Raw genomic sequence first — 72,089 nt, forward strand, 5'->3', positions numbered from 1 at the left:
CTGGCTGGATGCAGAGCCAGGACCCGTGGCGCCTTCACTGCTGCAGCCAGTGCCTACCCACTGCCCCACAGGCGCCAGGGGATGGCCATGGCTGCCCCGCCCCGGCCCTGCCACTCCGCCTCCTCTGCCAGGCAGGGCAGTGGGGTGGGGGGAGCGCGAGGGGCCACAGGTCCTGTCGGCCTCTCCCCAGCCCCTCCTGGTGCACTGAATTTCAACCGACCCTGCCAGAGAAATGCAAGACCCTGGTGGCCCCGGAGATCAGCATCTCGCTGTCCGACGACTTCCTGGACACACCGACAACCTGGACATGAACGTGGACAACATTGAGACCCCCGACGAGATGGACTCGCTCGAGTTCCTGGGCAACGACAATGAGCTGGAGTGGGAAGGTAAGGGCCACGGGGCTGTCCCAGTCTTGGCCACGGGCGCGGGGTGCGGGGTCCGCGGGGGCCACGGAATGGCGCGGGGTTCACGCGCACCTGCACCTGTCGCCACCGCGCGGGTCTTCCCCAAGATCCTCGAAGGGGACCATGGCCCGCGGCCTGCCCGGCTTTTCGAGCGCTTGCTCTGGGCGCTGGGGACGCGGGGGGACACAGCGGGGACGTGGCGGGAGGTGACACGGCTCCGCCCACAGGCATGGGCAGCCATGACACCGAGGGCAGGGCGGAGTGTGGGTGTGGCTGGCACGGAGCAGGGGGCAGGGACGCTGCTCCAATCCTAGGGAGCCCAGGACGACCCGGCCCCTTGTCCACACTGCCCAGGGGGTGGAAGCTCTGGCCAGAGTAACCGAGTGGGGTCCTTGGAAAGGATGCCCGGCACAGGCCTGGGGGGTGGTGAGGGGTGGAGTGGCCGGGCAGGAGCTAGGGGAGAAGGAGGCAGGCGCAGGTCTCACAACCCCAGTGGCCACAGTGAGGGCTCTGGCGGGAGATGCGGAGCAGGATCGGCCAGGTCTGATGTCCACGCGTGTGGGACAATCTCACGGTCACGGCCAGCGAGGAGCGGGCAGGTGGGGGCGGGGCCCAGGGAGGAGCTGGCAGGTGAGGGCGGGTGGGGGCCCAGGGAGGAGCGGGCAGGTGAGGGCGGGGCCCAGGGAGGAAGCAGGAGTGACTTCACTCCAGGATTTCGGAGAGCAGTAAACAGATTCGCTCTGGCAATCGCACTCTTCCTAGGTTTACATTTGCTTTTCTGATTTATTTGAAACGCAAAGTCAGAGAGAGAGAGCGAGCAAGCACGCTCCCATCCGCTGGGTCACTCCCCACATGGCCACAACAGTCGGCGCTGGGCCAGGCTGGAGCCAGGAGCAGGAGCAGGAGCTCCATCTGGGTCTCCCACACGGGTGCAGGGCCCCCGGCACTTGAGCCCTCACCGCTGCCCCCAGGGAGCGCATGGGCAGGGAGCTGGATCCGAATCCAGTCTGACCCAGGATGCCCCTGTCTCAATCCCCTCACCAAACACGGGTCCCGAGGTCCCCACTGGACGCGGCCCCCAGCAGAGCGAGGAGGGCGCCCAGCGCTCAGCAGCCAAAGAGCCCGAGAGCCTGAGAGCCCGAGGCGGGAGCGCTGTGTGCGGGACTCCAGGGCAGGGCAGGCCAGGAGGGCTCCCGCTTCCCCCATCAGATCCTGGGTCCCTCCCCAGCTCTACTCTGGACTCAGCCTGCATGGGTGGCCCGGGTGCTCCTGGCCAGCACCGGAAGACCCTGATGGCGCTTGCGCGCTCCAGCACGGCAGATCCAGGGGACCCGGATGGCGCTCCCACCCCAACACAGTAGGCACAGGGAACCTGGATGGCGCTCGTGCCCCAGCACGGCGGGCCTGGGGGCCCGGATGGCGCTCCCGCCCTAGCATAGCTGGTCTGGGGAGTGACCGGAAGGGAGCTGGGTCTGACTCCCATGGCACAGCTGTGGACCCCAGTTCCCCCACTGCTGTCAGCAAGGTGGCTCTGCCGAGGGGTGGGGGATTCGGAGTAGCACACCGTGAACCCCCAGACCCTCTGGCTGCTCGCGTCAGTTAAGGGGCAAGAGACCCAGGAAGTGTTAGGAGTCAAATGTCCGGGAGGCGCAATCTCGGAAGGCTTTCTGGAGGAGTTGGCACTTGAGCCAGGTCCTGTCAGGGCACAGGCGGCCAGTTCGGGAGAAGTAAGGCAGCCGCGAGAGGCCAGCGCATCCAGCCCAGGGGTGCTGCTTCCAGATGACACCCCGGTGGCCCCCGGCAAGAACATGCCTGGGGACAGCGCGGACCTGTTTGGGGATGGCTTGGCAGAGGACAGCGGTGCGGCCAACGGGCGCCTGTGGCTCACGGTCATCATCGGGGAGCAGGAGCACCGCATCGACCTGCACATGATCCAGCTGCACATGAAGGTGGTCACGCACGGAGGTGAGGCCCCCGGGTACCCGTGCTCACCCACGGAGGTTGACCCCTGTACCCGTAGTCACCTCGGAGGTCGGACCCCCCCATACCTGTGTTCACCCCGGAGGTCGACTCCCCCCGTACCCGTGGTCACCCCAGAGGTTGGACCCCTGTACCCGTGGTCAACCCGGAGGTCGGACCCCTGTACCTGTGGTCACCCCCGAGGTTGGAGGTTGGCCCCCCTGCCGGGCCCGGCAGCCCCTCCGTGCCCCACCACGGCGGCGGGTGGAGCCTGCATGGCCCTCGGCTGCCTCTCCCCAGGCAACCACGGCGAGGGCCTCAACGCCATCATCGTCTTCACCTCCTGCTTCCTCCCCAACAGCAGCTGCGCTGACTACCACTGTGTCATGGAGAACCTGTCCTGTGAGCAGGCAGTGGGGCGGGGTGGGCGGGGCAGGGCAGGCACGGGGCGTGGCTGCTCACCCAGGCTCTCTGCCCTGCTGGCCCCACTCACCAAGCCTGGGCCTTCCCCTGGACCCCTGTCTCGGCAGCCGCTGCCTCCACCACACATGTCCATCACCAACACTACCATCACCTTCATCACCACCACCAACACTACCGTGAGCACCAACACTACCACCCTGATCCCCATCACACATCTGTCACCACCACCACCACCACCACCACATGCCGGTCACACCCGTCACCGCCTCCCACGCCGCAGCCACAGGCCGGGCGCCCACCACATCCACACCCGCAGCCGCCCAGACAGGCTCAGTCCCCGGCCCCAGGTCACAGTTTCATGGGGAGGATGAGTGACAGTTGTCCATCACTGCCACTCTCACTCCTGGACCCCCAGAGTTCCTCCCAGCACAGGCGGCCAGTGGGGCGGGGACCCCCAGGTACCCGGTGTGCTGAGCTGGGTTGTCATGTCCACCCCCAAGGCCCGCCCAGAGGGGGCCCGAGGGCCTGGAACACGATCCCTGCCCCAGATCCCTGGACCCTTCCCAGAGCCCCCTGACCCTCCCCAGAGCCTGAGGCCCCCTCCACAGAGTCCGTGGGCCCCCTCCACCAAAGCCCCCCGACCCTTCCCAAAGACCCCCGCCCCTCCCCAGAGCCCGCGGCCCTCTCCTTCAAGCCCCACGCCTTGCCTGAGGGGGGACCCCGATCCCTGAGGCCCACGGGGGAGGCCCGGGCTGGGCGCGGCCACCCTGAACCCAACCAATTGCCTCATGCTGCTAAGTCAACAGCAGCCTGGAGCTCCTGGTGGCCGAGGACTACATGATACTTTTCTGAATGGCGCCACACCTGGTGCAGGATGCTGGGCCTCCGCTGGTGAGGACGTGGGTGTGGGCGCACTGCCTGGGGTGCTCCCCGCTCTGATCCACCCAGGCCCTCAGCTGCCCTTGGCTTGTAGGAAGTTTTTGTTTTCAAGACATACTACAGTGCAGTTATAATCAAAAGTCTGGTACTGACAAAAATGAAAAAGAAAAAAAGAGGTAAAACATTAGACCAATGGAACAGAATAGAAACACCTAAAATAAATCCATGGGCCTCCAACCAACTTAAATTTGACAAAGGAGCTAAAATCAATCCCTGCAGCAAGGTCAGTCTCTACAGCAAATGTTTTGGGACTACTGGGTCTCTACATGCAGAAGTAAGAAATAAGACCCCTACCCTACATCTACACAAAATCCTTCAAAATGGATCAATGTCCTAAACCTAGAGGACTATCAAATTACTAAGGAACATTGGAGAAACTCTGCAAGACATTGGCATAGGGAAACACTTCTTGGAAAGGGCCCTAGAAGCACACACAATCAAAGCCCAAACTGACAAATGGGATTACATCAAGTTGAGAAGCTGTGCACTGCAAAGGAAATACTAAGCAAAGTAAAGAGGCCATTGACAGAATGGGGGAAATTATTTGCAAACTAGGAAAATTATAAAGGATTAACATCCAGAATCTATAAAGAGCTCAATAAACTTGACTACAACAAAACAATCCAGTTAAGAAATGTGCAAATGACTTAAACAGGCATTTTTAAAAGAGGAAATTAAAATGGCCAATAGACACATGAAAAAATTCTCAGGATCACAAGCCATCAGGGAAATGCAAATCAAAACCACAATAAATTTTCAGCACAACCCAGTTAGAATGATTCTCATACAGAAATCAACAAAAAAACAAATGCTGGCAAGCATGTGGGGAAAAGGTACCCTAATCCACTGTTAGTGGGAATGTAATCTGGTACAGCCACTTTGGAATACAGTATGGAGATACTTCAGAAATCTGAACAAAGACCTACCACATGACCCAGTCATCTCGTTCCTAGGAATTTACCCAAAGAAAATGAAATCAGCATATGAAAATGTTTTCTGTAACTGCATGTTCATTACAGCTCAGTTCACAATTGATAAGATCTCCCTGATCTGTGGTAACTAATAGAGCACCTAACAGGTAATCTACAGAAGTGAAATGACACTGTGATAGGCTATGATTTTGAACAGCCCTTATCTCAACTGTTGAACACGTTTTTTTAATATTGTTTATTGAGCTGTTTTGTTTCTTTTGCTCTTGCTGAGTTTCTTGAACTCCTGTAGAATTAATCTTATGTGTATAAAGTTAACTGAACAGATCTTTGTAAAAAATAAGAATGGGAATAGGAGAGGGAGGAGGAAGAAGGGTGGGAGTGCAGTTGGGAGAGTAGGGTGGGAAAGACCACGATGTTCCTAAATTTGTACTTATGAAATGTGTGAAATTTTATGCATTAAAAAGGTTTCTAGGTAGAATATGTTACATTCTTTTTAATTTAAAAATATTTGTTTAACCGGGAGACAAAGAAAGAAACAGAGAACTCCCATCTCCTGATTCACCTCCTACATGGCTTCAGTAGCCAAGTGAGAGGTTAAAACCAGGAGCTAGAAACTGAATCCAGGTCTGTTCTGTAGGTGGTAAGAACCCAGTTACTTGAGTGATGATGGATTAATCCCATGGTCTACATTAGCAAGAAATTGCAGTCAGGAGTTAGAGAAGACTCAAACTGAAGCATTCTGATATGGGGTATAACCTCTTAACCAGTGTCTTAACTACTAAGCCAAATGTCTGCTCCAATAGAAGGTTTATAACAGAGAAATCACCTATATCCTGGCTGCACTTTAACATTTATTTATATATTTTCATATATATATACAGTTATTCATATATATGTGTATATATATATCCATATCCATTTCCAGATAAGCTGCTTTATTTTGTGGTAATCACTGGAGATCTCAACAATAAATTCCAATGGTTCCTTTTGATACTGTTTTCAAAAAGGTGTACAGAATAAGAAGTGTAAGCATTTTGTTTCATCCAACATATTATTATAACAACTTAATTCAACTTTATTTTTTTTATCTTTTATTTAATGAATATAAATTTCCAAAGTACGACTCATGGGTTACAATGGCTTTCCCCCCCATACCGTCCCTCCCACCCACAACCCTCCCCTTTCCCACTCCCTCTCCCCTTCCATTCACATCAAGATTCATTTTCGATTATCTTAATATACAGAAGATCAGCTTAGTATACCTTAAGTAAGGATTTCAACAGTTTGTTCCCACACAGAAACATAAAGTGAAAAATAATAGATGATTTTTTTTTAAATGATGATGAAATCAGATCAGACCTATTGTCATGTTTAATCCCAGTGAGAGTCAAGTTGGGAATTGATAATTTCTTTTTTTTTTTTTTTACAGAAGATCAGTTTAGTGTACATTAAGTAAAGATTTCAATCGTTTGCACCCCCATAGAAACACAAAGTGAAATATACTGTTTGTCAACTTTATTTTTAAAGTGCTTTATTAAGATTATAAGTAGTTCACAGATATAATTCTTAGATCCTTTCTGCTCTCAACTTTATAACTTCTTCAATGACATTTTTAATTTACTTTATAATCATAGGCTTAATGTTCCACTGAATAAAGGGATGAACAAATTAAAAGTAGAAAGAACAATGTTCAAAAGGCATACAGAAAATTCTTGTAAATAATAAAATGCCAAGACATAAATTTCCAACATATATATTTTAGCTTTGTACTATATATATTAGCTACCACAAATCAGAAAAAAAATGTGCTATTTATCTTTTTGAGTTTGGCTTACTTCACTGAGCATTATGGTGTCAAATGACATCCACTTTGTGGCAAAAGATAGGATTTCAGTCTTTTTATGGATGAGTAGCCATCCTTCTTGTATACAAACATTTTCTTTATCCAGTCATCTGTTGATGGACACTGGGGTAGGTTCCATATCTTATGTATTGTAAATTGAGCTGCTATAAACATGATAGGTACACATACCTCTTCTATATGCTTCATTTCCTTTGAGTATATTCCCTGGAGTAAGATGGCTTGGTCATATGATAGATTTATTTTTAGATTTCTGAGGAATCTCCATAAAGTCTTCCTTATAGGTTGTACCAGTTTACACTGCCACCAGTGTTTGTTAGTGTATCTTTTTCTCCACATCCTCAGCAGCATTTATTATTTTTGGGTGATAGCCATTGTGACTGGGGTGAAGTGACAACTCATTGTTTCTCTTTGCATTTCCTTGATGGCTAGTGATCCTGAGAACTTTTTATCTCTGTTGGCCATTTGTTTTTAAGCCTTTAAAAATGCCTATTCATGCCTTTGGCCATTTAACTTATTGCTCGTTTTGTTGTTTTCTTGAGCTCCTTATGTATTTTGTATATTTACCTTTATTAGATGCATAGTTTGCGATATTTTCTTCGATTCTCTCTGTTATTTATTCACTATGTTGATTGCTTCCTTGGCTGTGCAGAAGCTTCTAAGCTTGATGTAATCCCATTGGTCCCTTCTTTTGTGTTTATTGCCTATGTTTCTTGGGTCTTATCCTGAAGTCTTTGTCAATACCAATGTCTTGCAGTGTTTATATATATATATATATATATATATATATATATATATATATATATATTAAATGATTTAATTATTTATTTGAAAGTCAGAGTTACAGAGAGGGAGGAAGGGTTAGAGGAGGAAAGAGGAGAGAGAATGAGAGAGTGAGAGAGAGATAGTATCTTCCATCTACTGATTCACTCTTCGGTGGTAGCAAAGGTCAGAGCTGAACCAATTACAAGCTAGGATCCAGGATCTACATCTGAGTCTCCCACATGGGTGGGAGGAGCCCAAACACTTTTGCCACCTTCTACTAGTTTTTGTAGGCCATTAGCAGCAAGCTGGATCAGAAGTGGAGCAGCCAAGACATGAACCAATGCATATATAGGATACTGGGATTGCAGGCAGTGTTTTTATCTGTTACACCATGATACCAGTCCTTATGTTATATTTTTAGCATTGCTCTTACAGGAGGAGAGCAGAAATATTTTCAAAGAAGGCTCATTTGACAACACAGACTGTAAGAAATTGAGAAATGGCACTTTTTAAAAATTTAATAAATATAATTTTTGAAAGTACAACTTTTGGATTATAGTGGGTTTTTCCCCCATAAACACCCTCCCACTTGCAAACCATCCCATCTCCTATTCCCTCTCCCATCCAATTCCTCATCAAGATTCATTTTCAATTATCTAGGCCGGCGCCATGGCTCAATAGGCTAATCCTCCACCATGCGGCGCCGGCACACCGGGTTCTAGTCCCGGTTGGGGCGCCGGATTCTGTCCCGGTTGCCCCTCTTCCAGGCCAGCTCTCTGCTATGGCCAGGGAGTGCAGTGGAGGATGGCCCAGGTGCTTGGGCCCTGCACCCCATGGGAGACCAGGAAAAGCACCTGGCTCCTGGCTCCTGCCATCGGATCAGCGCGGTGCGCCGGCTGCAGCGGTGGCCATTGGAGGGTGAACCAACGGCAAAAGGAAGACCTTCTCTCTCTGTCTCTCTCTCACACTGTCCACTCTGCCTGTCAAAAAAAAAAAAAAAAAAGATTCATTTTCAATTATCTTTATATACAGAAGATCAACTTGTATACTTGCTTCGCATGTAGGACCTCTGTCCTTAATGTGTTGTACTATGCGAATTAACAGTAAAATTACTACTCAAACAGTACTTTATATTTGTGTGTCTGTGTGGCTGCAGTCTGTTGAAATCTTTACTTAGTATATACCAAGTTGATCTTCTGTATATAAAGATAATTGAAAATGAATCTTTTGGTTTTTTTTTTTTTTTTTTTTTTTTTTTTTTTTACAGGCAGAGTGGACAGTGAGAGAGATAGAAAGGTCTTCCTTTTCCATTGTTTCACCCTCCACTGGCTGCTGCAGCCAGCACTCTGCGGCCGGCGCACCATGCCAATCTGAAGCCAGGAGCCACGTGCTTCTCCTGGTCTCCCATGCGGGTGCAGGGCCCAAGCACTTGGGCCATCCTCCACTGCACTCCTGGACCATAGCAGAGAGCTGGACAGGAAGAGGAGTGACTGGGACAGATTCCGGCTCCCCGACCAGGACTAGAACCCGGGGTGCCAGCATTGCAGGTGGAGGATAGCCTATTGAGCCATGGTGCCGGCTGAAAATGAATCTTAATGAAGAATTGGATGGGAGAGGGAGCAGGAGATGGGATGGTTTGTGAGTGGGAGGGAGGTTATGGGGGGCAAAGCTGCTATAATCCAAAAGTTGTACTTTCAAAATTTATATTTATTAAATAAAAGTTTAAAAAAAGTCTCTCATTATCAGGAGTGAGACTGTTCAGGTATCAATTTATTCTCAAGTTGAATTAACTATAAACCACTACTGATTAGATAAAGAAAAGCAAATGCCAGTGACATGTAGCCTTTTTGACATGTCTAGATATTTTTAGAAATATCTTAAAGACATTTTAGGCTTAAAGATTTCTGGTATGACCTACAGGCCTAAGGACAGATTATTTAATTATTTAAAATAGTCATAGAGAGAAAGGGAGAGACAGATCTTCCATCTGCTGATTCAATCCCCAGATGATTGCTTCATCTGGGTCTCTCACAAGGGTTGTAGGGGCCCAAACACTTGGGCCATCTTCTGCTTTTCCCAGGCCATTGGTAAGGAATGGATCAGAAGTGATGCATCCAGGATATAAACCAGTACCTACATGGGATGCCCACATCACAGGCAACGACTTTATCCTTTGTGCCACAATGTCAGCTCTCCAGCAACTTCTCTTGATACCATGTTGAGTACAACAGAAAATATATTCAACCTATTGTTCCTTACAGGTAGGTCATTTCACATCCAAAAATTCTTTAATGATTTATTTGTTTATGTGAAAGTCAGAGTTACACAGAGAGAAGGAGAGACAGAAAGAGATTTTTGATACATTGGTTCGCTCTCTAGATGGCCACAATAGCCAGAGCTGAGCTAAGCTGAAGCCAGACATCTGGAGTTTCTTCTGGGTATCCCATAAGTGTGACACAGGCCCATACACTTGGGTCATCTTTTGCTGCTTTTCCCAAGCTATTATCACAGAGTTGGATCAAAAGTGGGGCATCTTGAACTTGAACTGACACCCATACATGATGCTGGTATCACAGGCAGCGACTTAACCCACTATCCCATGATGGCAGCCCCAGAAACAGCAATTCTAAGGATGTTATTATGTTTAGTGGTTCTATAAAGGTACTCCCATCATCTTATTTTTATGTAAATTGCCTTTACTGACATATCTCTTTTTTTAAAAAAGATTTATTTATTGGAAAAGCAGAGTTACAGAGAGGCAGAGGCAGAGTGGGAGAGAATATCTCCCATCTGCTGGTTCACTTCCCAAATGGCCGAAATGGCTGGAGCTGGGCTGATCCATAGCCCAGAGCCAAGAGCTTCTTCCAGGCTTCCCATATGGATGCAGGGGCTCAAGGTACTGAGCCATCTTTCACTGTTTTCCTAGGCACATCATCAGAGAGTTGGGTCAGAAGTGGAGCAGCCAGGACTCAAACCAGTGCTCATACTGGATGCTGGCACTGTAGGAAGTGGTTTTACCAACTGTGTGACAGTGGCAGCCCCTGAACCATCACTTTTAAAATATATCTGTTGGAAGATGAATGTAAGCCTTTGCTTTTCTCTTCTACTCTAATATGCAACATTATTTCTTAGCTCCCATGCATGGTAAGGTTAAAATGTGGCAAACCTCTTTACATAGATTTGTCAAGCAAGTGTGGAAGGTAATTTGGGTAATAAGTAGAAATTATTACAACCAATTTTTATCAATAACTTTTTCTTTTTTACTGGCATCAAATTCAAAAGCTACTGTCTGGTTTCTGATCTGTGAACTTCTCTAAGGTAGTTTCATCCCAGTGTAAGGGAAATTATGATCAGCCCACACATCAAAAATGGTAGTATACCCGTTAGCCTCTTCAGCACTAGCATATACAGCTTCATGGTAGCATGTAGTGAAATGTTCAGCAGTACCAACTGCCAAACCAGTGTCAGTGGATAGCACAGTCAGTCTTAAAAAGAGACAGCACCCCCATTAAAAGAAAGTTGCAACAATTTTGCTCAGTTCTTGCCAAGTGAAACCCCTCTATCAAATTATAATTGAATTGTATTTAAACTTGTATCAGACAAATGAATGCCTAATATAAAAAAATAATATTTGATGTTTGCCTCAACTTGGAGACTTAATTTTGGTGCTGAGTTATCATGCTAAAACTGAACATTTTAGGCTACTTAACAATTTTTACATACCCAATTAAGATGTAAGGTATATGCTGATATTCAATATAAACCAATGGAACAATATGGTAATCATTTGACTTTTTAGTCCAAAACCAAGTAATTCCCAACTCCATCAACTTTTTTTTTATTTTTTGACAGGCAGAGTGGACAGTGAGAGAGAGAGACAGAGAGAAGGTCTTCCTTTGCCATTGGTTCACCCTCCAATGGCCGCTGCGGCCGGCGCACCACACTGATCTGATGGCAGGAGCCAGGTACTTATCCTGGTCTCCCATGGGGTGCAGGGCCCAAGCACTTGGGCCATCCTCCACTGCACTCCTTGGCCACAGCAGAGAGCTGGCCTGGAAGAGGGGCAACCGGGACAGAATCTGGCACCCTAACTGGGACTAGAACCTCGTGTGCTGGCGCCGCAAGGCAGAGGATTAGCCTAGTGAGCCGTGGCACCGGCCCTCCATCAAATTTTGTCATCCCCTTGGGGCCATTCCTCAAAGGTTTTCCAAGTAGATTCAACTTCTTAGTGCAATGAAAGAAGGGACGTCTAAAGTCAACCACTCTGTCACTCACCTGGAAAAAGTATCCAAATTATAAAACCCTGAAATAATTTATTACCAAATTTAGAATTTAAATGAAAACAAAAGTTTGCTTGTAAAAGCCTGAAAGAAAAAGAGCATGCATTCAAAAGCTAAGATGAAGACACACATTTTTATCTACACAGGCACTGGCAGCACAACTTAATTAACTTTACTCGTAAGACATACCCCATTCTACACTTTCTCATTCACTAATCAATGAGGTACCAATATTCAAGACTGGGAAATCTAATATTGAAAAATAATAATAAAACCTAAAATTGAAGCTGTTCTCTCACCCCCTTCAGAAAATTATGGTAGGTATTGTGTGAAATGTTAATATATTTAGAGACTTTACCATCTTTGGTGGTTATTTATTTATTTATTTATTTGACAGGCAGAGTGGACCGTGAGAGAGAGAGACAGAAAGGTCTTCCTTTTCCATTGGTTCACCCCCCAATGGCCGCTGTGGCTGGCGCACTGCACTGATCCAAAGCCAGGAGCCAGGTGCTTCTCCTGGTTTCCCATGCGGGTGCAGGGCCCAAGCACTTGGGCCATCCTCCACTGCACTTCCAGGTCACAGCAGAGAGATGGACTGGAAGAGGAGCAACTGGGACAGAATCCAGTGCCCCAACTGGGACTAGAACCCGGGGTGCCAGCACCACAGGCAGAGGTTTAGCCTATTGAACTATGGCGCCGGCCTATGGTGACTTTTTTAAGAACAAAAACCGTGTTCCACTTACTGGTTCTGTGATAAAATTATCACTATGTAAATAGCATTGTCAGCAGACTTTGCAAATTAACAAACAAATCTTGGCTATCAACTGAACACATCTTCTTCATACCAAAAGACACCTGAAGTTTAAAACAATCTCTTTTATTTCAGAACAAATGCTCCATTTAAATAATATCTGAATAGCCTCTTATCTGGAACAAAACCAAGATTTTCATAAAGTTTCAAAGCAGACTTATTTGATATTTCTGTTTCCAAAGCAACCTCCTCACAGTCTCCTTCAACTATGGCATAAACAGCTTTCTTAAGCAAGTTAGTACCCATGCCATTACTCCTGGGTTTGGAATCCACAGCTAACATGGCTATATAACCTCTGCAGAACATCTTTTTGTGCATATCCAACTTGAAAATGATGACACCTGCACACTCCTCCCCTATGATGGCCAAGAAGCGCAGCTGTGGCCAGCTGTGGATAAAATCTCTATAAGTATAAATGGAGTAGGGTTCGGACAGATCTTTGGTGCTCAGTCTCATCACATCAGGCATCTTCAGCTCAGATTCCTATTGGAACTACCCTATCCTATCATCAGAACCTCCCCTGGCTCAACCTCCCTGCCTGAGGGGCTTCTTAAACTGCAGCCTGAGGTCAGGGACAAAGATAGCAGCCACACCTCCTCCTGCTCCTCCTTGCCCTTGGCCAGTCCAGTCCGTTGTGGGCCACCATGGGATCGCTCGATGCCATTTCTGCTGGGCTGGGGGGTGCAGTTCTTGCATCCCTGGAGCGGGAGCGAGGGGGTCTCTTGCCTGAGGGTACTGAGCTCCTTTTGTCACAGTCACTTTGGAGCTCCTGCCGGGGTGGCCGTGCACACCCTGGACCTTGCTGTTGAGGGTGGTGGCCGCCCTGAGGGGTTGCAGTTCGGGGCTGATCAATCCATGGAGCTGCGGCTGCTGTGGCAGTGGCTGAGGGCAGCGGAGGCACAGATGCCCCTTGGCAGCCCACTGGGTTCCTGCAACCACTTTCAGGCTCCTCTTTGGCTTCCTCATCCTCACTGCAGCAGGTGAGTGTAGTCGGGAAGGGGCAGCAAGGCTGGGCTGCAGCCAGGGCTGGAGGTGCTGGAGGTGGGACGAGGCCACTAGGCCCAGGCAGGACCTCTGCCCTCCCCGCACTGGTCCCCACTGCCGCCACCTCCCTCACCACCAAAGCTCTCACTCAACCCATTTTCAATTGAAAATGCTGTTAGTTGGGGCAGCGCCTTGGCTCACTTGGTTAATCCTCTGCCTGCAGTGCTGGCATCCCATGTGGGTGCAGGTTCTTGTCCTGGTTGCCCTTCTTCCAGTCTAGCTCTCTGCTATGGCCTGGGAAAGCAGTAGAAGATGGCCCAGGTTCTTGGGCCCCTACACTTGCATGGGAGACCAGGAAGAAGCTCCTGGCTCCTGGCTTCAGATTGGTGATGAGAGCTGATCTGATACACTGCCATCTATCAGGGAAGGTGTGTATGTGTGTTACACTGCCATGTATCAGTGAAGGAAGGGTGTGTGTGTGTTACACTGCCATCTATCAGTGAAGGAAGGGTGTGTGTGTATGTTACACTGTTATGTATCAGTGAAGGATGTGTGTGTGTGTTACACTGTCATCTATCAGTGAAGGAAGAGTGTGTGTGTGTGTGTTACACTGCCATCTATCAGTGTAGGAAGGGTGTGTGTATATGTTACACTGTTATGTATCAGTGAAGGAAGGTTTGTGTGTGTGTGTGTGTGTGTGTGTGTGTGGTTGGGTGAGTGAGAGAGAGATACCAGTGAAGGAACAGAGAGGCTAGGTGGTTCCTGACTCAGCCTATAACCTCCTGGACATGAATATGCATGGGAAACCAACCTCAGCGCCCAGCTGGAATCAGAAGGCAGAGGAAGATGTGCCACTACAAGACAATACTTATGTGTCAGACACCATTAGCAGTTCTGAGAGTTTGGAAGAAGAGGAAACAGAAGCCCAAATCAACAAAGCCATTCCAGGATCAGGATCTAACTCTGGGAGTGGATTTGCCATCAAGCAGTAAAGAACAGGCTGACAAAGACCAAGAACACTGGCAAGGCTGTGAATGCTGTGCCATGCCATGTCTCTGAGAAGTGAACAGCTCCACTCCTCTCTGGGATATAAGCCAAGAAGTCAGAAGTTATCAACTTCCTATTCTACTAGTAATTCCTAACCACTTTATCTAACTTCACTCCTCTTTATGTTTTACCTTATTCAGGCAAATCAAAACCACCTTCCAGCCCAATATAAAAACCTAGGAGTCATATTTAAGTATGACTACTCTGTAACATAAAATCACTCACTAATCTTATGATTGAGGTTTTTTTTAATATATTGTGAATACAGTGAGGATCTCAGTTTCTCCACTGTTCCTTCCTGGTTCAAGATACCATCAGCTCTCCCTGGAAAAACTTCTACTATCTCTTAACTGGTATTACCATTTACACTTACCCTCTGCTGTCTAGTCTCAACAATCTATGTGATCTTTTAAAAATCTGACATAAAAATCTCCATGCTTAAAACCTACCAATAGCCCTAATTATATTTCTTAATTTTTTTATTTAATTGAAAAAAATAAAGTTTAATTAAAATATAATCTGCATTTACACACTTTTATGTGCATCATGTATACATACACTTCTATTAAATTTTGTGGAGAATGAAATTCAAAGGTATATTTATTTTTAGAGTTACTATTTGAGAACAAATGATACATGGATTGGCAGAAAGTATGATCTTATTAACCTTGTGTTTCAAGTGTGAACCTTACATAATGATTAAAGAGATGTGTAAATTAATAAATTTTATTCCCCACATCACTACTCTTTACTTCCTTTGCTCCCAAAAAGCAAATGAAAAGTCCTTCATTAATCAAAAGCAAGAAGACAGGGCTTAATAACAATTTAGCTAGAAAAGAAATGCCGGTGGGTAAGTGTCACAGTGGAGCTGAGAGTTTGTATGAAAGCACTTTTGAGAGCATCTACAACAGCTTCAAAAGTGTGATTTTATTGTTTTACTAACATTATCTAAAACAATGTCTACCAGTGATGGGGAAAGGGAAAAGTTACCCTTGGTTTGACTTACAGAGACCTTTCTTTGAAGACTTCCAAGGAGAAGTCACAAATATTTTATCCTCATGCTCCCCTCAGACAACATGGTGATTGGCCCGGCAAGGAGCCAGCAAGTGCTGGAAGAGGGACTACAGAACAGCCTACGAGGACAGAAAAAGCAAGAGGAGAAAGTGGAGAAGCCGGAGAGGAACCTGGCCCAGCCACAACCATTTCCATAGAGATAAAAAATGTCAGCGCTGACAGGGGCGGGAAAAGGTGGCAACTGGTAGGCGGGATGTGGCCATTACCTCCAGCAGAGCTCCTCAGGGTGCACCCTCCTGCTTGGCCCAGCCGTGGGCATGGAGGTGAGTGGCCTGGCCCTCTAAAGGAGGATGGCCGGGTTCCGGCTCTGCACTGGATCCTCGGGGCGGTCAGGGTCCCTCCTCCTGCTTGGCCAGGCCGTGGGCAGAGAGGAGAGTGGCCTCTATGCACTGAGAGCGCTGCCACTGCCTCTTAGCAAAAGAAGGCGCCGGGTTCAGCCTTTGCAGCCGCTTCCCTGTCTGTGCTCCAGGCCCACTACACCCTCTTACACATTACCTCCGAATTTGGCGCCAATGCGGCCTTCAAATAGGGTCCATGTCTGCCATGGGCAGCATGCAGGAGTCTGGGCTCTTGCAGTGAGCGGGAGAAGGGATGGCCTGTGTTGGATGTGGAGTACACCTGGGGTCACGGGGAAGGAAGCTGGTTTTGTCCGCGAAAGGTCGATTCATGGCCCCAGTGCCAGGTGCAGTCAGGGCCTCCACACTGGGAGAAGCCTCCATGTTGCTCTTCCCAGACCCTGGGGCTGGGCGGCTGAGCATGCGATTGGCTGAAGCGCATGCGTTGGTTCATGTGGGAGTTTAGGGTGAACTACAAACGCTCAAACTAGACAGGGTCAACAAATGCAACAGTCAAATTTTCCTCTGGTAGCACTGTTTTCCATATTTTATATGTGAGGTGCCTAAGGTAACACAATATCTGTATGACAAATCCTTAAACTCTCCTTTGTGGTTGTGTACTCTGAAAAAATTACTTTTAATATTAAATATTTCTTCCAAGTGTAGTGTTAAAATTATATATTAATGGGGATTTTTTTGAGACATTACACTTGTGCTAGCTTTTATAATAATAATGCCTTTGTGAGGCTTAGTTTTCTGATTTTTTTATGTAATAGTAGCTACAGCAATGCAGCACTATTACTTTCATTTTACTGAGGTTCTGCAACTGGCCCAGATGTGAAACCTGTCACATGTTATAGGTGCAATAAATGAAAACATGGCTATGAGCTAACCTTGGACAATCATCCATTCAGAGAACCAGCTGTGTCAGTTTACCACATTTGTAACCGTATTCAGTGGACTTTACTTTACAGGTTAGTTTAATATTGAAAATATTGTTAGGGATTCATAACCTTGATTGGCTTGCCCACTTTTGTTCCCCTGAAAAGGATGCACACATACAAATTATGTTCAGTATCAGCACCTAAAGGCCTCTGCCAGCTGAGGTCAGCAATGCTGTGGACCATTTGCTGTTGCTCTCCTGTTTTGACTGGAAGTTTTTTAATGAGAACTTTAAATGGGTCTGTGACACATGATGAGTTTTATGGTAAGAAATACAAATTGAATGGACATATGTGTACTCCTATTAATAAGCATGTGCATTTCTGTTAGCAGCCTTTAAAATGAAAGAGCTCTTGACTAGGAAGATGCCTAAGAACTGCCAGGCTCCTAGAGGATTCTGAAGCACTAAACTTTGAGTGAGGCCTGGCTTGGGCACTTCCAAGCATTACAGGTAATTCTGATGCACAATGATCCCATTCTGAACATACATGACAAAACATAAGACTTGGTTTAGACACTTTTTAATCTTTGAACTTGCCAGGAAATTAAAGGGCTAGGGATAGTGAACTCACTGGAAGTGATGATTTGTCCAGCGATCCTCAGCCTTTTCACCCCCTAACCACATTGGAGTCCTGTGGGATGTGCTTTGTCTCTCTGAGCCCTTAACAGTGCCTTGTGCAGAGTGAGTGTGAATGGACATGAATTCTTCTCCCAAGAACAGTAAATGATGAACTATATATCATTGTCCCTGTGTATACAGATGAACTCAGTTGAAAAATGTTTGGTGACTTCTTTGAATTGGTTTATAACCAGGGATTCCTCATACAATATTCTGTGGTGAGATCTCTTTGTTTTCTCTTCTGTCTCAGTAGTTCCCTGGGAAGATAGTTTTGACAACACTTACCAGGCTGATGTGTGGTCAGTCTGACTGATTTGTCTGTAAACTTGTGAGACAGAAGTGTATTGTAAGATTTTATTTTGTACCTAGCATAGAATAAACATTTACCTTCAGAAAGTTATTTTAAATGTGCATTTAAATAACAAGGTTGAGTCAATGATAATCAAATTTTGATTGAACAGTAGTTCTCAAATTACTGTTTTCAATCCTAGATTTTTACATGTAAAGGTTCTGTTTTGTGAGCATAAATTTTTTTCTTTTTATAATGTAAGTTAATTACTGATAACTTTTGTAATATTACAGATGGGAGAATTATTACCTTCATATGTATCTGTCTACAACTTTATATCAATTGTTCTGTAACAGTTTATGTTTGATTACTATATATAATAATCTCATCAGACTTATGCAATTTGTGAAATTGCATCTGGCTGTAAAATAACTTTAAACCTCAAATATAGGTGATGGTAATTCCATGGTATGCTTTCTTAACTTAGGTAGATTTCATCCTGCTTGAAGTTGTAAGGTCAAGACTATTGAATATATGCACATAATGTGGCTTGCATTAGAATATGTTATTTTCAAATAAAAATTCTTATGATGTTAAAAACTTAAAAATATTTTTGTGAGGCTGATGTTGTGGCATAGTGGGTAAAGCTGCTGCTGCCTGTGACACCAACATCCCATATGAGAATGATTCATGCCCCATCTACTACACTTCCCATCCAGCTTTCAGCCTCTGTCCTGAGAAAAGCAGTAGAAAATGTCCCAAGTGTTTGGGTCCAAGACACCTATATGGGAGACCTGGATGAAGCTCCTGGGTCCTGGTTTCATCCTGGTCTAGTGCTGGCCATGGTGGCCATTTAGGGAGTTAACCAGGGAATGGAAAATCTCCCTGTTTGTCTCCCCCTCACTCTCTGTAACTATGACTTTCAAAATAAATCATACACAATCCTCGCCCTCAGAAACTTCTTAATATAATCCCAATTGTCTATTTTTATTTTGATTGCCTTTGCTTCTGGAGTGGTTCCTAAGAAGTCTTTGCTTATGCCAATGTCTTGTAGCATTTCCCCAGATATTGTCCTCCATTAATTTGATGGTATCCAACTTTTGCCCATTCAATATGATGCTGACTGTGGGCTTGTCATCTGATGGTGTTGAGGAATGTTCCTTCTATACCCAATTTGCTTAAGGTACAAAATTAATGGGGGGCTTTGACACCCCACTTTCATCAATGGATAGATCAACTAGACAAAAAAATCAACAAACAAAGCTTACTACACTATGGACCAAATGTATCTGATATCTATACAGAACATTACATCCTAGAGTTGAATAATATACATTCTTTTCATCAGCACATGTAACTTTCTCTAGATAGACCATATGCTAGGCCATAAAGCAAGTTTCATCAAATTAAAAAAAAAAATTGAAATCATACCATGTATGTTATCTAACCACAATGGAGCAAGACAGGAAATTAACAACTTAAGAATCTCTTAAAAATATTCAAATATATGGAGACTGAACAACATGCTCCTGAATGAAGAGTGGGTCATAATATAAATCAAAAGGAGGAATCAAGGGCCAGCGCCGCTGCTCACTAGGCTAATCCTCCACCTTGCGGCACTGGCACACCGGGTTCTAGTCCCGGTAGGGGTGCTGGATTCTGTGCCGGTTGCCCCTCTTCCAGGCCAGCTCTCTGCTGTGGCCCGGGAGTGCAGTGGAGGATGGCCCAAGTGCTTGGGCCCTGCACCCCATGGGAGACCAGGATGAGTACCTGGCTCCTGCCATCAGATCAGCGTGGTGCGCTGGCCACAGCACGCCGCGGCAGCCATTGGAGGGTGAACCAACGGCAAAGGAAGACCTTTCTCTCTGTCTCTCTCACTGTCCACTCTGCCTGTCAAAAAAAAAAGGAGGAATCAAAATATTCATAGAAAAATGAATATGCAATATAAAACTTAAAGAGATACATCAAAAGCAGTGTTACCAGGGAACTTAGGTACTTTATGAAGTGGGGTCCTGTGGATGGATACACTTGGAAGGTTGTTTCCATGTGACCTTTTCAGTCTTCATGAGAAGCTTGTTGTAAAAGTCTGATCTGTTCCAATTCTTTTTCCTCCTCACCCTGTGATCTTTCTTCCATATAGGCTTAGCTATTAGCATCAGACTCTTACCAGAGGGGTCTGTGTTATGTCATTTGGACATTGGGTATCCAAAATTGAGTTAAACCTTTTCTTTTCATAAGGTAGCTGCTTTATGTATTTCATTGTAATGAAAGTGCTGTGGGCCGGCACCGCAGCTCAATAGGCTAATCCTCCACTTGTGGCACCAGCACACTGGGTTTTAGTCCCGGTTGGGAACCAGATTCTGTCCCGGTTGCCCCTCTTCCAGGCCAGCTCTCTGCTCTGGCCAGGGAGTGTAGTGGAGGATGGCCCAAGTGCTTGGGCCCTGAAACCGCATGGGAGACCAGGAGAAGCACCTGGCTCCTGCTTTTGGATCAGCGCAGTGCACCAGCAGCACCGCAGTGGCCATTGGAGGGTGAACCAATGGCAAAGGAAGACCTCTCTGTCTCTCTCTCTCACTGTCCACTCTGCCTGTCAAAAAAATTTTTTTAAAAAAGAAAGTGCAGTGCATTTATACTTTTGAAAAATTGAGACATTCATTTATTTCTTTAGTATTTCCTTTTCATTTTTTTTAGATTTTTATTTTATTGGACAGAATCATAAACAGTGAGAGAGAGACAGAGAGAAAGGTCTTCCTTCCATTGGTTCACTCCCCAAATGGCTGTAATGGACAGAGCTGCACTGATCCAAAGCCAGGAACCAGATGCTTCCTCCTGGTTTCCCATGCAGGTACAGGGGCCCAAGCACCTGGGCCATCCTCCACTGCTTTCCCAGGCCACAGAAGAGAGATGAACTGGAAGAGGAGCAACTAGGACTAGAACTAGCACCCATATGGGATGCTAGTGCCACAGACAGAGGAATAGATAGTCTAGTGCACCACTCCAATGTTTTATTCTCAAAAAAAGTGTGATATAGCAAGTAGCTCTGAGATTCCAGCTTCCCAATTTTTCACCAAGACTGTCAGTGCAAATTTGCTATTTCATGGATGTATTAATTGATCCTTACAAATTAAACATAATATTTTCTTTCAAATAATTTCCTGCTTAATCCACAAAACGTATGTATACACATTTCTAACATTTTTCTTGCCTAATTTTCTTTTTTTAAACTTTTATTTAATGAATGTAAATTTCCAAAGTACAGCTTATGGATTACAATGGCTTCCCCCACCTTACCTTCCCTCCCACCCACAACCCTCCCCTTTCCCACTCCCTCTCCCCTTCCATTCACATCAAGATTCATTTTTGATTCTCTTTATATACAGAAGATCAGTTTAGTATATATTAAGAAAATATTTCAACAGTTTGCACCCACATAGAAACACAAAGTGAAAAATACTATTTGACTACTAGTTATAACATTAAATCACAATGTACAGCACATTATGGACAGAGATCCTACATGAGGAGTAAGTACACAGTGACTCCTGTTGTTGACTTAACAAATTGACACTCTTGTTTATGGCGTCAGTAATCTCCCTAGGCTCTAGTCATGAGTTGCCAAGGCTATGGAGGCCTTTTGAGTTCACCAACTGTGATCATATTTAGACAAGGTCATAGTCAAAGTGGCAGTTCTCTCCTCCCTTCAGAGAAAGGTACTGCCTTCTTTGATGACCCGTTCTTTCCACTGGGATCTCACTTGCAGAGATCTTTCATTTAGGTCATTTTTTTGCCAGAGTGTCTTGGCTTTCCATGCCTAAAATACTCTCATGGGCTCTTCAGCCAGATCCAAATGCCTTAAGGGCTGATTCTGAGGCCAGAGTGCTATTTAGGACATCCGCCATTCTATGAGTATGCTGTGTATCCTGCTTCCCATGTTGGATTGTTCTCTCCCTTTTTTATTCTATCGGTTAGTATTTTCAGACACTAGTCTTTTTTATGTGATCCCTTTGACTCTTAGTCCTATCATTACAATCAATTGTGAACAGAAATTGATCACTGGGACTAGTGAGATGGCATTGGTACATGCCACCTTGATGGGATTGAATTGGAGTCCCCTAGTATGTTTCTAAGTCTACCATTTGGGGCAAGTCAGCTTGAGCATGTCTCAAATTGTACATCTCTTCCCTCTCTTATTCCCACTCTTATATTTAACATGGATCACTTTTCAGTTAAATTTCAACACTTAAGAATAACTGTGTATTAATTACAGAATTCAACCAATATTATTAAGTAGAACAAACAAAAAATTCTTAATGTGAATATACAGGATGACAATCATTCAAAGTTATCTTTGTCACTGATTTTGTAGATGAGATATCAAACACATATATCCTTTGGTGGCTTAAAGTGTTTCTGAAGTGAAGGTCCACACAATGTAACAGGAAAGGAATTTGAAAAGGTGTGAGTAAAGAGAAACTAAGGGGTATCCTTATTCATTATCAAGTCAAAAATAAAATCTACTTTTTAAAGTTGTTCAAAACATTTCTATGTCATACAGAGTTAGAAATTAGGCCTTGACCATATCATTTGCATATTTCATGTCAATGGTACCACTTCTCTGGGCCTTAGTTTCATCATGTAAAAATAAATTATACCTAAAGTTTCTATCTTTATAATTTAATTGTTTATTACTTGCTTGTTGTCCTCTGCTAAGCAAGATGTTGCCACTCTACCTTGGATAAAAAAAAGTTATCTTTAAAACTAATATTTGTTACTATGCACAATATTGTGAAAGGTTATTAAATAATATTTAAGGATGAATAGAGCCAAGTAAAGAGTACTCTGAGAAGTAGAAAACTAAATTGGAAATAGAAAAGTGGAAAGAAGATGTTGAAATCATCTCCTGGTAGAGAAATTTTTGAAAATGTATTAATTATGTGGCAAATATTTTTGTTCACAATAGTGAGTCTGCATATTTGATACATGTGGAACAACTCAACACAGAAAACCTTCAAATTCTGCCCTCAAGTATTCCATATAATTTACCACCTTGGTGTATCTTAAGGAAACAGTGAAAGATAATTCTACCAGGTCCATTGAATGTTATGGAATAAATCAAAAGCATCCATCCTGTGTGTTCATGGAGAATTCATGGATAATTTACCCCATATGACTTTGATCAGGTAACCATACCAAAATTTACCCTTATATAAAATGAAGTAATAGTAGTCCCTGATACTCTGAAAATTCCAGGAGACAACACACAATAAAAGAGAGCCAATACTAGTGTTCTATATTTTGTATATAATTTACAATATGTGCATTGCAAGCATTGATGAATCCACTAACCAAATTACAAATTTAAATGTTACTATACTTTGGAAACCTTTTCCTACCTCTCTGTTACAATTCTTCCCCAGTGGAAGTCACTCTCTTTGATTTTATGATAATCATTCTTTAAGTGGGTTGTTCTCTCCTGCACAGGGAGGCAGCCTGTCAGGTTTCCTCCACCCAACTATAAACATTCTTTAAGTGATATTGTTTAATATTTTTTGATTTTGCATTTTGTTTATGAAAAAATCACATGGTGCCAAATCCAACTTCCTTCCATAATATACTTTTTAGGATTCATCAGAGTAGACATATGTCTTGTTGATCCACTTTCACTGTGCAGTCTTTACTACGTGAATATGTGCTGATTAGTTTGTTCACTCTAACAATGGTGACATTTTGGGCTGTTTCCATGGTTTTTTGATATCATAAAAACACTGTTATGCATATCCTTATCCATGACTTCTCTGTACCTAACCCAGATTATTGCTAGATTTCTAACTAGAAGTGGAATTGCTCTGATTCATGTAAAGCATCTGTTCACTAACTGATCTCCACCTCTTTGATTTTGACCTCACTCATCCCATTGACTTTAATATCAACTCTGGATATCCCAGAGAACCATCACTAGACTGATCAGTCCTTATTACCATTTCTCATCCCAAACACACACACACACACACACACACACACACACACACACACACATTGAAATAAAAGGCACAATGATATTAGAGAACATATTTTAAAGCTGATTGTGTGAGGGTGAGAAAATCTCACTGCAATGCCTAGTGCTTCAAAGTAACACACCTCTGTGAAAAATGGTGTCTTCTAACTCTACTTTTGTAGGACCCTAGTGTCCTCTTTACCTGACACATTTCATTTTAAGTTACTGAAGCAAAAATGTTCTCTACACTTTAGGAATTCTTTTTGTCATCTATATCTAGATTGTGGGCCTAAAGTAAAAGACAATAATTTTTCAAATGGCAAAATTTTGGATAAGCTCTTTTCTTTGAGCCTAACAGCATCCATATGCATAGTTCTTGATGATACACACCCTTTTTAGCTCATAAAACCCAACAAACTCTCAGTACCTAAGCCAGCATCAACATTTCCTTTACTAATTTATTGTAAATATTACATGGGTTGTGCCTGAATTCCTGGTTTTTTTGAAAAATTATATTGATAAATGCTCTTGGACTTTTAAATAATTACAGAAATGCACTGGGAAAATTACAGCAATTTTACTCTATACAAAGGTAAACAAATCATGTCAAACACTGCTTTCAGCTTTAATTTCTGCACAAAAATATAAAATAGAAGTGTTTCTATGGCTACATTGGATATTCTATTATAAAGGTATTTATTTTTGGAAGGATAGGATGTTAGAAATGGAGAAACAGAAAGATACAGAGGGAGAGGTAGAGAGAGAAAGAGAGGGAAGAACAGAGAGAGGAGAGAGGAGAGAGGGGAGAGGGGAGAGAGAGAGAGAGAGAGAGAGAGAGAGAGAGAGAGAAGCTTTTCAGTTTCATTCTCCAAATGCCCTGAAGAGCTGCAGCTGGAGCTGGGCCAGGCCAAAGCCAAGAAGAAGCAACTTCATCCAGGTCTCCTATGTAGATGGCAGCAACCCATGTACTTGGGCCAGTATCTGCTTCTCACAATAAATTATCAGGAACCTGGATTGATGTGTGCATTCTAAGTGTCAGCTTAACCTACTGTGCTATAACACTTACCTTAAGATAACAACTATTTTGCAGATAACAATACATAATAAGGAACAAAATGAGCCAGGTAATACTAGCTGGAATAGTGCATCCACAATTAACAGCCAAGTGTTATTATGCCCTCTCACAGTTATTTATTTAAATTATATTATCTTTCCTTATTTTCTCTAGTTTTCGGACTACTATCTCTTAAGCTAAAGGAAATTTGTTTTAGGAAACATCTTGAAAACTACTTTCTCTAGACATGTGTTTATTGCAAAAAAGAAAATTACAAAAGTGAATTCATGAGCAAATAAACATAACTGCTATTTTTATTTAGATTAATTTTAATTAAGTGTCTTTTAATTCAACTGATAGAAGGAACAGCAAACATCATTTTAGAAACTTTAAAATAGTATTATAGTCTACAAGCTATCTATATTACTTGATAAATCTTTCTCATAGTTATATTCCTGAAGTAATACTAGGATTGTGTTGAAGCTAAAGGGGTACACACACTGGGAAGTCTTTTCCTTAATATCAGAGAGACTTCATGCCTCATTTGTGGGAGACTAAAGTACCATAAGGAACAACCTGGGTAGGAGATGAGGGGCTTGACTGATGACAATTTTGCTTACTAAACAAAATAAAAAGGATATATTGTTTCTCTTCAGTTAAGAATAAACCTACATATATGGAAAATTGATCCAATGGGCTTATCGAAATCATTGGTATTTTTCCTATGTAATAAAGCTCCCTAAATTACTTGATCTGTGGCTAATATGGTAATCTGAGAGTGTAAAAGTGACATGATCTTGATAATGTGACTTACATTCCCTATATTCTTAGCTCATGGCTACACATTAGCTGCTGTATGACCAACACACTGTGTTTCAGGAAGGAATAAGGAAAATGATTTTGCAGCATAAGCTTCCTCCATTATAATGAACATTCCAAGGAAATTATCTCAATGACTTCCATTTTCACCTTAGTTTTTCAAGAGAATACATCACAACAGAGATTTTTGTTCAAATACTTTGAACTACAGTAATAGTTAAACAGGATGTGCTAACAGATACCTTGCAAGTCATGTTGACACACAGAAACAAATATAACAAAATTATCATAATTAAATCCGTGTGCTGTATTTAAAAATAAAAAATACAAAAATGAGTTAAAAATAAAAATCAAATATTAACATACTTGAAGGTATTACAATGGAAATTAACATAAAGTCATAGGGCTAATATCTGATTATAAATGGAAAATAAATGTGTTTGAAAACATACAAACTGAAACAAAGCAAAAAATCAAAATAGATAATGAAAATAAAAATCATTATACTATAGTGTGCATAGTTTTAAGCAAAAATAATTTTCCCATATACAGAGGTGGTGAATTTGGGAGGTTGACAAAGGAATGTGGTGTGATGGGGTTAAGATGCATTAACTTTAATATTCTAATGATTGAAACATTTTTATTTATTTTTAAGCTCTTAATATAGTGAAAAATATCTTCCTTGCTGTTCAATCATGTAAGTATTAACCCTTAAAGGCAGTGCATGATATCACTTCAGTCTCCACTTTCAGAGATATTCCACCCATTTAACCTATACTTTATTGCCTTTTTTCAGAACCAACAATAGAAGAATAAAGTTACTGGTCTGAATTTTGTTATGGTGTCCAACTGATAAATCTTGAATATAATACTGTAAAAGTGCTTTTGTAACTTTGTAAAATCACATGCTGTTACATTTTATATACCATTCTTATTGTTTGAAACATACATTTCCTCTTTTGCTGATTTTATCTTTCTATTTTTACTTACTACAAGGTAGAGGTCCCTGCCTGGCCCCTTCCCAGATTGGCAGGAAGAAAAATGGCATCGGCCGGCGCCGTGGCTCAATAGGCTAATCCTCCACCTTACGGCGCCGGCACACCGGGTTCTAGTCCCGGTCGGGGCGCCGGATTCTGTCCCGGTTGCCCCTCTTCCAGGCCAGCTCTCTGCTATGGCCAGGGAGTGCAGTGGAGGATGGCCCAGGTGCTTGGGCCCTGCACCCCATGGGAGACCAGGAAAAGCACCTGGATCCTGGCTCCTGCCATCGGATCAGCGCGGTGCGCCGGCTGCAGCGGCGGCCATTGGAGGGTGAACCAACGGCAAAGGAAGACCTTTCTCTCTCTGTCTCTCTCTCACTGTCCACTCTGCCTGTCAAAAAAAAAAAAAAAAAAAAAAAAAAAAAAAAAAGAAAAATGGCATCATGGCAGTAGGGAGTGTAGTAACTGTGGGTATGGAAGGAAACACAGGTCTAACATTAGCTGTGAGGAAACAGCATGGAACACATTCCATGACAAGTGTGCATGTTTCTGTGTCTACCCCATGTGGTCCACGGTGTCCTTCCCTGCTGGCCACGTGTTCCAGATCTTGTTGTGGGATGGAAGAGGGAGATGCAGGGATTCTGAGACAGAGGGGCAGCAAGAGGCAGGGGCTGATGGAGGCCTTCAGACAGCTGGGGTGGGCCATACACTCAAATGTGAGGAAACTAGGAGAGTTCCCTTAGGGCTTTGCCCCAATGTTCCCTGAATATTCAACAAGACTGCTCCTCACCACTGAGCCTCTGAGTCTGAGGAGAGAGAGGGTTGCTGGCTGGGTCTCTCAGAGAGTCTGGCATTTGACAGTGTTTCATGTCAAAAATAAATAATTTACTAAAAAGCAGCTTGCCACACCCATGGTGAGCAAAGCCTCATGGTGGAAAGGGGATGTCCAGCCAGCTGGGATGGTTAATACCTGTTCTCTCTCCTCCCAGCCCACCAGGTGCAGCTGTCAGACCCAACAGGCCTGTGATAACAGCTGTCAGATGAGCTTCAGGTAGCAGAGAGCAGGGTGGAATGTTGATGATGAGGGAATCTCCTGATGTGATTTTATGTAAAGGATGACAGTGGCATGTGCTGAGTTCCAGAACATGGGCAGCAACAGCAATATGGTATAAATAGTTCCAAGTCCCCAAAGCAGAGACATGGCTGGATGTCTGGGTTCCTCCAGTTAAACATGGACAGCTGCTGTGCAGCAGGCAGGTCAGGGCCTTCATCTGGTTTACAGCGCTGTCAGTCTGTTGAAGGCAGAGGCACTTAGCTCCATAGTGCATTGTGTCAGGATGGACAAGAGTGGGCTCTGTAGATGGCAGGGCTGCTCATAGTAAATTGGATAGTGATTGCCTAGTGGGTACTGGATCCACCACCACCACTGTTTGAGGAGACTAGGACAATCACTGTGCTCCTTATTCAGCCTGTTTAAGAGGCAGTGTCACTGACAATCCCTGCATTGGCAAAAAGAATCAGGTCCTTGTGGCCTATGAATGGAGCTGCCACCAGTGGCACCAGTCAGGTAGTGGGTAGAGCACATGCCAGCCATGGCCATCTCATTACTGAGGTTTCAGGAGCTGTCCAAGTTCCATATGGTCTCACATGTGATTCATAATGGGAACCAGGTAGTGTTAAGGCCTCTATGCCTGTGTATCAAAAAACTGGGTTTTTCAAATCCAGGAAGTTCAGTGATTTAGAGCCCATCTTGTCCTGACCATAATATTGATGTCTGTATTTGGGGTCCTGTTGGCAATAAACAGATATGTTGCTGAAAGCAAATCTCCAGCCTTGGCAAATTGTGATCACTGTTTCAGGTACCAGAAATGGTAGCAGTGTGTTAAGGGACCTGTCACAGCCATGCAGAGCCACATGGTCGTAATGGAGCCAATAAAAGCAACATCAAACAAGAAGGTCAGATCTCTGAATGAAGCATGTGGAGTTGTATGAGTTCTCCCTGTGAGAATCTCTCTTTGGCTTCTTTTTTTTTTAAGATTACTTTACTTATTTGAAAGGCAGAGTTGAGGGAGAGAGAGGGAGAGAAAGAGAGAGAGAGAGAGAGAGAGAGAGAGAGAGAGAGAGAGAATCTTCAACCCATTGCTTCACTCCCCAAATGAACTCAATGCCTGTAGCTGGGCCTATCTGAAGCCGGGAGCCAGGAGCTTTTTCCATGTCTCTCATGTAGGTGCAGGAGTCCAAGAATCTAGACCAATGTCTTCTGCTTTCCTAGGCCATTTGCAGGGAGCTGGATCAGAAGTGGAGCAACCAGGACTCCAGCCAGCACCCATATGGGATGCAGGCACTGCAGGTGGTGGCTTTACCCACTATGCAAAGGCACTGGCCCATCTCTTTGGATTTTGAGAGATGCCTCTGCCAGCATCTAACTTCCTGCCACTGCCCCTGAAACACACACCAGCCACTGACTGACATCCCAGTGCACATGCCACCACCCCAACTGCCATCTTAAATCCCAGCATAGGCCTCGTGGCCACATGAGTAATGCAGCAGCTTGGATGTTCTGTATTTATTGAATGGTGCCCTAATAAAATTAGGACATTGCATGTAATCACTTTGATATGGATCTCAGAAACTGCAGTACACTTGGGTTAGACAGATACAAACTACATTTCTTGGGGAGACAGTTGTGTCAGAGAGGGCCTTCATGGTGGACCTCAATAATTTATATTCTCCTCCACAATATCTAAGAGTTTCTGATTCCTGTATCATTTCTAATCTGTCATGCTGTGGTATTTGGAATCCCAGTTTACTTTTTTCTCCTTTTTCATCCTTCTATTGTTTCCATCATCCAAATATTCTATAGTAAGAAGGTACTGCTTTTATTTTCATGAAACATATATCAATATGTTTATAATGTGAATATAAATTCTGTTTGTTTTATTAATATAATGGGAGCAGATCTTACACATTCCATAGGTACAGTTCCATGAAGACAACCACACTTCCCCTTACTCCTCTGCTCCCCCAACCCTCTCTCATCCTCCCCCAAACTCCTCCCACCCTGCTCCCTTCTTCAATTCTTGCAGACATAATTTTAATCCAGTGTATATTCAAAGACATAATTTGCCACTAATTAATTATAACATTCAACAAGTAAATTATTAATTATAATATCCAACAAGAAATATAAACACTAGCTAAAATGACAATCTCAGTTTTCTTTCATGTGTGTTTATTTTCTTGTGGGTAAAATTAGACCTGCTCCCATTAAGATATATTTATATTTATTTACTTTGATTTGTTGTCTATATTCTTCCTTGACTTTTCTATCTGATCATTCAGTACTAACTTTCTTTTTAAATGTCCGTGTCTTCAAATTATTGTCTAAATCTAGAAAGAACTGTCACCTCTCATTGTGTTTTATTTTTAGAAATTCTTCATGCTTATTTTCCCCATGAACTTTAAAATCACCTTATAGAAAATACACACCACATATGACAATCACCCTCTTCTCATTAGTGATTGAGCATGCAAAAAGCAGAAAAGATTAATTCACTAAATGTCCCTCAGTGTCCTAATCATCTCCATTTTTCTTTAAAATCATCAGAAGCAATTCCAGCATTACTAGCCAACTCCTTCAGACCAGCTCTGTACCCTTTGCTTTCAATGATTTCCCACCTGGCAGAAACTGTGGAAGATTTTCACCTTGCAGCCTTACACAGTCACACAAACCAGTTCCTTACTGTCAGCATCCTTCTATGCACCACACACACACATACACACACACACACACACACAGTGGTTCTGTTCCTCTGTTCCTCTCTCCCTTCAAACTTTTCCATTTCCCTTTTTTTTATTTTGCCTGGCATTAATATTTACCTTTGCTCCCATAGATTTTCTGCTGCTGCTTTGTTTTATTCTAAGCATTTATATCTTTCTTTCCATCATAGTTTCTCATTATTGTTTCTACTTATGAAGAGTAGTGTTTGAAAAATATTTATATTCAACCAGCAAAATTATCTTTTTGTGCTATTTGTTTATATACAGTTCTTTTAGAATTTCAAGTTTATCAGCATACTATCTAAAATTAATGTAGTTTTGTCTCATTTTCACTGTTACATAACTTTCTACTTGTCATATTACCTACTACCTTCATCACAATATAACCATGTGCTCTCTTGATATTAAATGGATACTTTCCAGGGGCCACTTCCTACAGTGCCAGCATCCCACATGGGTGCCAGTTAGTGAGTCAGCTGTTCTATCTCTGATCCACCTCCCTGCTAGTGGCCTGGGAAAATCAGCAGGATATGGCCTAAGTGACTTGGTCCCTGCTACCCACATGAGAATGGAAAGAAGCTCCTGACTCCTGGTTTTGGCCTTGCACAGCACTGGCTGCTGTGGCAACCTGGGTAGTGACCAGCACATGGAAGATACTTCTCTCTGTGTCTTCCTCTCTCTCCTTCTCTCTCTATAACTGACTTTTAAATAAATAAATCTTTTTTAAAAGGGCAGTTTCCATAGAGATTTTATTCACATATTCATTTTTCATTTGAGAAGCGGAATCTTGCATTCACTGGCTCACTGCCAATGATGGGCCAGGACAGAGCCAAGAGTCAGGGAATTGATCTGGGTCTCTGAGTTGTCAGGGACACAAGTGCCAGAGTCATCTGCTGCTTCCCATGTTGTGCACTAGCAGAAAGCTGGAGTGAGATGCAGAATCGTGACTCAAAGCCACGCACTCTGATGTGGGATGCAGAGTTCCCAAAGCAGTTCCCCACTGCACTCTGAAAGGAATAGTTTCCAATTTTTCATATAACATAAAGTAACAATTTTCATCATGTTTTGCATCATTTTTCTATATTTCCCAAATCATCATTGTCCCGGAAAATTTCATTGATCTATAAGGGGTTTCAAAATATGTCTCAAGAGTGGTTATTTTGAAGTAGCTGTTTAAGCCTCCACATCAGAGACCAAAATCCCATATCAGAGGGCCTGGTGTAAGTCCCAGTGATTGTGGCCTTCTGACCCAGCTTCCCTCTAATGTCCCTAGGAAGCAGAAGGTATAGCATGTATGTTTAGGTTCCTACCACCTCCCTGGGAAACTGGGATGGAGTTCTTGGCTCCTGGCTTTGTTCTGGCTTAATCCTAACTGTTGTGGGAATTTGGAGTGAGAAATTCATTCTCTCTCTCTCAAATAATTAAAACATTTGGAAATACAATGGATGTAAAATACTTACAGAAATTTGACATAGAAACAAAAGCCGTAGGATTTTGACATAGAAAAAATACAAAATAATACATTTATCTGATTTTGTCCTTATACCATATTCTCTCCTTCAGGTGAGTAACTATGTCAATTAAAAAAAAAGGCCTTAAAAGTTGTTGTAAAATGTAAGTGCATTGGAGGAAGAGGATGGGTAGAAAGTAGAGACCTGCAGGAACATGGGGCCTTGTATAGCAGGGCCTTGTATAGACAGAGAGCAGTGCATACCTGGTCACATGAAATACCTGTCCAAGATCTTTTCACCTGTGCCTTAGGGAGGCCTCAAGACCCCCACCTCTTGAGATTTTTACTATTCAGTGGGTTGAGGAGGCTGGCCCTGGCCCTCCTGTATATAAAGTGCACCATTGTGACAGAGCTGGTTCTATAATGTCACTGTTGTCCAACACCCCTCCACATTCCACTGCAATTAGAGGCCACTGATTTTTAGATAACTCACTATTGACTTGGAGTTGAGACCTTCTTTCTTCATTTCCTTCTGAGTTGGGGACATTCACTTTGAGGTGGGTGGCCTTGATTTCTCCTTGCTGCTGCAGAAAGTGATGTTGGCTGTGCCCTTAGTGGTGCCCAATAGATGCTGAGTATGTATATAGTTGTTTCTCTCCCTGTAGGGTGGGATCAAATTTCCCCTTGATATGGGTCTGTGGAGGGATATAATGACTATGGTGCAATTATTCAGGTTTCCAAAGCCTGCTGTGTTTCCTTGGTGTAGTGTGAAGGAATCATTACAATATAAGATGGAGGTGTCTTCTAACTTGATGCAAGCTTCCAAAACATCTTTATGTTGGTTTAAAAGGTGGATGTGCAGGTGTCTGACTGTGTTATGTTCCTGTTTGTCTTGAAATCTTAAGGAAGTTCTTGGTAATTTTAAAACCTGCTGCAAGGTGTTTTGTGGGAAGTCAGAAGATGAACTACAATTATTTAGGTGACTGGGAGAGCATTGGAACTTCCTATCTCAGACAAGCTGTGGTTACCCTGAAAATGATCTAGGAAAGTTTGAGGGACGACCATATACCCATGGGAGAAACTGAGCACTAATGTAGCAGTGTCAGGATTTTGTGTCCCAAGTCAGTGTTGTAAAGGGGAAAAGACAGGAATCAGAAGGTCTCCTGGGAAACTTATATACATCAACAGTGGTTAAATACCAGTAATTATGTTGGATGATATTGACAAGTAGTGGTTCAAAGATAGTTAAAAAAGAAGAAAAGCAATAGCTTAACAGCTATTAAGCCATATACACATAATTCATGTGTACATAGCCAAAAATGTTAAGTTTCCCACTAGCCCAACTCAACCTCACACTTGTCACATGAGGCAATGAGCTGGTAGACCAAAGGGGCATCAGGATAAACAGGTAATTCCTTCCCTAATCATCACTATTCAAAACAAGAAGGCATTTGTTCTGCCTAGCTACTTCTTTAGAGGAACATTTCATTTTATGAGCTTGTGCTCTGCATGCTGCCCTTGTGAGATAGTAAGTATGTTGCACTCAGAAAAGATCCAATAAAGAGGGAGGATTGTTCTAAGTGTCTTGCAGACTGAACCATTTGTTAAAGTGAGACCCCTATTAACAGAAAAAAAAAAAGCCTCATATACCACAATAAGATTCTATGGCAGGATCTGGAAATGCAATGTGAAGGTTGTCCTAATCCGACTTGACTTCCATTAATGGAATTATTAAGTAAAATTTTGTTAAAAATGATAAATTCAGAAAATTTTAAGTAGTGCAGGACACCAGATTGGTGTAAAATGGGACTGAACAAAGGCAGCTGAGACATGTGGTCTCACTGACACAGTTGATAGTGAAACCTACAGGGAACCCACATATTTGAACTGATGAGAAGGAAAGAAGGACAACAAGCTAAATGATCTTTTATTTAATTGAGAACTTGAACTCAAAACCACATATTCATAATTATTAAATCCATTTATCCAATAAACTGGAAAATCTAGAAGAAATGGATGTATTTCAAGACACATACAGTCTACCATATTGTAGTCATGAAGACAAAAACCTAAACAGACCAATAATCAAGATAGCAATGGAATCAGTAATAAAGATCCTCACAGCAAAGAAAAGCCCAGGACTGGATGGCTTCACTGCTGAACTCCACAAGTAATTTTTTTTAATTTATTTATTTATTTTTTTGACAGGCAGAGTTAGACAGTGAGAGAGAGAGACAGAGAGAAAGGTCTTCCTTTTTCCATTGGTTCACCCCCCAAGTGGCCCCTATGGCTGGCACATTGTGGCTGGCGCACTGTGCTGATCCAAAGCCAGGAGCCAGGTGCTTCCTCCTGGTCTCTCACATGGGTTCAGGGCCCAAGGACATGGGCCATCCTCCACTGCACTCCGGGCCAAAGCAGAGAGCTGGACTGGAAGAGGAGCAACTGGGACAGGACCAGTGCTTCAAGCAGGACTAGAGCCCGGGGTGCTGGTGCCACAGGTAGAGGATTAGCCTAGTGAGCTGTGGCACTGGCCCACCAGTCCTTTAAAAAAGGAAAAATTCTAATTATTCTCCAATTATTTAAAATAATTGAAAGGGGTGAATTCCTCCCAAACTCCTTCTATGAGGCCAGCATCACTTTAATTCAATAACCTGAAAAAAATATAGAAAGAGAACTACAGACCAATGTCCCTTATGAACATAGACACAAAAACTCTCAACAAAATACTAGCTAATTGAATCCTACAACACATCAGAAAGATGATTCACCAGGACCATATAGGAGTTATCCCTGGTATGTAAGGATGGTGCAACATAGGCAAATCAGTAAATGTGACACATCATATCAACAAATTGAAGCATAAAAGCCATATTATTATCTCAAAAGATGCAGAGAAAGCATTTGATACATACAACATCCTTTCATGATATAAATATTAAGCAAATTGGGTATGTAAGGAGCATTACTCAGCACAATCAAGGCAATAGATAACAAACACACAACCAGTATCATATTCAATGGATGAAAGTTGGAAGCATTTGCACTGAAATCTGCAACTAGATAAAGATGCCTGCCCACTTTCACCATTGCTATTCAATATAGTCATGGAAGTTTTTGGCAGAACCATTAGGCAAGAAAAAACCCACAGCTTCAATATATTAAAGGAAGAGAAACCCAGTGCTCCAGAATGCCTGGGGGAAGGGGAGAGGGATATCATGAGGTTGAAGGAGCTGGCCGGTGCCCCAGGAGAAGCCCTGGGAAACAGCTCTAATTAAGAAGGCACACTGAGGTGTAATCTCATCCAGAGCTTAAACATGGCCCTGACTGATCTTAAGTGTGTGGGGACCTGCAAGGAAGGGCCAGATGGACTACCTATCCCAGATCAATCTTCAGGGGCTGGACTTGTGAGGAAAATGAGTGGAGGAGGAGAGCAGGTTCCCAGTTTGCAGGCTATGGCCAAAGTCCCCAGTAACACTGAATCAGTGGCAGGAATGTGGAGGGGGCCCCTCTTGAAATATTGGTGGCTACAGTCTCTTATGATCTCTGACACTGGGGGGCTCAGTCTTTTCCTTGGAAGCCTTCTTCCTCCTTCTCTTCCTCCTGAGGCATCTCAAGCTGGAGCCTGGAGCCTGAGGCATACCGGGGGGCCTGTGTTGGAGCAGGTGTTGTTCTCTACCTCTGTGGGGACAGGCCACTCCCCTGTATGGTGGCTGTGGCCTTTTCCACTTTGAGGTCTTCTACCTCTTTGGAACTTTAGGGAGTCCTCCAGCAGGTCCCCTGCTCTCCTCTTCAGTGTCCCTTTCTCTTTTTCTAGGCATGGTGGGTGTGTGTTTGCATAACTGCTTGTGTGTGAAATGCAATCCCTCCCTACTCTGTAGGAGCCTCTTCCTCCACCCAGGCCAGCTCCCACTCCTCCTCCCCTGGAAATGATTGATATGAATAGTCTGCCTAATTTTGTTCTCTGGAACAAAAACCACTTTTTAATTTTTGAGACCATTTTTACTATGGGCAAAGCATAATCCTGTAATTTACTGTGGTAATCTCACACAGAGATGAGATAAGGAGAAAATTCTAAGGTTTCTGTCTAGTTATCACTTTTACTGATTAGTCAAGACATCAGGACAATGCTTTTAGATTCTCAGGCTTGCTCAGTTACACTCAGCATTTTTACCTCATTTTAACATCTCTTGTTCCTTACCTTTTCTTTATTATAAGGGATAGAAACTATAGAATACAAAAAATATGGAATACACACAATGATAATAGAAAAGTTTCAAGTCAAGATTCATTAATTTCTTCACCATTGTTCTTCTGAGACTATTTTTCTCCAGTCAGAATGTTTGCTTCAATATTTGCTTGAGTAAAAATGTGCCAGCTATGACACATTTCAATTTTTATTTGAAATTGCATATATATAAATACACTTTCACATATGATGTCTATAGGTGTTAATGAATACTGATTATACACATATACTGACGGCAGTACAAAATTCAGATTCCTCAACTAATACAGTGAAGCCAGACACAGATAAGTCAGCTATTCTCTCACTTTAGATCCTTTGGAGATTATATATTTTGTTGTCTTTAGTTTCAAAAAGTGAAACTACGGCTAAGTATGGTTTACCTTGAAAATGGTTTGCAGCTTTTAATGGATCTATGAGTTGATGATTGTTGACTTTTGAAAGTTTTGGAAAATTTTCAATGATTTTCTGCTTCAACATTGTTTCTGTTTCTTGTTTCTCCTTTTTAATCCTTTCCACTTGGGCCTACAATTTAAAAATGTCAGCAGTTTCTCTGTGACTTATTTAATTCATACATCATTGTCATTTTTCATCTTTTATTTTCTCCCCATTTTAAGACTGAATATTTTATTCTCTCTTGGATTTGGCTTTCTATAAACAGATTATGCGTCCATGTGTTCAGCAAAAAACATCGACAGAAAATACATTTTTAAATTTACATGTAGAGCTTCCTCCTCTGCCTCCTCCTCCTGTGGCTGCAGCCTCCGCTGGGCTGAGGAGACGGGCATCCACAATGGCGGCGGCAGTGGCCACAGCACAACCAGCCCCCACCCCCAGTCCTGTCCTGCTGGGGAGCGCCGGGAATGGCCATCCCGCCCCAAGGCCAGAGCTGGGCAAGTGGATGTCACTGGAAGATGGCGCCCTCGGGCCCACGCAGCATCAGGCGGTGGTACCGGCGTGTGTTGTGGTGGGTGCTGTCCTGGATCCCAGCGGTGTTCATCAGCCTCCTCCAGGGCTGGTCCTACTATGCCTCCACCATCCAGCTTTGCCTAGTTTCCATGGAAAACACTGGTGAACAAGTTGTGTGCTTGTTGGCTTATCATCTACTTTTTGCGATGTTTGTCAGGTCTTACTGCAAAACTATATATTACCAATGGATCCTTCCAAAGAATTCCATCTCTCTTATGCAGAGAAAGAATTGTTGGAGAGAGAGCCAAGAGGACAACCCCATCAGGAAGTTCTTAGGTGAGCAGCCAAGGATCTTCCCATTTATACCAGGACCATGACTGGAGCCATCCGCTACTGTGACAGATGCCAACTTATAAAACCAGATCACTGCCATCACTGTTCCATCTGCGATCAATGTATTTTGAAGATGGATCATCATTGCCCATGGGTGAACAATTGTGTGGGAATTTCAGATTATAAATTCTTCCTCCTTTTCCTGGCTTATTATCTGCTGTACTGCCTTTTTATCACTGCTACAGACTTACAGTATGTTGTCAAATTTTGGACAAGGGGTCTACCAGATACTCAAGCCAAGTTCCATATGCTGTTTCTATTCTTTGCTGCAGCTAGTTTTCTGTCAGCTTATCTTCTCTATTTGGCTATCATTGTTGGCTAGTCAGCAAAAATAAATCTACATTAGAGGCATTCAGGAGTCCAGTATCTCGACATGGAACCAATAAGAATGGATTCAGCTTAGGTCTCAGTAAAAATAATGAGACAAGTTTTTGGTGATGAGAAGAAGTACTGGTTGTTACCCATTTTTTCACATCTGTCTGATGGCTGTTCCTTCCCAACTTGCCTTGTTAACCAGGATCCTGAACAACCATCTACTCCTGCAGGACTGAATTCAACAGCTAAAAATCCTGAAAACCATCACTTCCTGCAAATCCATAGAGAGAATTCCAGAGCCACCTTCTCACTGACTCGCAGTCTTGGACAGAAAGCAACATAAGCCCTGGAAGAGGCAAAGCTCCTATGAGCAATCCTGTATTAACCATGGAGAATGAGACTTAATCCTCAAGCAAAGTAAATTCATGCTTTATTAAAGTATCAATGCTGTACGTGGATGAAAGGCTCCCATGTGAAGGCACCGTTTGGATATCCAGAATATGAGTTAATTGTCTGCAAGTTGTTACTTAAAACATAACACACTTTGGATCCAATATACAGAAACAGAGATTCTTATTAAATATTAAAATGTTTTATTGTATATGAATCAAAGAAGAAATATCTTCTATTGAAAACTCAGCCTAAATTTATGAGCCAGTTTTCACCTAAATAATGTGGGTAACACAGTTTATTACTTAAAAACTTCATTGATTATCTGATTTTTATTTCAAAAATTGAGACTGTTAAGATATTGTTTCAGATTTAAAGGATTTCATGTCACATTATAAGGTACTTGATTTGTAAAATCTATTAGTTACTGTTAAGAAGGTAGGGGAAATAAACCAGACTTCTTTTACTTTTCCTTCTGATAGGAAATGAACCTCAGACGTAGTGACCTGTCATAACTATGACTTCATTACAAAGTCCAAATGGCCTGTACTTGAAGATCACCATCCATTTTTATCAGACTTTAATTACTTCTAGACTTTGCTCCCCATTAGAAAATAAGTATGAACATTGAAGCTGGAGCTTTCTGAGCAAGCAAATGGCTAGAACACATTTCTGAGAATGAATCCAATGTTCTTAGAAAATAATTCTAAATCAGAAACACCTTTCATCTTTCCTGATTTTTGTAATTGGAGGAAAATCTGCAATATTATTAAGATTGAATTCTGATACACTTTTGTGGGCTTAGGTTTTTACAAACATCTTTTTTGGTCATTTCTCCTATTGAACTTAGTAAAAGTATTGAACTTCTGTTAAGAATTCCTTTTGGTTCAATGGATTTGCCCTTCTGTAACATCTCTATTATTTGTCCTGTTAATCCTCCAGTGGTATCTATATTATTTTTTATTATGTCTTCTCATCAAAACTATGACAGTAAAACTATATGTTTCCTGAAGTACCTATCAAGATTAAATTATGCAAATCACTAAACAAAAAACATATTGTTTTGGAAATTTAGTTCAGTATGAACTAAGTGGCATGCTGTTTGAAAATTTAGTTTAAGATAAAAAGATGTTTTTGTTGATGTCAAAATGTTTGGCTTCACTAAATGTACTAAGAAGCTCTTGTGCTTTGTATGCATTATTTACAAAAAAAGTATTATTTTTTATTTGAATGAACTATACGTTTTGTAAATGTTAACAATTAGGATAAGCTCTATACTTTTTTTAGTATTGACTTTGAGAATTTAAAGATTACCTTTTAAAACCACGTAGTTGGGGCCAGCGCCATGGCTCACTTGGTTAATCCTCAACCTGCTGTGCTGGTATCCCATATGGGCACTGGTTCTAGTCCCAGTTGCTCTTCTTCCAGTCCAGCTCTTTCAGTCACAGCACCAGCTTTAGCGGCCATTTGGGGAGTGAACCAACAGAAGGAAGACCTTTCTCTCTTTCTCTTTCTCTCACTGTCTATAACTTTTCCTGTCAAATAAATTTAAAAAAGAAAACAGGAGACAGTGGTGTATCATTAAATTATATTATTTAATTGCTAGATCTCCAGTTAGGACTCTAAATATCTCCAGGATCTACTTTCAAAAACAAAAGCAGAAAGGCTAACTCTAAGCTATTGTATTTGTGATGTTGAAAAGAAAAGTTGAGGGGCCTGCACTGTGGTGCAGTAGGTTAAAGCCCTGGCTTGAAGCACTGACATCCCATATGGGCACCGGTTCTAGTCCCAGCTCTCCTCTTCTGATTCAGCTCTCTGCTATGGCTTGGGATAGCAGAAGAAGATGGTCCAAGTCCTTGGGCCCCTGCACCCATGTGGGAGACCTGAAAGAAGCTCCTGGTTCCTAGCTTCAGATCGGCACAGCTCTGCCCATTGCGGGGGGTGAACCAGATCTCTCTCTCTCTCTGTGTGTCTCTACTTCTCTCTGTAACTCTGTCTTTAAAACAAGACAAAACAAAACAAAAAACACATAGTTAAGTAACTGGTAGGTAATCAAAGAGAAAATGATAATAAACTGTTCAAAATGTTTGTTAGAAAAATATTCAATAAACTAAAATACCAGAGGACAATGGAATAAAAACTCCATTACTTATCTTTAAAATTACTTATCCTTGCTAAAAATATGAAGAGTTTTATATTAAATGTGTTTATGGAATGAGCTACATAGGCCAAGTCCATTTTATAGGAAAGCAATTCTTTGAACAATATAGCAGCAGTCTTTTTCAGACTTTTTTTTTAAGAATTTGACAATCTGTTTCAAAAAATCTGGGAAGACATGATATAGTCTTGCTTTTACCTTAAAGTTTTTTATCCCTTGGTCATTATTCATTATCCTGAAGTGCCACACTAGAAATGATAACTACTGTTAGAAGTCTTAAGGGAAAGAGCAGCATTTGATGTATCAGACTCATATGTCACCAGATATTTTTTCAAAGCACAGAACTAGTATAGCGATATACTGAACTAAATTTTGTTAGGTGTTCCCTCTTGCAAAGCTGGAAGCTAGGGGAAAAAGAGGGATTTGTATACTTCACCTTGTTAGAGTACTGGTAAGATCCCCTCTGGGTCTTTTATGTATTCATTTAAGCACCTAAGTGATTATACCTAAAAATTGCATTTGGAAAAGTAAAACAATTAAAATAAAAATTTTTCAAAAAAATGAAATCTACATGTTAGATTCAATTGTACATTCAAAGATTTCTTGTTGGCCAGTGCGGCAGCTCACTAGGCTAATCCTCCACCTGCAGTGCCAGCACCCCGGGTTTTAGTCCCAGCTGCTCCTCTTCCAGTCCAGCTCTCTGCTGTGGCCTGGGAAGGCAGTCGAGGATGGCCCAAGTGCTTGGGCCCTGCACCCGCATGGGAGACCAGAAGAAGCACCAGGTTCCTGGCTTCAGATCGGTGCGGTGCGCTGGCCACAATGCGCTAGCCATAGCAGCCATTTTGGGGGGGGAACCAATGGAAAAGAAAGACCTTTTATCTCTGTCTCTCTCTCACTGTCCACTCTGCCTGTCAAAAAATATTTCTTGACATTATTCTTTCAATAATACAATAATTATTTTCATAGCATTTACATTTTATTAGGTATTTAAGTAAATCTAGATGATTTAAGGTGTACCAGAAGATGTGAATATGTTATGTATAAATACTATGCCATTTTATATAAGAGATTTAGAAATCCATGAATTTGGAAATCTGTGAGTGGCATTGGAGCCAATCCTCCATGAATTCTGAAGGCCAGCAAGTATTCCACTTCTCTTTCACGTTAGCTTTTTCTAAAGTGTTATTAATCTCATTCACTGACTTATTTTAGTCTTTCTGTTTTTGTGTTAAAATATTTCTATGTGATTTTTTATACTAAATTTTTATTTCTCTGTGAAAACTGCTTTATCATGACTCTTGAATATTTGTCAGTTATCTATATTCTAGTCTTGGTAACTCCAATATATAGATCTCCAGTCATTCTGTTTCATATATCTTTCTTCCCAGCATGTCTATTAAATCTAAGTTGTATTTTAGATACTTTGCATGAAAAAAAAATGCAGACATAATTTGAGGTTCTGAATGATCCTATCTTTATTAAGAAAAATTTTTCTTTTACTTTTTGCAAGCAACCAATCAGTGTAGTGACAGTTTAATTTAAAACAATCCCATCGAGGTGGCATGTACCAATGCCATCTCACTGTTCCAGGTGATCAGTTTCAGTTCACAGTTGGTTATGGTGAAGGGACTGGGAGTCAAAGGGAGCACATAGACAAGTCTAGTACCTGCTAAAGCTAACTGATGGAGTAAATAAAGGGGAGAGTGATCCTACATGGGAAGTGAGATACTCAGCAGACTCATAGAATGGCAGATGTCCTAAATAGCACTCTGGCCTCAGAATCAGCCCTAAAGGCATTCGGAGCTGGCTGAAAAGCTCATGAGAGTATTTCAGGCATGGAAAGCCAAGACACTCTGGCAAAAGATCTCTGCGAGTGAGATCCCAGTGGAAAGAACAGGTCATCAAAGAAGGAGGTACCTTTCTCTGAAGGGAGGAGAGAACCTCCACTTTGACTATGACCTTGTCTAAACAAGATAAGAGTCGGAGAACTCAGAGGGCTTCCATAGCCTTGGAAACTCATGACCGGTGCATAGGGAGATTACTGATGCCATAGACAGGAGTGTCAATTGGTAAAGTCAACAACAGGAGTCACTGTGCACTTACTCCTCATGTAGGATCTCTATCCTTAATGTGCTGTACATTGAGATTTAATGCTATAACGAGTACTCAAACAATATATTTCACTTTGTGTTTCTATGGGGGTGCAAACTGTTGAAATCCTTACTTAATGCATACTAAACTGATCCTCTGTAAAAAAAAAAAAAAAAAAAAAAAAAGAAATTATCAATTCCCAACTTGACTCTCACTGGGATTAAACAGGACAATAGGTCTGATCTGATTTCATCATCATTTAAAAAAAATCATCTATTATTTTTCACTTTATGTTTCTGTGTGGGAGCAAACTGTTGAAATCCTTACTTAATGTATACTAAGCTGATCTTCTGTATATTAAGATAATCAAAAATGAATCTTGATGTGAATGGAAGGGGAGAGGGAGTGGGAAAGGGGAGGGTTGTGGGTGGGAGGGACGGTATGGGGGGGAAGCCATTGTAACACATAAGTCGTACTTTGGAAAATTATATGCATTAAATAAAAGTTAAAAAAAAAACAATCAATTGTTTACCTGATATTGAAAATATAGTGAAGATGATTTTAAAGATATCAAAAGGGGCAGCATTGTGGCTTAGCAGGTAAAACTGCTGCTTTATAGTGGCACTAGCTTTGACTGCTTCTCTTTTGATTCAGCTCCCTGATAATGCACCTAGGATAGTAGCAGAAGATGGCCAAAGTCCTTGGGCCCTTGCATCCACATGGAAGCCTCAGATGAATCTCCTGGCTTCAGAGTGACCCAGGCCCAGTCATTGCAATCATTTGAGTAGTGAACCAGTGGGCGAAAGATCTCTCTTTCTCTCCTTTTCTCTGTAACTCTACCTTTCAAATAAATAAAATAAATCTTTTAAAAAGGAAATGTAATATCATTCTCAGTGACAGTATCTCATTTGAAACAACAATGTCTTTTTTACTCTCCTCCAATTTTTGGCATAGGGTAATACAAATTGTATAATTTAATAAAATTAATAAATGAATTAATGAATCAATGAATGTTGAAAAAGAGGTGCATTTTAATATTTTATCTCTATTTGCATGAATTTATATATTTCCATTTTGTCTGCACAAAGCTGGTAACAATATTTTCTTGTTCACCATTTGTTTTTAATCTCAATATTTGGCTTTGCTTGCCTTCTTTAATTCCTTCCACCCTGCCCTCCTCCATCACTTTCCTTTCCCCTCCTCCTGATTCTACCTTCTCCCTTCTCCCCTCTTCCCATGTGCTTCTCCCTCCCTCTCCTTCCTTCGTCCTCTGTAATAATTTGAAAAAAAATTTTGTTAATGAGCACAAAAATTTATACATATTTATGGAATATCATGTTATGACTTGATATTTGTATATATTTATAATTTAATGTATAATCAGGGCTAACATATCTACCTCCTCAAACATCATTTCTTTATGGAGAAAATATTGAAAAGCCCTTCACCCAGTTTGTTTTAGAATAATGTATAATACATTGTCATTATATATAGTCAATCAACCTTCACCCAGTTTATTTTAGAATAATGTATAATACATTGTCATTATCTATAGTCAATCGACTATACAATAGAACACCAGAAATTCTTTCTCCTATCTAGCTATGGCTTAGTATCAGTTTATCATTTTTTCTCCATCCTTCACTTCCCCCCTACACTCCCCAGACTCTGGTAACCACCATTATATACCTAATTTACATTAGATCAACCATTTAGATTCCACATGAGTGAAATCGTGCAATGCTTGTCTTTCTATGCTTGGCTTATTTCACTTAAAATAATTACCTGTACCTCCAATCTTCTTACATATGAAAAGATTTAAATCATTTAATGGCATAATAGTATTCCACTGGTTATATGTATCATATTTTCCTTATTCATTCATCAGTGAATGGACACTTAGGTTGTCTCCATTTCTTAATTGCTGAAAATTGTTCTGTAATAAACATGGGAAAGCAAATATATCTTCAAAAGACTTATTTTGTCCTCTGTTGATGGGAATGTAAACTGGTGTAACCACTCTGGAAGACAGTATGGAGATATCTCAGAAATCTGAATATAGACCTACCATATGATGTGGCTTCCCACTTTTGCAACTAGATGGGCATAACTGGAAACTATTTTTAAGTGAAATAATTCAGAAACAAAATGACAGATATCATATATTTTCCCTGATCAGTGTTAATAGTGTATCTAAAATATAATGTATTATATGAAATGGACATTTTGAGATTTGATGATTATTTACAACCTTGTCTCTTCTGTTGAGGGACAGCATCATTTTCTTCATACAATTTGCTGAACTCTTTCACTTAATGTAGGGTTAACTTTATGATCATTCAGTAAATGGAAAATAGATCTTTATAAAAATTAAGAGTGGGAATGGGAGAATGAAGAGAAAAAATTGTTTGAGCATGGGCAGGAAGGAGGTTAGGGTGGGTGTATTACTATGTTCCTAAATTTTTATGTATCAAATACATGAAACTTGTATAACTTATATAACATTTTAAGAAATGAAGCAACAATTTCTAAAAATAAAAAGATAAATTTAAAAAAATGGGAGAAAATATTTATAATCTATATATCTGAAAAGGTGCTAATGATTAATACATATGAGAAACTCAGTTTGATAGCAAAAAAAAATACAATTTATAAATGAACAACACATTTAAACACAAATCTCTCAAAGGAAGATGTAGAAATGAAAAACAGGGTAATGAATAAAGGCTCACTATAACTAATCGAAAGCTACAATAAGCTATTATTTTATTCTAAGTATATTGCCTTTTACCCAAAAGACAAAGACAATGAGTGATAGAGAGGATGAGGAGAAAGGGGCATCTTTGTGTACTTTGGTGGCAATGTAATTAAGTACATCCCAAAAAAAAGGGATTAATATTCCTAAAAAATCTGAAAGAACTACTACATGTTCCAGCAATGCCACTATTGGAGATATATAGATATATAGAGATATATATATGGGATATATATATATATATATATATATATATATATCCATTATTGCCATTGGGCATGTATATATATATATATATATATATATATCCCCTATATATATACACACATATATACACACTTGTATATATATACACACATATACATATACACGTATATACACTTATTTCCATTGGGCATATATATATATATATATATATATATATATATATATATGGATATATACACACATGCCCAATGGAAATAAGTCTCTATTTTTTAAATGTTGTTTGTTATACAAATATCATGTATTTCCTATATACAGATTTAGAAACATAGTGATACTCATCCCTACCCTATTTCCTGCCCAAACTCCAAACCTTCTTCCTCTTTCTTCTTACATTCCCACTCCTAATTTTTACCAAGATCTATGTTCAATTTACTTAAAGATCATATAGTTAACCTTACACAAAACAAAAGAATTCAACAAATAGTATGAAGAGGAAAAACAAAAAAACACTGTTCCTTAATGGGAGAGACAGGAGCTATAAAATAATCAAATCTCAAAATGTCTATTTCACTACATTGCATTTCAGGTATTCTATTAGTTATCTCAGATCAAGGAAAACATATGATATCAGTCCTTTTTGGACTGGCTTATTTCACTTAGTAAAACGGTTTTGATAGTGCCCATCTTGTTGCAAAATACAGGATACTGCATAATGTATATATTGCATAGTTTCTTTTTCTAGTCAAAACCTGATGGAGGCTGGTGCCGTGGCTCACTAGGTTAATCCTCTGCCTTGCGGCACTGGCACACCGGGTTCTAGTCCTTGTCAGGGCACCAGATTCTGTCCTGGTTGCCCCTCTTCCAGGCCAGCTCTCTGCTATGGCCCGGGAGTGCAGTGGAGGATGGCCCAAGTCCTCGGGCCCTGCACCCCATGGGAGATCAGGATAAGTACCTGGCTCCTGCCATTGGATCAGCGCAGTGCACTGGCCGCAGCACACTGGCTGCAGTGGCCATTGGAGGGTGAACCAACTGTAAAGGAAGACCTTTCTCTCTGTCTCTCTCTCTCTCACTGTCCACTCTGCCTGTCAAAAAAAAAAAAAAACTGATGGACATCTGAGTTGATTGCCAGTCTTAGCTATTGTGAATTATGCTGCAATGAACATAGGGGTACAGATAACTCCTTCATATGCTGATTTCTGGAAGTTTGGGTAAATTCCCCTGAATAGGATGGCTGGATCATATGGTAGGTCTATATTTGGATTTCTGAGGTATCTCCATACTGTCTTTCACAGTGGCTAGAGCAGTTCACATCCCATAAGAGTGGATTAGGGTAGCTTTTCCCCATATCCTCACTAGTATTTGTTGTTTGTTGATATCCACGTGAGAGCCATTTTAACTGGAGTGAGAGGAAACCTCATTGTTACTTTGCTTTGAAAAATATTTTAAATTTGGGTAATATAAATATATCCTGTTGTATTCTTTTTATTCAACATATTTTTTGGCTATTTGGGGCTCTTTCATGTGTTTAAATTAATTTTAATATTTTTTCTAGTTCTATGAAAATGCCATTGGCATTTTGATAAGAATTGCATAAATCGTTATGCAGCCTTGGTTAATATGATCATTTACTGATATCTATTCTTCCAATCTATGGCCATAGATGTCTTCTTTTCTTTTGTGCCTTTTCAATTTCTTTCATCAGTGTTTTCTAGGTCTCATTGTCAAGATTTTTTACTTTATTGGTTGAACTGAGTCCTAGGTTGGTATATTTATAGTAATTGGAAATAAGAATAGTTTTAAAATTTTTCAGATAACTTGCTATTAGTATAAATCACTGCTACTGATTTTTATATTTTGACATTTTATCTTGCAAATTTGTTTTATTAATTCTAAAAGATCTTTGTTAGAGTATGTGATGTTTTCTATGTATGTGCTCATGTCATCTCCCACCAGTGACAATTTGACTTCCTTTGTTCCAATTTGAATGACTATTTCTTTCTCTTACCTAATTGCTACATGATTTTTCATACTATGTTAAATAGAAATGCTTGGCGGGCGCCGTGGCTCACTAGGCTAATCCTCCACCTTGCAGTGCCGGCACACCGGGTTCTAGTCCCGGTTGGGGCACCAGATTCTGTCCCGGTTGCCCCTCTTCCAGGCCAGCTCTCTACTGTGGCCAGGGAGTGCAGTGGAGGATGGCCCAAGTGCTTGGGCCCTGCACGCCATGGGAGACCAGGATAAGTACCTGGCTCCTGCCATCGGATCAGCATGGTATGCCGGCCACAGCACGCTGGCCGCGGTGGCCACTGGAGGGTGAACCAACGGCAAAAGGAAGACCTTCCTGTCTCTCTCTCTCTCACTGTCCACTCTGCCTGTCAAAAGAATTAGAAATGCTTAAAGTGATCATTTTGTGTTATTCCAGATCTTGGAGAAGAATTCTTCAGCCTCTCCACATTTAATATGGTGTCAGCTGTTGGCTTGTTGTATATGTCCTTTGTTACATTATTGTGTACCTGATTTGTTCAGAGTTCCTATTATGAAAGACTCTTAATTTTTATCAAGTGCCTTTTCTACATCTATTGAGAATGACATACGATTTTTGCACTTTGGTTGTTATAGCATGTCATGTGTAGTGATTTGTGTATGTAAAAACACACTAGTATCCTTGGGGTAAATCTCTTCTGACTGTAGTATGTAATCCTTTTAATGTACTAGTATTTTTGTAAATTTTCCCATCTGTACTTACCAAGGATATTAGTTTATAATTTGAGTTTTTGTTGTATCTTTGGTTTTGGTTTAAAGGTAATGCTGACCTTATAGAATGCATTTTGAAGAATTATTTCTCTCCTATTTTTGAATAGTTTAAGAAATATTGATGTTAATTGTTTTTACATGTTTCATAGAATTTATAAAAGGGCAGGCACTATGGCCTAGAGGGTAAAGCCACTGTCTTCAGTGCTGGCATCTTATATTGGCCATCACTTCAAGTTCTGGCTGATCCACTTCCAATACTGCTCCCAGATCATATGTCTGGGCCACTGTACCCATGTGGGAGTTCCAGATGAAGTTTCTGATTCCTGTCTTCATCCTGGCACAGTTACAGATATTGTAGTCATTTTAAAAGCAGGAAAATTGCAAGTTTACAACATAGTACTGCATGTAAAAAACTAGAAAAGCAAGCTGCCTATATCATCAGATAGTAAAATGAAATAAAACAGAAGTCAGAATATTGGTAAATGACTCCAAACAGGCATAACCACAGTAGAGAGGCAAGAGAGCTACAGAACAAACAAGGACAAAAATAAAAAGAACTATGGCCAGCACTGTGGAACAACAGGTTAAGCTGCTGTGAACAATGCTGACATTTTATATTTAAGTGTTAGCTGGGAGTCCTGGCTACTTTGTTTCTGTCACTACATTGCTAATACTCCTATGAAGTTAGTACTTAATGATCAATATGTTTGGGGCCCTTCCACCCATGTGGGAGGCTAAAATGGAATTTAGGCCTCCTGGCTTTGGTCTCACCTAGACATGGCTGTTTCAGCCATCTGTGGTAGTGAAGTAGTGAATATAAGAACTTGGTGTACATGTTTTGCTCTGTCATTGTCTTTTAATGGAAAAAAAATTAAACATTGGCCCAGAAACAATCCCAGGAAGATAGTTTGGACATTTGGCCACCACAGCAATACTTATGAATCCTCTTCAATCTATAAATAGATTGGTAATATGGACAAATGAGACAGTCTACACACAAATCTGCGATTCACATGACTGAAAAAGCCACAAGACAAATCCTACCTAGGACAAAAAAAAACCAACATCCAACTCTAATAGTACAGCATTATGGCTGGCATGTGAGGTAACACAACTGTGGTCACATTACTGATCTGTACTAGAATAAATGGAGGAAGACTCATGTGCAGGCAGTGAAAGAGTTGTACCAAATACTTTGCAAATGTTAGGGTTGTATTTCAAACTGAGTAGTATAGAATGAGTATTTACTTACAAAAAATTACATGTGGATATCGCTCCCCTACTCATAATAAGTGCAGGCAAAACAGCAGATTATATGGCACAGAGACTAATGTAGATTTCAAAGACTGCATAGCCAGCCTCTGCAGTACAGTGTTACACCCTCATGTGAATTCCCTAATACCTGCAGAGATGTGATGTTAAACAGGTATTTTTCCACCTTCATTACTGTTTTGCAGAATAATATTGAGTAATTTTGCTAGCACTTATTTTATGTACTAATAATTTTGTGGATAATTTTGCTGATGCTTGTTGAAATCTGCCTCAGAGTAAAAGCTTTGCCCACTTCCAATGCCTTTGTAGAGTTCTTCCTCTAAGATCCCTGATAGTGAGATCTGGCTATGGTAGAAAGTTTTCCTATATTCACATGCTTTCTCACCTGTGAGTTCTTTAATGTGTGCCTAACACTGACTTCTGGCATCAGGAATTTTCATAATCACTTCATTAAAAGGTGTTTCTTCCTTTTTGTGAGTTTTGCCTTCTGTTGAGATGTAGCTTCTGGCAAAAAGTCTTTTCTTATCCATAGCACTGACAAGTTATCTCTTACATGTGAGTTCTTTGATGCCTTCTGAAGTTTGAATTCTGGGAAAATGTTTTTCCACATTCATCACATTGATAAGGTTTCTCCCCTGTGTGAACTCTCTGATGTGTAATGAGTTGTGAGTTATTACAAAAGACTTTTCCACATTCATAAATTTTCTCTGATCTATGCATTCTCTGATGGGTAAAGAGTTGTTATTTCCAACAAACGGGTTTTCCACACATTTTGCATTTATAAATCTTCTCCGTCTTATGTAGAGTGAGTTGTGACTTCTGGAAAAACGATTTTCCACAGGTACTACATTCATAAGTTTTCTTCCTTTTTGTGGATCATCTGGTGTGCAATGAGTTGTGATTTTTGGCAAAAGGCTTTTCCACATGTATTGCATTCAAAAGGTTTATCCCCTGTGTGAATTTTCTCTGATGTGTAGTAAGGTTTGACTTCTAGCGAAAGGTTTTTTCACACATTTCACATCCATAAGGTTTCTCATTTATGTGAATCTTCTGATGTGAAGTTAGATTTGACTTTTGGATAAAGGCTTTTCCACCTTTATTACATTCATAAGGTTTCTGCCCTATGTGAATTCTCTGATGTACAGTGAGATTTGACTTCCAGGAAAAGGCTTTTCTGCATATAACACATTTGTAAGATTTCTCCTTTGTGTGAATTCTTTGATGTGAAATAAGGATTGTTTTCCAATGAAAGCCTTTTCCGCATGTATTACATTGATAAGGTTTCTCCCCTGTGTGAAATCTCTGATGTAGAATGAGTTGTGACTTCCAATAAAATGCTTTGCATCTTGTGTGAGTCATGTGATTTGTAGTATCTGACCTCAGGTAAATGGCTTTCCCACATTCATCGCACCCAGGGGGCCTTTCCCCTTTCTGAGTTCCATGATGGATAGAAAGGCAGGATTTACAATTGAGAGATTTTCCACAGGGGTTACAAGAATAGGTTTTTCTTCCTGTATGTGTTCTTTGACTTGTGATAAAATCTGATTTGTAAATGAGAGTTTCCTCATACTCAAAAGATTCATAAAGTTTCTTTCCTGTGTGTGCTTGTTGAGGTTTACTGAGGTAGGACTTTTTCTGGAAAGTTTTCTTTACATGTTCAGTTGTCTTTCCTACAATGCCAACTGACTTATTACAGGTGTCTCCCATATGAGCCCTTTCATTTGTAAAGAACACCCTTTTCCTGTTGAACCCTTTGCCTTTTACACTGTGTTCAAACACCTGCTGAAAAGGCTGAATCTTGTGAGGCTGCCTGATGGGCTCCCAACGTTCACTTGAGTTGCCAGGTACATTAGTGCCATCAGATTTCTCTGCAGCTCACATCTCATCAGGCCTCCTAGGGAGAAGCAAATTGTGAAATAAATTATATGTCTCAGCTTTCAGTAAAAATATGGCCTGAGCTTAAATTAAGTGTTGCTTTTTTTTTTAACAGGCAGAGTGGACAGTCAGAGAGAGAGAGAAAGGTCTTCCTTTGCCATTGGTTCACCCTCCAATGGCCGCTGCAGCTGGTGCACCACGCTGATCTGAAGGTAGGAGCCAGGTGCTTCTCCTGGTCTCCCATGGGGTGCAGGGCCCAAGCACTTGGGCCATCCTCCACTGCACTCCCCAGCCATAGCAGAGCTGGCCTGGAAGCGGGGCAACTGGGACAGAATCTGGCACCCTGACTGGGACTAGAACCTGGTGTGCCGGTGCTGCTAGGCGGAGGATTAGCCTGTTGAGCCACAGCACCAGCTAAGTGTTGCTTTTTAACTCTCTTGTGTGCTAAGTTGTTGTTTGTGATTACAACTTGCCTCAAATTTATTTGTTGACTTTTCCAGTTGGTTCCCAATAGGTCATCCCTTCTGTGGGCTGAAATGAGAAAAAAAAAAAAAAACTATATCCATGAACCATATATAAATGTTACTTGTAGAATGTTCAAGTAAAAGCAATGCAATTTCTTAGTGGAATAGCATTTGAATAGGTCAGTAAAAGGTATTCAGTGTTGCCCTATATATCTTTTTCTTCATAATACACTAAGGTAATAAAACAAAGGAAGCTTTCCCAAATTCATACATTTAACTATGTTAATTGTTTTAAGTGGAGAGAAGGGGCAAGTGATGTCAGGCAGTGGGTCAAACCATTTCTGAAGATACAGTCATCCCACATTAGTACCAGATGAGTCCTGGCTACTGTGCTTCCAATACAGATTCCTGCTAATGTGTCCTGGCAGGCAACCAATGATGATTCTAAGTGTGTTGGAGCCTGCCACACACTTAAAAGACCCAAACAGATTTACTGGCTTTTGGTTTCAGGTTGGCCTCATTCTTACTGTTGCAGGCATTTGGGCAATGAACATGTAGATGGAGGACTTTTCTCTCATTCTCTATTTCTCTGTTACTTTCATTCTGCCTTGCAAGGAGAACCTAATAAACATTTTCATAACTAAGTAAATATTCATAAAAGTTGAGAAACACTTAGTAAAAAATACTTACCAACTATCTTATTTGAGTAATAAGCTGCAAACTTCCCAGAAGCCATCATCATTTCTTATAAAAGTGAGGTTTCTTGCTTCCTTAATCATTCAGCTTTGAAGATGGGAAAACTTCATTGGATCACTTACTTATAGGTACCAGAAGAGGACATGTGTGTATCCCCTAGGCAGGACCATAACTTAGAAACAGCATCCATTTTTTGGTTGCTGCATGTTCAGTTTTTCCAGGGGAATGGCTATAGAGATCTGTGGGGTTTCTTAAGCAAAAACACCTCCTTTAAATGTTTTCAAGATTTGTTTATTTTAGAGGCTGGTGCTGTAGTGCAGTGGGTTAAAGCCTTGCCCTGTGGCACCAGCATCCCATATGGGTGCCAAGTCTCAGCTGCTCCTCTTCAGATTCAGCTACCTGCTAATGTGCCTGAGAAAACAGCAGAGGATGGCCCAAGTCACTTGGTCCTTGTACCTGCATAGGAGACCCAGAAGAAACTCTGGACTCTTGGCTTCATATTGATTCAGCTGCACGCATTTCAGTCAGTTAGGAGTGAACTGGCAGATGAAAGACCTCTCTCTCTCTCTCTGTCTCTACCTCTCTCTCTCTCTCTCTCTCTCTCTCTCTCTCTCTCTCTTTCAAATAAATAAAAAAAAACTTTTAAAAAAGATTTATTTTTTTTTAAAGACAGAGTTACAAAGAGAGATGGAGAGAGAGAGAGTATTCATCCACTTATTCACTCCCCAAATGGCTGCAATGGTCAGGGCTGTACCAGGGTAAAGACAGGAGCACAGAACTCCAAATGAGTCTCCCAGATATGTGCAAAGAAACATCTGCTGCTTTCCCAGGCACAGTACCAGGGAGCTGCATCACAAGTGGGGCAGCCAGGACTCAAGTTGGTGCCCATATGAAATGCTGTCATTACAGGAAGTGGTTCAACATACTGTCACAATCTCAGCCCTTCCCAAATCTTTTATATGCACATTATGATGACAGGTTTCCACAGATTCCTAAGAAAACCTAGTATCTTCAGATTCTCAGTACCACAGAAGGCCCATAAATGTCCCATACATCATTTTTTGTATGCTTTCCAATCAATTTAAGGAAATATGTTCTGCCATTAGGATTATGTTCACCTTCTTTGAGAAGTACTTCAACCTCATTATGAAACCAGCATACTTGGTATTCTTTGAGTTCTTGGTATTACACTCTTGCTCTAAAATTTAAAGTTATGTCTTTCAATGCTTGTGCTAGATGCTCAAAATTATCCCATTTTTACAGAAAACTGATTCTCTTATGCATTTCTAAACTTTTATATTATAATTATATTATAAAAGGAGCAGGAAAAGTATTATAGCAGGTTAACCTGCTTCCTGCAACACTGGCATCCCATTTTCTTCATGATTTATTTATTTGAACTACAGGGATAGGGACAGAAAAACAAAGCCCATTCACTCATTCACTTTTCAATTGCTTGCAATGGCCATTTATTTTGTTACTCATTTATTTGAGAATCAGAGACAGAAAAAAGGGAGAGAGGGGATGCCACTATGGCATAGCGGGTAAAGCCACTGCCTGCAGTGTTGGCATCCCATGTGGGTACTAGTTCAAGTCCCAGCTGCTCCACTTCTGACTGGGAAAGCAGTAGAAGATGTACAGTAGAAGTACTTGGGCCCTGCACCCATGTGTGAGTCCCAGAGGAATCTACTGGCTCCTGGCTTCAGATTGGCGGCAGCTGCAGCCAATTGGGGAATGAACCAGCACTTGGAAGACCTCTCTCTCTCTGCCTTTCCTTCTTTCTCCAAGTAACTGACTTTCAAATCAATAAATCTTAAAAAAAGACAGAATAAGGGAGAGGAAAGAGACAATGAGAAAGCTCACGTTCACTAATTCAGTACTCAAATTTGTGCAACAGTAAGGCCTGTGCCTGGTCAAAACCATGAGTGGGAACTAAATTTCTGCAACTAATAAGAAATCAGTTCCTCTGTGTGATCCAATTTTTATAAGCATTGATAGAATAAATACATGAATAGGACAGTGCCATGGCTCATTTGGCTAATCCTCCACCTGTGGCACTGGCACCCCAGGTTCTAGTCCTGCCTGGGGTGCCAGATTCTGTCCTGGTTGCTCCTCTTCCAGTCCAGCTCTCTGCTGTGGCCCAGGAAGGCAGTGGAGGATGGCCCAGGTGCTTGGGCCCTGCACCCACATCAGAGACCGGGAGGAAGCACCTGGCTCCTGGCTTCAGATCAGTGCAGCACACCAGCCACAGCACACTGGCTGGAGCAGCCATTTAGGGAGTGAAACAATGGAAGGAAGACCTTTATCTCTGTTTCCCTCTCTAACTCTGCCTGTCAAAAAAAAAAAAAAAAAAGAATAAACATCTGAAGAAAAACAGGATGTGACAGTAGGAAGAAGGACAAGTTTGAATACAGGGGATGTATTTAACCTAAAAATTAGTCTCATTACAGGCAGAAATTGATTGCAATGGGGCTAGCACTGTGGCACAGTAAGCTAAAATTCTGCCTGCAGCATCGACAACCCATATGGGTACTAGTTCATGTTCCAGGTGCTCCTCTTCAAATTGGCTCTCTGCTAATGGCCTGGGAAAGTGGTGGAAGATGGCCCAAGTGCTCTCCATCTTGGAGACCCAGAGGAAATTTCTGGCTCCTGGTTTCATATCAGCTCAGCTCTGGCCATTGCAGCCATCTGAGGAGTGAACCAGTGAATGCAAGACCTTTCTATCTCTCCCTCTGTCTGTCTGTAACTCTACCTCTCAAATAAATAAATAAAATTTTAAAAATAAATTGATTGCATTGTTGGTAGTTCTGACAAAGTATTCACCCAGAGCAAAACAACAAGCAGATGATGCATCATATCAGCTGTTCTCAGGACTGAGACTTGGGATAAATAATGAGAAATGCTCTACCCAGTCAACATTCCTTGAGATCTTTTCCATCCCAGTCTCCCTGTCCCATGTGTGCTGACTGACCTGACAGGCTCCAATTTAGGGGAATTGTCACTGTCCATGGCTCTGTCCCCTGTTCCAACTTGAAGATCACCTCAGGTTTGCTTTTGCAGTACCCTGTTAAAGGGAAATAATGCTGGGTGTCATCATATCATTATGTTAGAGTTTTGAAAGACAACAGCTTGTTCACAGGGACTGTGAAACAAAATTGTTGATTTCAATCCTTTCCTCATGTTTCTGGGCCTCAAATTCTATGCTTATCCACCATGTAATCTTTTAAACAATTAATTTGCTTGCCACATGGGAAGTAACTGTTTCACTTCGGCATGAGAGGGGAATAATACTCACCCAAAAACAACAGGCTATTGTAGGTCTCCATCATCGTATCTTTGTACAGGGTCCTCTGAGAACTGTCCAGGTACTGTCACTGCTCCTGAGTGATGTCCACAGCAAGGTCTTCAAATGACACCAACATCTGCAACAGCACATTTTTTTTTTTGGTTCATCATGCCAGTTCTGTCACAAAAAAACTAGGAGTGCATTTCTCTGTGTGTGTCTTCTATGCCTCTTATATAAGATGCGGATGATTTTGGAATCTATATGGCAACAGAATGCAAAATTACAATGAAAATGTCTTGCTTCTATATTAATTTCATAATTCAAAAATCAGTACAGTGGAATGCTTGTTATTATGGAACTGCTCTTTCTCCTAATGATTTTGAAAAGAGCCCATACTGCAATCTGTAGAAATACATGTAAACATATGACTGAATTAGCATTAGATGAGTTACAGGAGAAAATGTTGAACATCAATTGGGAGAACGAGGAATTTCTTAAAAAATAAATTTTTCTGTATTATCAGATCATTTATTTTATTGCAAACTTTTTTAAATTTATGCATAGTTTTTTATAATGTATTTTTTCCGTTAATTATTTGATAAATTTTTGTGTGTACTTAATGATTACCACAATTATGTAACCAGGCCATAGGTCAAATAATATTTACATCATGGACATAGAGTTTGAAGCAGGAAAAAGAATATCAGTAACATGTATCAGGTACAGTTCACTCTACTTCATATGTCTACAGGAAAATGCTGAGCTCATAAAAATATCCAAATCATACAAGAAAGAGATAAAGGGAAGAGGAAGAAACCAGAAACTTGAGGATGCATAGGAATGGAAAACTCTCAAAGCATTTTCATTTGGGCTTTTATTATAAGGTTTTCAAGTCTGCCTTTTTTAATCTTACAAGTAAAATATACAGTAAGAAACAATTTGGAAAGCCAAAACATTCATACTGAAATCCATGTTAACTTGAAAATTAAGGTTATGACCATGACAGCTATTGCTAAATCATGTAAATGAATTAGTTGTTCTCAATAGAATTTTCAATTGTTCAAAATCACAGGAAGGAGATCACAAGGTACATCTAAAAAACATGCTAAAACACTAGTAACATAACCAGACAAAATGTCATGTTTCAGAAGGCTTACACCTGGCTGGAATAACAAATACACTCACACACACAAATACACACATACACACACATTCTAAAGGGTTATACTGTCAGAAACAACCAAATTTACTTCAAAAGTGCCAGAAGATAAAGAAGTTATATTATAAACAAGAAGGAAGCCAACAAGGCAGCCCAGCCCATAGTAAGCATGCTGTATTCAGTCCTGGTCGATGATGTAATGTGGAGCCAGTGCCATGGCTCTCTAGGCTAATCCTCCACCTTGTGGTGCTGGCACACTGGGTTCTAGTCCCAGTCGTGGCACCAGATCCTGTCCCAGTTGCCCCTCTTCCAGGCCAGCTCTCTGCTGTGGCCCAGGAGTGCAGTGGAGGATGGCCCAAGTGCTTGGGCCCTGCACCCACAAGGGAGACCAGGATAAGCACCTGGCTCCTGCAATCAATCAGCATGGTGTGCTGGCCTCAGCGTGCCAGCTGCGCCGGCCACAGCAGCCATTGGAGGGTGAACCAATGGCAAAAGGAAGACCTTTCTCTCTGTCTCTCTCTCACTATCCACTCTGCCTGTCAAAAAAATGATGTAATGTAAATAATATTGATAATGGTTAAAGAAAGCTATTTCTGAGAAGAAACAATGATTCCTTGGAAAACAACAGGTTGAAGAGCTACCAAGGTATGGAATGGAGTCAACAAAGTCTGTGTCTCAAGTACACAGCACAGGCCACTCTCCACATGTATCCCAAGTATGGTCATATTGCCATGAGACAGTGCTGCTATCCTCCAGAATTCCTAAATTATTTTTAAAATGAAATTATAAAAAAGGAATGGCTGTCATGATTATCCTCCTCCTTTTTAAATCATGTACACTGATTAAAAACAAAGCAGTCACCTTGTCTGCTCATGACACACAGGTCTAACAATCAAGAGAAGCCACATCTGGACATGATACATGTCTGGTTTCATTCACAGAACTTGGATTTGATTTCAAAGTTGAGAATAGATGATATTTTTTAAGTTTGTCTCTCTGGGTATGGAATGAAGTTAAGACACTTGTGAGATAAGATTAACTGATGTGTGGTGACCACTGCTCACTCAACTTCAGTATTGTTTCTTGTGAGAAAATCACATATCCTCTCCCAGTCTAGAACTCACACAAGTTCACATGATTCTCACTCAGCAAATATCAGTAGATATGAATTGTGTCACTTCTAGGAGAGCTTTACTTGGTCCAATGGCTTCTATATTCTCCAATCACAAAGATGAGCATTTCTAGTAAAGGTCACTATAGCAGGATGAAGAAAAATAGGAGATCTGAAACACACTTTAAATGTGGAAGCCCTGCAGTGTCTGGGAGTCACTTGTCACCTAATTATACCCTAACTTTTCAACCCTATTGTTGTGAGACACTAACAAATAGAGCATCTGTTACAGCAGTTCACTTTAATAGATGGATCTCTCTAAGTCCATGAAAGGGGGCAAGAAATGCACAGAGGCTAGGGGTTATAGACTTTTTAGCAAATTTTGTGGAAAACATACACAAAATAAAATTAAAAGTGAACCCACAGTTCACACTGAGTATTTAACAACTTTAGAATTACATGCAGTGTGTGATTAATAATCTTAGATTAGGAAAATCTATTCTAACTGAAACTCAATATCCAGAAACTATGCAAGCTCAAATTCAAGAATAGAAAACTCAGCAGAATTTTTAGAGGTAGAATGACAAAATTAGTAACTTAAACATCACCAGATATGCCTTTTTTGTGTATTGTCAATTGCCAAATTCTGAAGATATGTAGCATGGGAGGTTAAATCCAATGCCAAAAATGACTACAGAGGAAGGAGATTTTTTCATTCTCATTTTGCTGAGGATACAAATATCTTCCATTGGAATGGGTCTCATTAATATGGGATCTCAGATGAAAGTACTGGAGACTCAGTGATGTGTGGGATGCTAGCAAGTGGTATGGGCAAGTGGTATGGCACATATGTAAGTGCAGATCTCACTGGGAGTAGGATCAGAGAAATATATCCTAAGCTAGTGAAAATTGTAATCCTATTGATCAACAAATCAGGCTACAAATCACAAGCTATACAGAAAAATGTTAACATTTCCTGAACAAACATTGTCCTTTACCAAAATTCTAGAGGTTTTTCTCTCCTTTTAAGTATTTATGTATTTGCATGGCTGAATGACAGGGAGAGAAAGATAGGGAAAAAATCTTCCATTAGCTGTTTCACTTCCCAAGTCTCAGCAAATTCAAAAAAGTCAAAATCATACCATGCATCTTCTCAGAACATAATGGAATGAATCTGGAAATCAGCAACTCAGGAATCTCTAGAGCATATGTAAACACATGGAAACTGAACAACATGCTCCTGAATGAACACTGGGTCACTGAAGAAATCAAAAGAGAAATCAAAAACTTTCTGGAAGCAAATGAAGATAACAACACAACATATCAAAACTTATGGGATACCACAAAAGCAGTGTTAAGAGGAAAGTTTATAGCAATAGGTGCCTACATCAATAAATTGGAAAGGCACCAAATAAATGAGCTACCAATCCATAACAGGGATCTAGAAACTCTACAGCAAACCAAACCCAAACCTAGTAGGAGAAAAGAAACAATTAAAATCAGAGAAGAAATCAACAAAATTTAATCCAAAAAAATTACAAAGATCAGCAAAACAAAGAGCTGGGTTTTTGAAAAATAAACAAAATTGATACACCATTGGACCAACTAACCAAAAAAAAAAAAAAAAAAAGGAGAGGGAAGACCCAAGACCCAAACCATTAAAATCAGAGATGAGAAAGAGAATGTAACAACAGAAACAACAGACACCAAAGAAATAGTCATCAGAAATTACTACGAAGAGCTGTATGCCAACAAACTGGGAAGTCTAGCAGAAATAGAAAGATTCCTGGACACATACAACCTACCTAAATTGAACCATGAAGACATAGAAAACCTAAATAGATCCATATCTAAGACAGAAACTGAAACAGTAATAAAGGCCCTCCCAACAAAGAAAAGCCTAGGACTGGATGGATTCACTGCCGAATTCTACCAGGCATTTAAAGAATTAACTCCAAGTACTCTCAAGGTATTCAAAACAACTGAAAGAGAGGGAATCCTCCCAAATTATTTCTACAGAGCCAGAATCACCTTCATCCTTAAACCTAAAAAAGAGGCACCAGAGAAAGAGAATTACAAATCAATTTACCTGATGAACATAGATGAAAAAAATCATCAATAAAATTCTAGCCAGTAGAATGCAGCAACACATCAGAAAGATCATCTACCCAGACCAAGTGGGATTTATCCCTGGTATGAAAGGATCATTCAACATTTGCAAATCAATAAATCATTTACAAACTGCAGAAGAAAAAGCATGCAATTATCTCAAAAGATGCAGAGAAAGCATTCAATAAAATATAACACCCTTTCACGATGAAAACTCTGAGCAAATTAGGTATAGAAGGAACATCCTTCATTACAATCAAGATGATTCATGACAAACCCATGGCCAGCATCATACTGAATGGGGAAAAGTTGAAACCATTCCCACTGAGATCCGGTACTAGACAGGGATGTCCACTCTCACCACTGCTATTCAATATAATACTGGAAGTTTTAGCCAGAGCTATTAGGCAATAAAAAGAAATCAAAGGGATTTAAATTGGGAAGGAAGAGTCAAACTATCCCTCTTTGCAGATGATATGATCTGCAACTCTACCAAGAGACTATTGGAATCATAGAAGAGTTTGGTAAAGTAGCAGGTTACAAAACCAATACGCAAAAATCAACCACCCTTATATATACAGACAATGCCATGGCTGAGAAAGGATTTCTAATATCAATCCCATTCACGATAACTACAAAAAACACATTGGAATAAACTTAACCAAGGGATTCAAAGATCTGTATGATGAGAATTACAAAATTTTAAGAAATTGAAGAAGATATCAAAAATGGAAAAATCATGTTCATGGATTGGAAGAATCAATATAATCAAAATTTCCATTCTCCCAAAAGCAATTTACAGATTCAATGTGATACCAATCAAAATACCAAAGATGTCCTTCTCACATCTTGAAAAAATGATGCTGAAATTCATATGGAGGCACAAGAGAACTTGAATAGCTAAAGCAATCCTAGAAAACAAAAACAGAGCCAGACACATCACAAAACCAGATTTCAAGACATGCTACAGGGCAGTCATAATCAAAACACCTGGTACTGTTACAGAAACAGATGGATAGACCAATAGAATAGCATAGAAACACCAGAAATCAATCCAAACAGCTATAACAAACTTATATTTGATCAAGAAGCTAAAACCAATTCCCAGAGCAAGAGCAGTCTATTCAACAAATGGTACTGGGAAAAACTGGATCTCCACATGCAGAATTAGGAAGCAAAACCCCTACCTTACACCTTACAAAAAATCCACTCAACATGGATTAAAGACCTAAATGTATGACCCAACATGATCCAATTACTAGAGAACATCAGAGAAACCCTGCAAGATACTGGCACTGGCAGAGTTCTTGGGAAAGAACCCAGAGGCACAGGAAGCCTACGCAAAAATTAACAACTGGGAATACATCAAATTGAGAAGTTTCTGTACTTCACAATAAAGAGTCAGGAAAGTGAACAGGCAACTGGCAGAGTGGGAGAAAATATTTGCAAATTATGCAACTGATAAAGGATTAATATCCAGAATCTACAAAGAGATAAAGAAATTCCATCACAACAAAACAAACAACCTACTTAAGAGATGGGCCAAGGACCTCAATAGACATTTTTCAAAAGAGGAAATTGAAATGGCCAACAGACACATGAAAAAATTTTCAGGATCACTAGCCATCAGGGAAATGCAAATCAAAAGCACAATAAGATTTCACTTCACCCTGACTGGAATGGCTTTCATACATAAATCCACTAACAACAGATGCTGGCGAGGATGTTGGGAGATAAGCACACTAATTCACTGTTGGTGGGAATGCAAATTGGTAAAGCCCCTATGGAGGTCAGTTTGGAGATTCCTCAGAAACCTGAATATAGCACCACCACACAACCCAGCCATCCCACTCCCTGGAATTTACCCAAGAGAAATTAAATTGGCAAATAAAAGAGCTGTGTGCACCTCAATGTTTATTGCAGCTCAATTCACAATAGCTAAGACATGGAATCAACCTAAATGCCCATCGACAGATGATTGGATAAATAAATTATGGGACATGTACTCTATAGAATACTACACAGAAATAAAAAATGAAATTCAGTCATTTGCAACAAAATGGAGGAATCTGGAAAACATCATGCTGAATGAAATAAGCCAGCCCAAAAGGGACAAATAGCATATGTTCTCCCTAATCTGTGACAACTAACTGAACACCTAAAAGGAAACCTGTAGAAGTGAAACTGACACTATGAGAAGCAAGGACTTATTGATCACTGCAAAGAATATGGAGTTCAGAATTTTAATACAGCAAATTAATGTAAAGCAAATCATTCTGAAGAATATTACAGTATTCACAATTTCTGCAACATATGCCTTACAATACTCAAGATAAAATTCAAAATCATTATACTTGGGGGAAAAATGAAAATCTGACTTATACTCAAGGACAGAAAAACTAGGAAGAAATTTAAGTTAGGTGTTGAAAGTAGTAGACAAGATACCTAAAGAATCTCCAAGTATCTTCCAGTATTTACAAATAATATAAAGTTAGATAAAGACTGATAAGCTATTTAAATTATATAGATGTAACAGTATTACAGTGAAAACCTATTTGTAGGAAAAGGAAAAAATAGCACAATGCAAGTTTAGTCCACAAAGTAAAAGTTGCTATCATAAAGAACAGCTTAACATCAATTTTAAAAGACTTCTACTTTTTTCTCTTACTGTGTGATGTTATCTGCCACACTGTGATGCAGGAAGATGGTCTTTCTATATTGGCCTCTTGACTTTAGACTGTCTAGCTCCCAGACTAGAAGAAATAACTGTTTTCTTGAGGCTGGTCTTGTGGCGCAGCATGTTATGTCACCACTGGTGAAGCTCTCATCTCATAGAGTCTGATTTGAGTCCTGGCTACTCAACTTCAAATTCAGCTTCCTTCTAAAGCATGTAGGAAGGCAATGTATAATTGCCCAAGTACTTGGGTTCCTGACACACATGCAGTGACTCAGATGGAGGTTCTGGCTCCTGGCATTGGCCTTGCCCAGTTCTGGCTGTTGTAACTCCTATTGTGAGTGAAACAGGTGATAGAATCTCCCTTGTTCTCTCCCTCTCTCTTTTATTAACAGAAAGAGAAAGTACATACATTTTGAAAAAAGTATTTTAAAGAAAATACATTTTGGCAAAAAATGTTTTCTTTCTAAATAACCTGTTCGACAGTCTTATCACAAAGAGACTAAGATGGACATAGATCAAAATACTTTTTTTATTTAAAGACTGTATGTATTAATTTGAGAGGCAGAGTTACAGACAGAATGAAAGACAGAAAGTTCCTCCATCCCCTGGTTCACTTTCCAGATGGCTTAGCCAGAGCTAAGCCAATCAGAAGCCAGGAGATTCCTCTGGGTCTCCCACGTGGGTACAGAGAACCAAGCACTTGGGCCACCTTCTGCTGCCTTCCCAGGCCATAAGCTGGATTGGAAAAGGAGCATCTGGGATACAAACTGGTACCAATATGGGATGCCAGCACCACAGCCAGAGGCTTAGCCCACCATGCCAGTGTCACCCCCTAAAAGCCTTTTTTAATTAATGAAAGATACTACATAAATATGAAAAGCTTCAGAAGTCCAGGAACAATATAGAAAGTAATCTAACATTTAAAATGCAGAATTAAAAAGAAAAGTTCACTTTGGTTAAAAAAAATTTAATCTACAAATACACACTTTCCATAACCTTTATGAATCATGTTTTATAGTATGCATTTATGCATTTTCAATGAACTTATAGACCAGTTTTATGCATGGGTTACTAACATTTTTGCACTAAAATAAACTTCTTTTTTCTTTCAACTTTCCAGAATCTTTGTGAAGTCCCTCATAACTGCAATAAATTTCAGTAGGAAGAGAATAAATGAAAAACAAAATATGTATTTTGAAATGGTGAAAAGCTTCTCAAATTTTATTAAAAAAACATCAATTTATAGATTTGAAATGTTCAGTGACCCCTTAATCAACAGATAGAAAGCTACTAAAGGCAAATAAAATGAAGGATTCCAAATACAAAGAACAGACCTTGAATGTTGTGAAAGAAACAACAGCCTACTGGGTCAGCTATGTATGAATGATAGCTGACTTCTCCTCAGAAATTAGTGAAAGAAATCTTCACTACACTGAAAAAAATATCCTTCCATCTTTGATCCTATATGTAGTGTTAATTGCTGTAAAATATGAGATGAACAAGGGCAGGTATTTTCGCTCATTGGGTTAAGCTGCTTCTTTGGATGCTCACATCTCATATCAAAGTTCCTAACCTTGCTTGTGATTTAACTTCATAATAATGCACACCAGGTAAGTGCCAGATGATGGCTCTAGTAGCTGGGTCACAGATATCCACATGAGTGATCTGGATTGAGTTCCAGCCTCCTGGCTTTAGCCTCGACCCTGTTCCAGCCATTGCAGGTATTTGAGGGAGTGAAACAGCAGATAGAGCTCTTAATTTTTTATCAAGTAAATAAAAATAAATAAAGCATTAATCCATGAAGTATACAAAAGACATTTTCTGAACAGGAAAATGAGAATATAATATAAAAGAAACAGTCCATTTTCAAATAAAATGATACAAAATGAATACTTGGATTAGTAGGAGTTAGGAACATAGGAGCATTTTTTACTGCCAAAGGCCATTTGGATATTACAACATTATGTGCTGTCCATACAAAATTATCAACTTAAAATTAGCTTGTTATTAGCTCCTTGAATTAATAATACCACCTGTGGTTGTCTTGGCAGGGTCAAACCAAATGATTTTTTGGGTCTTATATGGCTAAAGAAATACTCAGGGACTTTTCATCATAATAAACAGATAATACATCAGGCTGATCATATCATTATAAATGCTAATGTGCCTAAAAACAAAACCTCAAATAATATGAAACAAAGTCCACAAAACTAAAAAAGAAACTTAAGAAAAATCCTCAAAAGTAATGTTAGAAAATTGATTTACATTTTATAGTAATTGATGAAACTAATAAAACATCAACCATAAACATGAATGACAGTATTGACCAAAATAATATTTATAAATCACTGTCCAACATTCACAACAACAGAATAAATGATGAGTTACAAATCAAAAATATATCATGGTGAGATCCAAGATGGCTGAATCGGGTATAGCCATAATGACTTAAGCTGCTCTGAGATATGAACAGAACAAAGGAAATACTATTTTCCAGAGAAGTGACTGACCGAAATGTTAGACAAAGAAGTAAAAAAAAAAAAGTCAGTCACCCACTGACTTCCTACCTCAATCTGAGAGCTGATGGGGTCTGAGCAACTGATGAGCTTGGAGCAAGGAAGCCTCCTTGCTTCCTTCCCCTCCCTGATTCCTGCAGAGCATGACACTGAGCAGAGAAGATACACAGTGAGCCTCTGCTCTGCTCCTACCAGCACTGTAGAGTCAGGGCAATGTGTAAGGCAAAAGACAGATCCCTGCATCCGGCATCTGTGGGAGTTTGGGGGCAGAGCTACACTCACATACTCTACCTGAGCCAGAGAAAATCACCTTAGCTTCTGGGGGCTACCACCAGAAGCAGGCCATAAAAATGTTTGTTCCCACCCCAGGAGATCTGGGTAATGATCCACTATACCTGAAAGACCAGGACTGTAACAATTTATTGTAAATTTCTGAGTGCCACTGAAATCTACCCAGTGGACATAGGGAAGAACCTGCTTGCATTCCTGCTCTCTGGACCCATACTCTGCAGAGTAAAACCTGTACACCTAGTCCTAGGACTAGGGTTGTTGTTATTACACAACAAAGTACCAGTTGGACTCTCTTACCAAGAACTGAGGAAGGGACAATCCATATCGCACAGTCCTAAAGCCACAGAAATCAGTGCCACAAATCCCAGTATCACTCAGGCTTGCCAGTAAGTCAAGGACCAGCCATCCTCATCTTCCTCAGCACCAAGAACAAGCCCTTGGCTATCACAATCATCAGGGAGACTAACACAGAATCTGTGGACCAAAGATGCACACCCAAAGAAACACTTATTCATCTCAAAGGCACATTTCCATCCCTAGGAACTGCAGCTGACTAGACCATTGTGTTACTAACAGACACAGCTGACAGCCACTAAAATAAAAGGACTCACTCAGACACTACAATCCTGGGTTCACCTAGAACCAAAGCCAAGGCAACAAGATTTGCACAAGAGAAATGAAAATAAAAACCATAATGAGGTTTCACTTCACCCCAGTAAGAATGGCTTTCACCCAAAAGTGCCCCTCCAAATAAATATTAGCAAGAATGTAGGCAAAATGTACCCTAATACACTTAGGTGGGAATGTGAACTAACACAATCATTATGGAAGACATTTTGGAGATTCTTCAGAAATCCAAAAATGGATATAACATATGACATAGTCATCCCACTCCTGGGAATTTACCCAAAGGAAATAAAATCAGCATATGAAAGAATTACCTGTGCCCCCAACTTTATATAGCAGCTCAATTCATAATAGCTAAGATAGGGAATCAACCCAGATGTCCATAAACTGATGACTAGATAAAGCAAATGTGGTATGTGTGTGTGTGTGTATGTGTGTACACACACACATATATAAAATGGAATACTACTCAGCCATAAAAAAGAATGAAATCCTTCTTCTGCAACAAAATGGATGCAATTGAAGACAATTATGCCTACTGAAACAGGTCAACCCTAAAAAGACAAAAATATTTTCTCTGATTTTTGGTAGCCTATACAGCAGAAAAAAATGTATGAGTGAAACTGACATCTTGAGATCTGATTATCATCTGTATCCCTTTTCTATATTCCTCAGGAACAGTGACGTTTCTACTATCTACTTGTTGAATTCTTTATTTAGTGGAGGGCTGAGCTTGTGATTATAAAGTAACTTGAAAATGTGCTATCACACAAATTAAAAGAAAAATAAGAAAGGGAAAAGGAGAAAGGGAAGGGAGAGAGAGTGAAAAGTATCGTCATGCTCTTAAAACCATATATAGGAAATACATGAAATCTGTTCTACTTATATAAATAAATAAAATTTTAAAAAGATATTCTAATTCTAGTTAACAGTGCTTGTTTTTATTCCCAGCTCTTGCTTTTGAGTCCAATTTTATGCTACCGCATGTGCTGGGAGGCAGTGGTGATAATCCAAGTAATTAGGCTTCTACCACTCATGTCAGGGAAAAGGAGTACATTCCTGGCTCTTGGATTCATTCTTGGTTACTATGGATATTTAAGAGAGTAAGTTAGTGGATAAGAGGTTCTTTGATTTCTCCTAATCTACCTGTCTCTCTTTCTAATTCTCAAATATGTAAATATATTTTAAATGTAAAAGATTCAAGCAAGGAAAAAGCCAGACAATATACTTAATGACATTGATAAATGTTTGACTAATTGAATTGAGGGTACTTTGAGTAGCTTAAAGTATGAATGAAGAATGGAATGATTTGCTGGAAGACAGAGCTTTGGGAAGTTTGCAGCACAACCAGCATGTATAGTCTGGCAGGAAGAAATGTATGTAGAGCTGTTTAAGAACCTGAAGAGATTCTGCTCTCCACACAACCCCAGTCCAATCCATAAATCTGGTACAGTCTCCCAAGGGTATTTTCACAATTCCTAAAACACTTTATTAACTGATTTATTACCAGTTAGCAACTCTTACCAGTGCAGAATGTTGTATGTTTATTTTTAAATTGGAACTAAACCACTTCCACTTTAGCATCATATGACCAATAAATACTATTCCAGACATCATTTTCCACTAGAATTTAGCAAATTCTAATTTCTGATTTGAACTATGTAACAGATATGTCTTTGAGGCATCAGAAAGACTGTAGACAAATTTACAATCAGCTCTGATGGCTCTAATACCTTATAACTATGACAATACTACCTTGTTTATCACTTTTATGTTTCCATTTTAATTTAAAAATGCTCATAAAGCTCCTATCATACAATGTAAAACAAGTTGAGAAATAAGTAAACAACTTACTGGTGTTGTATTCATTTTCTTTGGCCCCTGAAACATGTAGTGGTATCTACAATTACACCTGGAAAAGAAAGTGAATACAGGGAGTTGTGAGAGAACTGGTCTCGCTTGCACTTAGACTCTACAATGTAGGGAAGATCATGATAGAAATGAATGCAGAATTATAGATATATTAGCTGGAGAAACAGAAACAATCTCTGTGGTGATTTAGCAATTTACACTTGATAAGGGGAAGGGAAGATCCTGAAAGAGCACCCAAAATTTTACTAACTGGCAGTGATTAAATCTAGTTATCCTTAGGTTAATGGAATCATTTTGTTGCTACTTATTTTTAAAAAGCAAGTGATAGGGCCGGTACTGTAGCACAGTGGGTTAATGCCCTGGCCTGAAGCACCAGCTTCCCATATGGGCAATGATTCTAGTACCAGCTGCTCCTCTTCTGATCCTGCTGTCTGCTATGGCTTGGGATAGCAGTAGAAGATGGCCCAAGTCCTTGGGCCTCTGCACCCACATGGAAGACCCAGAAGAAGCTCCTAGCTCCTGGCTTTGGATCAGTGCAGCTCCAGCCATTGCAGCCATCTGGAGAGTGAACCAGCAGATAGAAGACCTCTCTCTCTGTCTCTACCTCTCTCTGTAACTCTGTCTTTTTAATAAATAAAATATATCTTTAAATAAAAAAGCTAATGTTATGACTGAGAAGAAATTTATTATTTTCAGGATGACTGTTTAAACAAATTTCAGTATATCATAGAAATAAACATCATTTTGTCACTAAAACCATACTACAGAAAAAAAATACTTGAGTGGTACTAACTACTTTGGTATTACTACAGATGTACTGAACAGGAGTCCATCCATATACTGAAAATCCTATAGAATTTACTCATTTAGCAACCTGTGTATTTTTACCCACAACTGTACAGTAAAAATGGATATAATACATACTTATTGTACTATACTTTCCTAGTAATTATCCCAAATAACACACCTCCCAACACACAAGCCTTCAAATAATCTTCATCACAATGATCCTTGGCATTACAATTTTTCTTGCTTTACACATCTGGACATCAGTAAATATGACACCTACACACTTTGAAAAGTACTTGATTATTGGAGTTTACCTTATTAAACATTTATATTATGAAGAAGTCTGGGACTTGCCTATTGGAGACACAGGGTTTGGGCAAGAGCCAGAGCAAACCACCAAACTTGAGAGGGTTGTATATGGTGATGCAGGTTAGAATATTGCTTGGGACACACATCCCATAAGCAAATTTGTGGTTTTCATCCTGGTTATTCCATACTTAAAATAAAACACCCTGTTGTTGTACCTGGGAGGTAGTGGATGATGGATAAGTACTTGAGTTCCTGTAACCCTCAAAAGAGATGCAGGTAAGATTATTTCCTTCTGGCTTCAGCCTGGCATAGCCCTGGCTGTTAGGATAATTAGAGAGTGAATCAAGCAGTAGATGGAACAGTCTCTCTTTCTCCCTCATCCTTTGTCCCTCCCTCTTCCACCCCTTCTCTGATGCTCAGCCTTTAAAAAAATAATTACAAAGAAAATTATAACATAAATTTTTGTTGATTTGTTATATATCAAATGCTGATATACTCTTGGTAAGGAAGAATTTAATTGCATGCCATATACAATCAAGAGACCTTCACATAGACCTGTTCGTGAGCATGAGTCATGCCAACTCTGTCAGCTAGGCTGCTGCCACACAAAATGCCTGGATATCATAAGAATGTATTGAGGGGCTGGTGCTGTGACACAGTGGTTTAACATCCTGGCCTGAAGTGCCGGCATCCCATATGAGTGCCAGTTTGAAACCTGGCTGCTCCATTTCCAGTCCAGCTCTTTGCTGTGCCTTGGGAAAGCAGTGGAGGGTGATCCAAGTGCTTGAGCCCCTGGGCCTGGGAGACCCAGAAGAAGGCGGATCAGCACAGCTCCAGCTATTGCGGCCAATGGGGGAGTGAACCATAGGATGGAAGACCTCTCTCTCTGTCTGTCTTTGCCTCTCCTCTGACTTTCAAATGAATAACTAAATCTTTTTTAAAAAAGAATATATTGAAATATTTTATACTCTAGTTGGGCACTGTATTGCATTTTATTTATATTTTACAAAGTGATTATCAGCAGTAGTCTGATTTGCTCACATTTTAAATAATTGGAAATGGGCCGGTGCTGTGGCTCAATAGGCTAATCCTCCACCTGTGGTGCCAGCACACCGGGCTCTAGTCCCAGTTGGGGTGCTGTATTCTGTCCCAGTTGCTCCTCTTCCAGTACAGCTCTCTGCCGTGGCCCAGGAGGAAAATGGAGGATGGCCCAAGTGCTTGGGCCCTGCACCCACATGGGAGACCAGGAGAAGCACTTGGATCCTGGCTTCAGATCAGTGTGGTGCACCAGCCGTAGCACACCAGCTGTAGCGGCCATTGAGGGGTGAACCAATGGGAAAAGGAAGACCTTTCTCTCTGTCTCTCTCACTGTCTACTCTGCCTATCAAAAAAAAAAATCTAAAAAAAAATAATAATTGGAAATGGACCAACACTAAATCTCTGCAACATTTATGATTGTCAAAAAATGGGTAACTGATATTAAAAGAGAAAAACTTGCATTATAAACATATTTGATTCACACAATCCATAGACAGTATGGGGAGGGGAAGTATGGTCATATAAAGATACTTAGTCTTTTCTACTAAAATAATTAGTGTTCCATCCTTGGGTCATATTCCAGAGTTGAGAAAACTATTCTAGTGCATATTTTGAAACAAAAAGTGTCCACAAATACAAAGGTTTCAATCTCCATTAGTTACATAACTAAGAGCTTCTGAAATCCATCTGTCCATCTAAATATCTAACAAATCACTTACTGTTCTAAGAAATGGATCTGAACTTTTCCCTCTACTCGTTGGTTTATGTTACAAACTAGGCAAAGAGGCCAACAGAGGGTTTCATGGAGCTCTCATATGAAGATGGCTAGAATTGAGATGGGCTTGAGAGGAGTAGGACAGGGTATTGACTCTTGACCCACAGCCTATCCCTGGCTTTCTTTGTGCCTCACCTATGGTTTGCCCTGTTGAAATTCCCAAGCCTTCTCTGATCCTGCCATTGCCCTTTAGTGACTATTGTGCAAAATTGAATTTATAGCCTAGGAACTATCATCTCAGGACAAAGAAGAAATTACATGCTTAAAAAAATGGGTCTCTATGACACATTCCTTGAAATAAAAAAAAATGAACTTTCAGGGATCAAAGAACTAGTTTAGCAACACAACATACTGGTTTCTCATACCCATTCCCAGGAATTGTTCCCTTGGTCATCACACACCTCTTTCAATGGGAGCTGTTCCTACTGGGGTCAGATATTTGGATTCAATGAGGAGTCCTGATATGAATAAAAGTGGGAAGAACATACTCACAAATAGATGGCTAACCTTAAGCAACTTCTTTATCTGTTTCTTAAGTATAGATATCATATGATGATTGCAGTTCATGTTTTTGAGCACCAAGTCATGACAGCAATTCTAGTAAGTAATTTGTACTGGATGAATGGGAATAAATAGTCCCTGTAGTATAAAGGGAGAGATGAATAGAAAGGAGATTGGGTAATTAAGATTCCATCACTAGGATTATGAAATGAGGTTAATCTTTTTCTTTTTTAAAGATTTATTTGAAAGGGAAATAAGGAGAGAGGCAGGAGAGACTGACAAAGAGATAGATGGATCTTCGTTCTTGTGGCTCACTCCCCAAGTGTCTGCAACAGCCAGGATGGGGCCAGGAGTCAGGACCAGGCCATTCTATCTGGGTCTCCTATATGGCTGGTAGGGATCCAAGTTCTTGGGCCATGTTCCACTGCTTTCCCAAACACACTCACAGGAATGTGGATCAGAAGCAGAGTAGCCAGGACTCCAAATGGCATGCCAATATAGGATGCCAGCATTGCAAGCACTGTCCTAACCTACTGCACCACAATGTCAGTCCCAAATGTTAGTCTTCTCAGATTCATCTCTGGTAAATTATATAGTCACATGCCTCTGATGTCTGACCATGGTTTGTTTCATGTTAATTCATTTCTTAATTTTATTCTCAGAAAAGATATACAGAAAAGATTAATGTCATCTTTTAACCAATATCCCTTGGTCCTGAATCAATCACTGTTCCTTATCTAGTTAATATGCTGTCATCCCTTGGTC

General features: G+C 40.7%; 2 pseudogenes; one reads left to right on the plus strand and one right to left on the minus strand.

Moving 5' to 3' along the window:
- Positions 1-12,443: 12,443 nt before the first annotated feature.
- LOC149119456 (N-alpha-acetyltransferase 30 pseudogene) lies at positions 12,444-36,465 on the minus strand (annotated as a pseudogene).
- Positions 36,466-37,028: 563 nt separating this feature from the next.
- LOC149119457 (palmitoyltransferase ZDHHC2 pseudogene) lies at positions 37,029-38,007 on the plus strand (annotated as a pseudogene).
- Positions 38,008-72,089: the final 34,082 nt, after the last annotated feature.

Source organism: Oryctolagus cuniculus, chromosome Y, assembly GCF_051225735.1.
Source record: "Oryctolagus cuniculus isolate XC-2025 breed Fujian yellow rabbit chromosome Y, ASM5122573v1, whole genome shotgun sequence".
NCBI classification, from domain to species: Eukaryota; Metazoa; Chordata; class Mammalia; order Lagomorpha; family Leporidae; genus Oryctolagus; species Oryctolagus cuniculus.